Below are 70,298 nucleotides of genomic sequence, written 5' to 3'. Positions count from 1 at the left end.
GGCTACAAAAAGAGATGGTGACAATGATACTTTTCATAGTCTTTATTACATGACAAATCAATTATCTTCAAAAATAACTATTAGTGGACCTAACATACTTTGTTGGCTAGGAAATCAAAAGGAAAGCACCGATCCACAAGATTGACCTATGGGATGAAGCTCATAAGAAAAAAGATGGCAATTACACAAGCGACAATGTGAAGACAATAATGGTACATTCTACTTATTTTGTCTACAGTCCAACATACAATCTATTCCATAGTATAGTAATGAATTAATAATTATTCCTATTCAATAGGATGCAGCTAATGAGGAGTTAAAAAAAAGGAAAATCGATCATAATGGTAGCCTTTCCATTGACGATTATACTGAAGCCTTTAAAGGTGCACTTGATAAAAGGGCAAAACTTCGAGGTTACTATGATGAAAAGTATTGGAGCGGAGTAAATGTTTCTCAGGGAATAACTTCTGTTGGGAAATCTGACCAAGAAAATCTTCAGTTTGAAGTACGCATGGTGAAAGATAATGTAGAAGATGTCAAAGATGATGTAGAGGACGTCAAAGGTGATGTAAAGGAAGTCAAAGGTGATGTAGGGGATGTCAGAGGTCAGATGGCTATGATTGCTGCATTCCTTGCCAAAAAGTTTCCTGGAGAGATTTGCAGAAATGAAGTGGATTCTCCTACAGAAAATTATCAAGTTAGCATATCAAAAGCAGTTATATTTGTGCAAAGATGAAATTAATGAACACTGATATGCTATTACAATAATTTTATTGCAGGTCACTCCACATGACAGAGATAACAATCTCCAATCTGAATCTTATAATGTTCTTGAACAATCAAATAATGATTTGCAGGAGCCACAAACTACCATGCAGGTAATGTAATGGGCTTTTTATGTACTATTTAATGCAGATCCATTCTAATGTCTTAGAACTATTGCTTTAATAGGAGTTGCAGCAAACGAAATCAAAAGAGGGTTGTGGCAATGCGCATTTACCACATGAACATGTGATCACTAAGGTGTGTTAACTAACTTGTACTCAATTATCAATTATCTCCTGCCAGTAATTTTGGGATTGGTTGAACCCTTTTAGTTGTTAAATATTGGAAAGCTATCTTATCATCAAGTTAAAACTTTGTGAAATATTAACCTTTTGGTTTGCAACTGTAACCTGTTTGGGTTCGTATATACCTTCCTAGTAATCTTAACCTACGTGCAAGGACTTATCTAGATTTTTATCAATGATGACGATGACATCTTTTCCTATTAAATTGCAGAATGTCCATGCTGAAAATAATCTTGCAGTGCAGCAAGGTGGCCCTAAACCAAGTTTACGACTTCACCAAGTCACTAACCAGGTAAACATATGCTACATATCTAAATGACAATGATTGTACAAGAGGTTGTCTAATTTTGTATGTAAGTGCAAGGTAAATGACATTATTATGAAACACCAATCCCATTTTGACAAAGGTCGTTTCAAAAAATGTCGTGACACCGCTAGCAGATCATAAGTCAGATTCAACCAAGTATTAAAAAATTGTATTGCATACAACAGCAACATGATTTGGCCCGATGGGACCAAAAGTTAGTCACACACATATCATTGCTGCTCCAATAGATCTCGTATTCAAAGAAACTAATTAATCAATTTTGAATTGATACATGAGTACTAATAAAACACCAAACTTGCATACATGGTCTTTTTGGTGGAAACCTTGCACAGATGTTGAGGAACACCCTGGCCCTTGAATATTAGGTCAATCCTGTTTTTAGTGTATAAATTTACATGACTTGAACTTCATTTGTTTGCTTGCTGCATTCTTGCAAAGTTTTCACAATAAATAATTTTGTAATAAGACTTTAATCTAATTTGAAAGCAAAGTGCGCAACCGAAAGTGCGTGTGGAATAAGGCTCCTTACTAACTTCATGTAATGGAACTCTTCAAAGCTATCATTCTTGATTATAGTTGGCCACGTGTCTCCCTTCACGCGTATTCCTATTTAATTGCAGAATGATCATGCTCAAAATAGCAATGCAACCAAGCCACATGGTCATCACCAAGTCACAAAGCAGGTACATATAGGCTAGATATCCAGATGACAATGATTATATAATGGATAGTTGGTCTAATTATTTGTGAAATTGTTCTTATTTGTGTAAAATGAAATCTTCTGAGGTTCATCAATAACAAATGTTCCATTTCTTGAAAAATAGGATAAAGTTGAAGTCGTGTTGTATTCGATGAACTTGAGAAACAAAGACAAACTTGTGGCCAAAGGAACTTTAGAGAGTAAAGAGAAAACATATGTGGTTGGAGGAAACATGCTTGGAGTGCAATACGTTGCAGTTTGTGTTCGCGGCTGTACATATCTAGGAGATGAGAAACTAGTTAGACCATATGAAAAATTCCAAACAGTAAGGGATGCTATGGGTTCTGTTATTGCTTGGCCTCGCTCACATGTAAGTATGTTCCCATTCAAGCAATGTGTATGCTCCAATCTGCACATGTGTGATATGTTATTTATCAGGAATCTTCCTTTTTTTAGGTAAAAATAGTTAAGCCAACCCCTCCAGCACAACCACAGAGCATTGGTATGATACATTTCTTACAATTTCATCAAAGAATCTCTTATCTTGCACTTCTCTATAAACATGTGTTCATGTAAATGTTGTTCTTTCTCCCTTTCAGGGCGGTGAGGATTTGAAGAGTGAGTGCATTGAAGGAGCTACGAGTGGCTGGGGAGCACTTGAAAAGGGAGTGCACTAGAGGAGTCGGGAGTAGTTGATGAATCTATCTTTGAATGAACAAATATTCTAGATTATGTATAGAATTTAGCTTCATAGACAAAAATAGTTCCAGTCTATAGGATCTTTTCTTATTTATTTGCATCATTGCATGTTTCATATGAATGTTACATATTATTCAGCTGTGAACTCCAAGTACTTTCAGTGGAGACATTGTTCCTGCTAATTAATGCATTGGATGTTGTTACCGAGGTTGTCTTCGTATCACAATATTATTTGACCAATCTGCATGTGCAACCATGACATTAAGAATAATTGTATTTGAAACGATGAACAAATTCGAAATTAATCAAATAATATTTTTTTGCGGGTAATCAAATAATATTTGAAGTAAAATATTCCATTTGTATAAATATTCTTATGTATACTTAGAGACGACTATAAGAGGCGAATGAAACGTGTCTATGAGTAGAGACGTAATATGAGCATGCGTAACATAACGTCTCTACATGTACACACGATTTTTGAGCGTGCCTAACACAACATCTCTAAATGTAGACACGATTTTGAACGTCCCTAGAAAGCGTCTCATGCCATGTAAGACACGCTTGGCTAGCGTGTCTATCTGTTTGAGACGGTCCGTGGGGAGGCGCTCCAAGGACGCTTTGCTTAAACGGCTCTATAGTTGGCTAGAGATGAAATAAGGCGTCACTAGGTATGAAATTGGATGTCTCTACTGACTGTTTTTGTTGTAGTGGAGGTTAAACCTCCAGTCTCTTCATCAATCGATGCATACATCCATCTTTATTAATTATACAAGTGATATTAGCCAACTACTTTGAGTGGTTCTGTGGACGCATTTACTTTTCCATACGCAGTAGAGAGAGTCAACATCAAGATGTCTCAATCCATATTTAGTTGGGCGATGATAGGCGCCGGTGCGCCGACCCAATAGTGTGGCCGGTCGCTTGAGCACCCTACGATTAGACCAATATCAGGCGTTGGATGCACAAGTCAACCCCAAAGCGACCACATCTTCCTCAACCGTACACTCCTCTCAGGTCTTATCCATGGAGCAGTACGCGCGCTTGCCACCAGCGAAAGAACCTCCGCGAAAAGAAATTGAATCACCGGCCGGCGTTACTCGACAACAGTGTTGCCCCTGGCTCATCGGCCATTACAGCTTGCACCAGGGCCTCCGCAGATTAGCAGAATCTACCGCGCGCCGCTAGCAGCAGTCGTCGTCGCCGGTTGCAAAGCTGCTCGCATCGGACCGTCGCGTCTCTAGTCGGAACATCGGCATACTCCTTCGCTGGCCTCATAGCTCGCCGCAACGCTCGCTACCATCATAGCACATAGGTGCAGACCATCATGCGCATTGCCGGCTCACCCGCATATTTTTCTCCCGTCGGTCGTCGGTTGAAGCTTTTTTCAGCTACGGATGAAGCTTTTTCTACCAATGGTTGCAACTTTTTCTGTTGCGCGGTGCCCTGGTTGAAGCTTTCTCTATCTGCATTTGCAGCTTTTTAATCTACGGTTGAAGCTTTTTTTTGTCAATGGTTGCAGCTTCTTCTGGTTGCATGGTGCCTCTCGGTTTGAAGCTTTTTACAATAAGGTTGAAGCTTGTCTATTAATGGTTGCAACTTTTCCCTGTTGAGCGGTGCCGATAGAAGCTTTCTCTATTCATGGTTGAAGCTTTTTTTTGTCTATGGTTGAAGCTTTTTTGGTCAAAAGGTGCAACATTAGTATGTACGCATGATCCCAGCGCCGCCTCCGCCGGTTACGCGCCAACGCTCTTCGCTGGACGCAGCACAAAAGGAGCCTACATTCCCAGCAAAATGACGAGTTCTGCGTTCCAGGACCCTCTATCACTGTTGTAACATCTGCACACTGGTGCCGTTGCAAACACATCTGTGCAACATAAGAGGCGAGGGATGCGTGAGGGGGAAAGGAAGAAGGAGGCGCTGGTTGTAGCTGTTTTCTCCGCCCCGCGGTGTCTCAGCCAAGCAGGCAGGAGTTGCACCGCTGCCCATGGCGTAGCTGGTGGTCCGGCCGTGAACGTTTTCCTATTTAGTTGGTGTAGTGTTCCACAGTTATATTCCCATCCTAGAATGCGTTGTTAGGGCATCGGCCGGATTTGGCAAATCGGATACCCATTTGTGAATCCTCAAATCCATATTATACATGCATGTGAAGTCTAATCTAAAGCATCATGGCAACAGCAGACAGCAGCACCATGGCACGTTCCTGTAATATATATTTCTCTATCATTTTTCTTTTAGGAGTTGGTATTTATAGTTTCTTGCATGCCAAATTGTTAAAAGTGAAGCATTTACTTAGTTGTGATTGAGCTATTACTGTCGATAATCAGGTCATCGCTTGAAAGCAAAAAGAAGGGGTCAGAAAGAACATGCTGATTGTTAGAACTAGCTTACAGATGTTGCCATGTTAGGACGAAGCCCTCAACACTAATCTGATAAGTTTGATGGAAAAACCAATCTGATAAGTGAGCTTATCACTACACGCAGCTGCTGCCATGTTAGGAGGAAGCCCTCAAAACTATTTATGTGATTATATCAAACATTCTTCACTACCAATTATTTTTATTTAGTAATTAGCGCCGGCGAGGGCGGCCGGATCACGCTGGAGACGGGCAGGGGAAGGTGGCGGCGGCGAGGGTTTCGGGGGTGGGAGCGGGTCGCGGGAGCTTGTTTCTATTAGGGAAATCCAATAAAATTTGGCACTACGGCTAGCCCTACCTACGAGCCTACGACTTTATTAAAAGATGATTTGATGCGTGAACTTACGTGCAGTTGCAGGTTGAAGAGTTTCATCCCATGCCAAGAGGAAACCATGGCTGATAAACTGCTCGTAGTCGCTCGCGTTGGCCCAGCCCGGCGAACTCATCATCGGCACGACGATAGCATCACAGCCCTCCACGGCGTAGTCTCCGTAGTTTCCCGTCTCGTCGAAACGCACTCCTGCGTGAACAAACATGTTGCTCGCGTTCACGCAACTCACCTCCACCAGCGCCACCCTCTTCGTGCACTTGTAGAAGATGAGGTTCAGGTTGGCGGGGTTGACCTTAAACGGCAGTGCCAGCTTGCTGGAGGTGTTCGAACTCCGGAAATGGCAGCTGGAGACGTTGAAGTCTTCCTCTTTGTGTACATCAACGACACGCAGATTGCGGTCCTCGTACAAGATGTCCATGATCGCAAAGCCAGTGGATCCAGTGAATCCAGAGCTCCGGAGAAATGGAACGTTGTTGTTTGAACAACCGACCTGGAAGTCCAAGGGACCACACGATCTTCCCGCCTCCCTGTGAGCGATCGAGAACGGGGAGATGGTGAGGTTGCCGCACTTACTGGCCAAGCTTGAGCAGCCTTCCCCTTGCTGATCCTCGGCCCCGGCGGCGAGCGTGAGTGGCAGCCACCATATCCAGACCAAGACCAAGAACCGGCAGCTCGCAGTAACCATAGGAACAGAAGAAGATTTGGCCGTGGGGCGGTGGAGATATGTGTATGAGAGAGGATATCGTCGTTGAAGAAGGATATATGTGGACGAATCCTATGGTATGAACAAATGACTGGAAAATCGGGGCAAAGCTATCCTATCATCATCCACGAATTCCCTCAACCACCGCTTGGACTTGTAGGCCATGATTTCTTAATTTATAATTCTATATAATAACCACATTGACGGGTAAGCCATCAACATGGTCTGTGCGTACCCGTGACGTGACATGAACTTGGATGCTTCATGTTTTTGTCAGCTATCTAACTATACAAGATTCCTTCATTGAGAAAAAATTAGATACCGGATTCTAATATTTGTCCATGATTGATTGCAGAATGCAGAGCCACTGAGTCCAGAGCTCCGGAGTTGTTGTTTAAGCAACCGACCTGGAAGTCCAAGGGGGATCTTCCCGCCTCCCTGTCAGCGATCCGGAATGGATCAGAGACCGTGAGGATGCCGCAACTCTTGGCCGAGCAACTTTCCCGTCGCTGCTCCTCCTCGGCCCCCGCGAGCACCAGTGGCAGCCACCAAACCCAGACGAAGGCCAATAACAAGCAAGCCAGGGCCATCGGAATAAGTAAGACTTGTAATTTGTGTTAGCAGCAAACAGATAGAGCAAACTGAATAGGCGATCGATCATGGGTTCTGGAGAGATACTAGATAGAATAATGTTCCTGCAGAATGAATGATATATGGGGACGATGAGTCCTGGCAGTCATCGTACGTCCACCCATTGGAGTCGCTGAATACTACAGGGATTGATCTGGGGGGCTGAGGAATTTCCAGATATGTCGAACTTGTGCAAGGATCATGGATAATCTGTCTTGGACTAAAGGAGGTGCATACAACTATGTTCACTTGTAGGCCAGTCCGTTCTTTCATGTCTTACTCTGCCTCGCCGATGACTGCATCTTCACTTCCCGAGGCTCACAGCAGTCGGACAAGGACACGGAGGGAACAAAAAGGATTTGGAGGACGGGCGCCGGCGAAGATTTAGACTAGGAAACATTCCAAGTCGACTATGAAGATGTCTGTGGCGACTTCACCAATCTCAAGATGATATGCCGACCGAGTCTCTCGAATGTACTCATCTTTTCTACTTATAAAGGTTGGAGTTGGTGGTGAGTTCACATCTAGGACCATGCAAATAAACAAATGCACTTCTATCCATATGTGAGACTAGCAGCTTTCCGAAAGATAGAATAAACAAATGTTACTTTTGTGAGACCCACCCAAATAAACAAATACACTACTACCCTAATATGAGAATGACACTCTAATAAAAACACAAATTATAAATGCATACGACTCCAGTTCAAAATCATGGCCTTTATATTAATTTCTCTGCCCAACGAATTCTTTCAGTTCTATAGCATCACAGAAGAGCGTGAACATTTTTTTTTTGCAGGGAGAGAGTGAACACATTGCAATTTCAACATGGTCATAGAGGTTGTCCTCCTACCACATCCATGATCTTGTGCATTTGAAGTACTCACGACCATTCACCTATGTTTCAAAAATTTAAAATGTTATCTCACTGTAAATCTCGCAAAGGACGTACAATGGTCGCTTAAAAATCATCAATGACTACACCATGACTTTTGTTATATTTACGCTCTCTTTTTAATTATAAACCATGCAATAGTTGTACGACATCATCATCGTTCGATGATCTCTTAAGCAGCAGTATCTCATTGTTTTTTTATGGTTCCATAGCAACGCACGGGCATTGTGCTAGTAGGGATAAAATGTGTGTGTGTGTGTGTGTGTGTGTGTTTATATAGATGAGTGTATGTGCGTTTGTATGATCATTCTGAACATTGTGTCACAAAATTTGGCAGGACCGTTTCGTCGGCTCCCAGCTGGCCAGCCGGCGTTCCATACCACTACAAGTACTAACGACGAAAGCACCATAAAGTTTCGCTAGAAAAAATAAATATAGGCCCACTAGTCTGAGTTCCATAAAGTTTATTTGCCACTGGGTGTCAACGTTGGCTGTGGTGCAGATGTGAGAAGTTCATCCACTCGTCAATCAAAAAGAAGAAAAAGGAACTTGAGAAGTTCAGAGTTCAGTCAGACTAGGCGAAAGCCACTATTATCCAGTTCATCTTGTTATTGAACATCATTTTTCTTTTTTCAACTTACTTGTTATTGAACATCTAATGGTCCATACAGATACGAAACCACTGTGAGAACTTCTTCTTAAAAAAACCCTGAGAGTACGTACTGGTTCACATATCTAGGAACTCGCTTAAAAAATGATTTGACGGGGTTAACTGAACTTACCGCTGTCGGGAGGTGCTTCGTTCCATGTCGCAGGTGCAGGTGCAGGGAGAGGTCGGGGCAACTCCCATGTCAGGAGGAAGCCATCCCTCATGAGCTGCTCGTAGTCACTCGCGCTCGCCCCCGCGGACGAGCCCAGCACCGGGACAATGACGGCGTGGCAGCCCTCCAAAGCTTAGCTGCTGTACTTCCCGGTGGGGTCGTACTGCACTCCCGCACGAACAAGCACCGCCCACTCGCTACCGCACCTCACGCTCGTCTGCGCCAGGCCAGTGTCCCGGCGTGCCTCGGCCGCTGCTCCGTCCTCCTCCGTGCAGTTGTACAGGATGAGGTTCAGGTTGACGGGGGCGATCCTGAAGGGACCGTTCAGCTTGACTGAGGTGTTATAGACCACCTCACGGCACTTGTTGACTGCGTAGAAGCTACGTTCCTCGTAGGAGATGTTGAGGATTGCAAAGCCGTTGTTCAAGGGTATAGAGCTTTGTTCAAGGGTATAGAGCTCCGTAGGGTTGGAAAACTGTTGTCGGTACAGGCGACATCGAAGTCCGGGTAGGGATCTGAACCGCAGGATCTTCCCGTCTCTTCATCGGTAAGCCAGAACGGATCAGAGATGCTGACGTTGCCGCACTTCATGGCCGAGCAATCTCCGTCAAAAATGATCGTGGAGGAGGACGTGTGTGCTGGGTGGGAAAACTGCACACACGCTCACTACACTACTCAGGTCACCACGTTCCCGCACACCGGTCACCACGCAGGTAGCCATACAGAATACAGTAGTCTAACAGTGACGTATGTACCGACGTTCCCGCACGCCGGTCACCCAGCAGGTTGCCGTCCAGCGTCGTCGCGTGGTGCAGCAGCACGAAGCTCTTTATATGGCTCGGGTTTCCTAATCGTGCTGCGTTGGTTTGATTTCGTGCGTGGGTGTGCTCGCACGATAAGATGGAGACCGGCAATGCTATTTGGGACACTGGAGCGGTAGGATATATATAGTGCGTGCGTGGACGATGTGTACAGTGGAAGAGTGAGGGCAAGTCGAGTCCGACGGAATTGACTGGTTGAGAAATGATTTTTCAGAAGAAAAATAACAGTTCTGTGAAACCCAAGGGACAAGTCTTAGGCCATTGAGGGCGATGCGATGTGACTGCCGATTGTGGACTAAAGATGGACTATCTGTGCTTGCAGAGCAGTGCCATGGTACGTTCCTGTTCTATATTTCTCTCAGCATTTTGCTTTTAAGAATTGGTATTTCTAGTTTCTTGCATGCTAATTTGTTAACAGTAAAGCTTTCCGAATCATGAGTGCCCATAGATACTTAATTAGCCGTGGTCGAGTTATTACCGTGGATAATTACGTCAACACTTCAAACCAAAGAGAAAGGGGTGAGAAAGAAGATGCTGATTTTTAGAACTAGCTTACAGAAGTTGCCCATTGAAGATGCTCTTATCAAGCCATAAGTAAGTTTGATGAGAGAAAACAATCTGATGAGTGAGCTTACCACTAGCAGATAGCAGCTGCCATGTCAGGAGGAAGCCACCAAAAACTATTTCTGTGATTTTATCAAACATTTTTCGCTACCAAATATTTTTATTCAGTATACACAACAAATCTCCCCAAACCGTACCAACAATTTTAAGAATTATATGAAACATTTTTGACGATCTCAAAATAATTTCTAAATATCATATTTCATTAAAGTGATTTTTCTGATAATAATTTTACTAATGCAAATCATGAGCAGCAGTTGTTCGAGGCGTGGAGTAAGTTCAGCTTGCCTCTATCAACGACTCGCAAGCTGCGTTCCTCGTAAGAGATGGCGATGATAGCGAAGCCAAAACCCGAGGTTATAGAGCTCCATAGAACTGGAGTGTTGCTAGAGCAAATGACCTCAAGGTCCGAGGAACCACATGGTCTTCCCGTCTCCGTGTCAGCGAGCCAGAATGGGTTGAAGAAGGTCAGGTTGCCGCATGTCTTGGGCGAGCCCATGCCGCCTTTGCCCTGCTGATCTCAGTCACCACGAGCATCAGCGGCAGCCACCAAAACCCCGACGGTGAGACCGTTGGTGACGAATAGGCCTGGACGGAACGAGCGGGCTTTTGGGCCCGCTTGTGGCCCGTTCAGGACCGGACCGCACGGTCCAGGACCGGTAGGAAAACTGGTCGGTCCGGGCTGCGATATTGGGCCCGAAAAAATGTCGGTCCGGTCCGGTCTTTAACCGAGCCGCTCGGTCGGACCGAGGGATCACAGTCACCGCCGCCGCCGTTCCTCGTCGTCGCGGACACCGGCAGCCCCTGGGCGAACTACCATGTCCCCGAGCTTCCCCATTCCTTCCTTCCTCTCCTCCCCATGCGCCGCATCTTCTTGCCGCCAGTCGTCATCGCTGTCGTGCGTAGACTGGTGCTGATCTGGAGTTCTCGAACATGACCTTGACCCCAACCGTGGCACCAATTCTTGCGGGTATTGCGGCTGCATGAGCTGAAATCGTGCCATGAAAGGAGCTGCAGGTCAAGATGTTTTTCTTACAAAACGAAAGAGGTGGCATCCCACGTCCACCCGTACGTAGCTATGTTGCCGCTGCATGAGCTGAAATGGTGCCGTGCCACGATCTTCCACAACCGCCTGATCTAACCTGAAACTAAGTCAAGAGGTGGGCATACACACGTTGCATGGCGAGTGATTTCTCCGGAAGTGGGCATGCACCGGGCATCAGCTCTGAACACAAAATGGGAGATTCAGAAAATTCAGTTTGGTCAGATTCAGAAAATTCAGTTCATCAATTACATCTAAGATTCAACAGATGACTAAACTGCAGCTAACCAGGACCTAAACTGCAGCTAACTAGGAGCCAAACAACTAACTAGGACCTGAACAGCAGCTGGTAGAACTAGTGGCATCGGTCCACACGGTCCTCAAAAGCTTGACCGAGCCAGCACCCTTTCGGTCCGGTCCTGGAAAAGGAGCTCGCTGGACAGCTCGGTCCGGTCCGGACCGGACCGCCGGCGGCCGGTCCAAACGCCGGCTCGGACCGGGACCGGACCGGACCGTGTCCAGGCTGAGTGACGAAGTCCGAAGGAATCGACTGGTTCAGCAATGATTTTTCAGAGGAAAATAAACCAGTTCAGCAGAACCCAGTTCAGCTGCGGACTATGGACTAAGGATCTGAACGTGTGTGCTCGCAGACAGCAGCGCTGTGGTAGGTTCCTGTCCTATATTTCTCTTTCAGCGTTTTAGGTCTAAGAATTGGTAATTCAAGTTTCTTGACATGATAGCTTGTTAGTACTACTAATGCAAATCATGTGCACCTGTTGGTTCAGATATTACCAGTAACAAGGGAGTGACATGATTGGTTGCTTGGTTCGGTAAGAGAAATCCAAATAAATGCACCACACGTCCTAAGTTAGCTACGAACATGATTAAACGATGATTAGGCGGGTGAACTTACGTGCAGATACAGGAATAGGAAGTGCTTGTGGCGGATCCCATGTCAAGAGGAAGCCATCTTTGATGAGCTGCTCGTAGTCGGTCGCGCCCGTGGACGTTTCGCCCGGCGACATGCCCAGCACCGGCAGGATGATAGCATCACATCCCTCCAAGGCATAGCCAGCATAGTCCCCGGCAGGGTCGTATGGCACTCCCGCGCGAACAAACGCGTTGCTCGCGTTCACGCACCCCATCGTCGTCGCGTGCACTAACCATCTGTCGCGACGTGCCGCAGCCGCCGCGGTGGCCTCCTCCGTGCAGTTGTAAAAGATGAGGTTCAGGTTGATGGGGTCGATCCGAAGCTGGCGGCCCAGTTTGACGGAGGTGTTCCAGAGCGGTAGGCACCTATCGGAGGCGTCCTGAAATAGTTCCAGCTTGCCAAGATCAACGACACACAAGCTGCGTTCCCCATAGGAGATGTTGGTGATTGCAAAGCCGGTGCTGTAGGGCACAGAGCTCGGTAGAAGTGGATGACTGCCGTTATAGCATGTAAGCTCGAAGTCCGGCAGTCCAGGCGAACCACATAATCTTCCCGTTTGCCAATCAGCGAACCAGAATGGAGCGGAGATGCTGACGCTGCCGCAACTCTTCGCTGAGCAGCCACCCACTTGCTGCTCCTCAGCCGCCGTGACCACAAGCATCAGCGGGAGACACCAGGCCCATACAAAGATCAGGAATCGACCATGCATCGCAGCGCCAGTAAGATTTGGAATTTGTCTCGGTGAAGGCTGTGGGGAGACTCAACTAACAGAGAAGATTATTGGCTGAAATCACCCGCTTGGCCTGCTCGAATGCCCACCCGCTTGGTGGGGTTACAAGAAACGGGAAAAGGCCGAGAGCCCAACTCTGCCAGCGTTACCGCAGCCGGGCGGCTGTTCGCTGCGTCATCTCGCCGTGCCACCTCCCTCCCATGCCGGCGACGCCGCCGCATCCCGCAGCTGCCGTCGTGAGCCACACAACGAAGAGTCGCTAGACCCTCCTGCCGAGTGATCGCGTGGTCTGTCACGGCCACGGTGCCTTGCCCGCTCGGCGGCGCCGGTGGTTAGGGCAGGAAATGCCGGACAACGGCGGTGATGTGGGAGATCTGCCAGGAGCATAGCCGTGGTCGCCGCCGCGTCTGTTTGCGCGTGAACAAAAATGGTTGGTGTTATTCGATTGGGTGCTCGCGAAGTAAGTGTGCGCCTTCAGCTTCTCTCACGGTCAATTTGTCTACTGTTACTGAGACTTTTTGGTGCTTGTTAATACGTCCGCAGAGCAGTATGATGATCTGTTGATCTTATATGCTAGGATAAGATACTTCAATCTTGAAATGAATAGTTGCAATGCTTAACTTCACAATGATGCATCCAATCCAGGTTACTGAATTTTGTAGGGTCATGCTTAGAATAGATGATAAAGGGTTTCCTCGCTTTATATTATAAAGCAACGACCAAACACATGATACATCAAGCTCGTTGGGGCTGCGGCACAACCAAGCCCAAAGAGAAAAGAGAGAAAGGAAAGAGAAACAAATGCGAACACCGGCCGATCGACGAAAACGAGGAAGGCCAATGCCGTTGTGCCCGCCGGAGAACCTAGAACTCTGAAGCAACGCGTATCGAGCAACACCTTCAACAAGGAATGCAACGACGACGTCGCTGCTGCCCGCGCGAGTCTTAGGGTTTCCTCCGTTACGCGGAGGGCAGTGGGGAAGGGGTACACCCGAGGCCCTTCAGGAAGGAACGGCGGCACCCACAGGCGTCACCACATCGGAGCTGGACACGCCAATAGGGATTACTCCCGACCCCAAAAACCACCACCGCCCCTGACAATCCGGAGTGCTCCACCCAACATGCCGCCCACCCGCATGCACCACCACGGCCACAACGCCCTCCGCAATGCCTCAATATGGTCACTGGCATGAGGCCTAGAGGAAAGAGGATGTGACGCGAAATCGGGGACAATAGCAATGCAGACGAGCGGGGGGAATAGCCTCCGCCGCCCTCACGGAAACCGACTAGACGCGACCGCGGGGGACACACGAGGCCCCTACTTGCCCAGCCAGACCCAGACGGTCCCGCAAAGCCCCCACCTTCAAGCTGCAACACGCCCACAGTCGGTGCCGCCACCATCCGGAGACCACCGCCGCACCACCTTGACCTCATGGGAGTTGCAGCATGCCCACACCCAATTAAAGTCCACGGACAGGTAAGTCATCCTATATACTCAAGGGAGTATCTAAGAAGTTCGCCCCCACTATCTAATTTATCTCCACATGCACGCTATCCACGTCAGCCATGCAGCAACATCATCCCACCTAATGATTTTGGTTTGAGGTCTATGCACCATATCTGCTTTTCCCTCTGCCTCCCCGCACGCATGGCCGCATGGGTTGTACTTATCCTGGCCAATTAAGTGCCATCAATAATTTTCTATCTCTACATCCTATTCATCTTCTCCATCGAACGAAGGCAGCCCTTTCCTGTTCGTCTTCTGTAACCGGCAAGCCATTCAGCGGTCATACATATCCACGCATTGCTTCCAGCTCGAAGCGCCAAGCACCGCCACTACCTACCTCACGCCTCCCAATCGTTGTTGCATCACAAGGGCCCTGTCCCACTTCCCGGCCCATCCCCTCTCCTCCCGATCTGCCTCTGCACGAGGAGGACTGGATAGGTGGAGAATTCCGGGCCCCTCCTATCCCCACCATGGTGAGGCCGCCGTTCTCGATCCATAGCCAGATGGCGACATTGTTCCTTCATCTCCAGCAAGGTGATTCTGATCCGCTCCTGCACGACGTCGGAGAACCCCGCATGGATCGCTCCGCAGGTTGACGGCGAGGACGAGGAGTTGATCTTCGTCGCTTCATCTCAACCGCTACCGAACTCGATCTGCTCCTCCATGCCGCCGGGAATCCCACGTTAGGGCCGATCTGCTCCGGCACGCACGGTTGCCGTGATATGGTGACAGCCACGAGCACAGTATCCACAACTCTTTTCCTCATCTTCCTTCTTTTTGTGGATTTGGCTGGTTGATGCATCTATGAATTGCAGATTCTTCTTCCATTGTTCAACTATTGATTGCCGCTGTTATCCATCCGGGGATAGTGTAATTATAGTAAGTGTCGCTCCGACATTCACACGTACAGCCTGAGAAATGTATTCATCGGTAAACTGCATCATCAGTTTTTCATTTCACTACTGTCAATCAAAGCCATTCTGATGTTGGTCTTTTACTTGGTACAAATAAATTGTTGTCCAGTATGTTCATCCAAACGAGCAGCTAGGTACTGGTGTCTCGGTGATTAAAGGTACAAATATTTAACATGTACTGGGTTACTGACATAGAGCTGTTTCGAGTGTTCTTTACTCCTCTGATGCTAGGAATGTGTTGTCTGCAGCGAAGGATCGACTTGCCTGGAAAGGGAACACAAAATGATCTGATGCATTGTGTACTACTTGGATGCATCGTTGGCTTTGAGGAATGTAGCTTACAAGTTATCACGCACAGTTTCTTTTTGTTGTAAACAAATTCTGACTTACATGCGGTAATTTGGATCTCGGTGCTTATGATAAGTACTCATCCTCTTTTCGGACAAAAGATTTGAGACAAGAGAATTTGTACTCACATTGGCAAAAAAAGAGAAAGGAATTTTTTATTTTTGATGATATTGGAGCTCCATCACTCACTGTCATGTATTGCAAGCAACTACAGTGGCCAACATTTTTGTTTAGTTATCATTCTTTGTGTAGATCGTAAGCATGCAGATATGAAGATTGATTTACGGCAATTGTAAATCATATGAGACTACTTATGTCCTCTATTTAGTTAAAAAAAAATGATCACATACTTCTTGTTTTCCAATATATAAGTACGTAAATACACTATGCAAAAGGTTTGTTCAATTTATCTACCATCATGACTATGAACTAAGAATTCCCGCAGCAATGAACGGGGTATCATCTAGTTTAATTAGGATATCAATCCAGCCAAGACAACTGCCATCCCACTCACAACAGCTCGACGCCATAATTACGCCTCCATTATTTTTTGAGTTAAATGTAATATTTGCAAAGTGGAGTTTGTCTCCACCGTTTACCTTTGGTGACTTTTCCCATTTTACTTAATGGATAAGAGCCCCTGCTGATGTTTTGCTTGTATAACGATTATGTAAAAATTGTTTGGAAAATGACATGGATCAAATGTGCACTGGATACCAAAATTGTATGTGGACGATATAAGCAATGTTCTGAATTTGACACAGAATCCGTTTATCCGAAAATATCATTTCTGCAGAACACCAACAAACCTCCCTCCAGACCACCACCCTCCCACCGGCATCCGCTCCAGCACTTGATTAATGCAACAATAAAAAGAACAGGCCTCAAACTACCGACATATCACATTTTCAAAACAAAATATCCTTTATTTATATTTAAACTGCTTAAAAGAAAAACACTTTCTTAATATCACGATAACTATATTAAAACATTTGCACCATCTACTTCAGTATTCTAAATACCGCTATTCATGGCTTTCATTGTAGATGCTATGCTATTACAAGGATGCTGCTATGTGCTTTGAAGCGGACCTATATAAAGACAAACATCAAATCACCGACAATATTATTTTCACTTTTTTTGCTTTATCTTCTACATTTTTCTTTAAGAAAACAAGAAAACCAGCATGCCGTAATTTAGCATTCTAAAGCATGATCCGCATGACTCCTAATATAGACCGCATGCCATTACAAAGCATACCGACCGTCGCTTGTAAATTGTCAAACACCAAGCAAAATGTCAACACCAAAGGCCTTTTTAATAAAAAAATCACAGTAACCGTATAATGGTGATGTGCACGCAGTGCCATACATACAAATTATTTGATCTCAGCAGCACCCTTACCAATTTTGTCATCGATCAACTAACCAAGCACCAAAAATTAACGTATGAATTGACTTATTTCAATTTTCTCGACACCCACACCCCTGGCGTGCTAGGAGACATTGCGAACCATTTGGCCATTTACTCATTTCCATCATCCCATGGTTAGGGAATTAATCCATTTTCTTGCTATAGCATGACAGTACATCATATCGAGTAACGACTACATTCTCAAACCCCTTGGCCATTTCATAGCTAGAGGATTGAATCCATTTTCTTGCAATAGCATGACAGGACATCATATCAAGTATGTGACTAAATTTTCAGATATTTAAAAATCAATAACTCGCCAACTGTCTCAGCATGTTTATATCTTAATGTCTCTAAATTTTCTGCTTTAATGGATTTACTCGGATCTGGTCGTTCGTCTATGTTCGTGCGTTTTCAGGTTAGATATTTCTGATTTATGCTACTCTTCATTGGCGGCTTTGTTGTTCTGTTGCGCAGGTCCTTCTGGGCCTTACAACGACGACTTCCCGACTGTCTAATACAACAAGTTTCCCCGGCTCCGGCGAGGGAGGGACGATTACAACGGCTCACTCAGTGCTTGTTGTCGTTGCTAGGTGGTCTAAAGATCTGGATGCAATTTTTATTATTTTCTAGTGTTCGTTGTACTATCATGATTGAAGATGAATAGATTGGAAGTTTTCCCAGAAAAAAAATCTAAGTACAAAGTACAAAAGAGCGTCATACCTAATGAATCTAGCTAACTGTTTGCATCCCTGCATCCCATCAACGCTGACCATGCAACTAAAATCGTATACCTGATGTAACACAGCTCTTAATTTTGCATAAACATACCCGCCTACATCCCATTCTAGTCTGGTATTGATCAGAACACAGCTCTTAATTTTGCAGTCACGAACACCTTTACATTCATTTCTTATTTCTAAGCTTCTAGGTTTGGAAGCTTGAAGCAACACCATGTTCTTCTTTGGGAATATGTGAATGAAAAGTAGGAGTGCAGAGTCACGAGGAATGCAGAAGCAGCAGATGATATTATGCCCTGGTTCGGCTGTATTATATCATGGACTACATAAAACCTCATACCACCAGGAACTAGACAATAATAATAATAAAATTATTTCTGAAATTCTCATGCAGAACAAGATATATTCACTTGTCTGAACTCACAAGATTACAATTTACATGTACTAGATAACATCCTGAATTCTGATCAATACTCACCAACGACGTACAATGTACATTCTATAAGAATAATTTCAATGGATAAACTCACAAGCTACAATCTGCATGTACTAGATACATTAGACTGGAACAAAAGCAAGCAGATACGTCGTCCTTGTTGCTACAAGGAGTTGCTGGGTTGTGCTCGCTGCCTACACAAGTTTGTTGTAGCAGGCACACATGTCAAGAAACAACCGCTGGATGCGAGGGAGCAGCAGATGGTGTGCAGGTTGCGGCCGGCAGCCGACTCGGTGGCGGGAACAGGTAAGAAGGCAGGCGGGTGCGGAGGTAGGCCAAACGTGGTGCGGCCGTCGGAAGGATCACCGGGCCGTGGAGCTATTTGAGGCGGACCACCGTGGAGGCCGGCCAAGTGCGGCCACATTCGAAGAGATCACCGAGCCATGGAGTCGTTTGAGGCAGTCGAACGCAGAGGTCAGCCAAGCACGGCCGCCGCTGAAGGATTCACGGAGCCATTGAGGAGGATCCAGATTGAGAAATTGATATTTTAGCAAATTTCTGCTTTGTCCGATGGATACAGGGATGCATGAGCCATCCCGGAGGCACCTTTGATACGACTGAGACTTAACGAAGAATTGAAAAGAAAAAATTGTACAAATCTTCATACAAGATCAAAGAAATATAGCATCGACTGAGACATAATGAAGTCTCAATTGACTGAGACTTAGCAAAACCGAGAATTTATATGTCATTGGAAGCTTCTTTTATATACGAGTCTAACAATATAATTTTTATGGCATATAACTTGTGTTTGCTAATAAAATCTAACGACAAAATTTAGTACAAAATAGAAAAGAGACTAATAAATTGGTATACATAAGAAGTAAACATAACTTACAAAAACGACTTGCATTGTGACACAAAGGGAGTAGTAGTTAGTAAATAAATCATGGAGTAGCTAGCCAATACTTACACCGTGCGTCCACATATATTTCGGTGTACGGTTTCATAGGATATGTTACTTGATCCACCGGGACATTTGATTTCTCTAGCGCAATTTTTAAGTGCGTCCACATTATCCGAATAATAAATGAAACAATATTTACTTGATCCACCGGGACATATGTTTTTATCTATACCTATACCTTAATAATAAAAGAAGGAAGCTTTCATAGTTCTCCATCCATCACTACTTTATAACCGTTAATTTTGTGTTAACATCAAGATTAATGGCTGAGATTCGTCCGTTCTTTTCTGGTCGTTTTCATTGCTTGAAAGCCTTGAAATTTGTTTTTGGAAAGACTCGAACCATGGCTCGTGAGAACCATCGATTGATCTAGGGTGTTAGACTAGGACACGTCCAATCCGGTATCCTCCACGCTTACGGTATCCATTCCAAATCGGTTTCCTCCCACGTAAGTTATCATTTTGGAATATAAAATAACGACAAAGTGCACCCCTGAACTATTCTCCAGATCGAGTCATCGATGCATGTGGGTACAGCCTCCTCCATGCTCCGATCCGCCTCCCCGTCCCCGTCCTCCTCCATGCTCCGATCTGGCCTCTCCGTCCCCGTCTTCCTCCATGCTCGATCCGACCTCCTCGTCCTCCTCCACGACAAATCAGGAAGAGGAGAGCCCAGCAGCATGCCGTGTCTCACAACGATGCTTGATGGGAGATCGGGAGTCTCAGGGATCAAAAGAAGGAAGACCAGACCCCTGGTGGCGCAAACATCCCAACAATAAAAAGAACAGGCCTCAAACTACCTACATATCACATTTTCAAAACAAAATATCATTTATTTATATTTAAATTGCTTAAAAGAAAAACACTTGTTTAATATCACGAGAACTATATTAGAACATTGGCACCATCTACTTCAATATTCTAAATACCGCTATGCATGTCTTCCATTGTAGATGCTACGTCATTACAAGGATGCCACTATGTGCTTTGAAGCGGACCTATATGAAGACAAACCTCAAATCACCGACAATATTATTTTCACGTTTTTTTTTGCTTTATCTTCTATATTTTTCTCTAAGAAAAACAAGAAAAGCCAGCACACCGGAATTGAGCTTTCTAAAGCATGGTCCACACGACTCCTAATATAGACACCATGCCATTACAAAGCATACCGACCGTTGCTTGTAAATTGTCAAACACCAAGCAAAATTTCAACACCAAAGGCCTTTTTGTACAAAAAATTGCAGTAACCATATAATGGTGATGTACACGCGGTGCCATACATCCAAAATTATTTGATCTCAGCAGCACCCTTACCAATTTTGTCATCGATCAACTAAACATGCACCAAAAAATAACGTATGAATTGACTCATTTCAATTTTCTCGACACCCACTGCCCTGGCGTGCTAGGAGACATTGCAAACCCTTTGGCCATTTCCTCGTTCCAATCATCCCATGGTTAGGGAATTAATCCATTTTCTCGCTATAGCATGACAATACATCATATCGAGTAACAACTACATTTTCAAACCCATTGGCCATTTCATAGTTAGAGGATTGAATCCATTTTCTCGCAATAGCATGACAGGACATCATATCGTATATGTGACTACATTTTCAGATATTTAAAAATCAATAACTCGCCAACTGTCTCAGCCTTTTTATATCTTAATGTCTGTGAATTTTCTGCTTTAGTTCATTTTTTTGTTCTATGATTTTCCATAAAATAAACAGTGTCATATTTTGTTGTCAGAATAAAAAAACACTTTACTTGATCTGTAGCATAACACTGGCCGTCTCAGCTGCATGCATAGTCTCATTATTAAACTCAACCATCTCCTCTAACACACATCGTATCCATAAAATCAATAACTTGTTCGTGCAATCCGACATAACGGACACCCATGTACACAGCAAAGCACACAAACGTATAGCACTGCTGTATTTCCACCAAACAACTAGCGTATAATAGTGTGAAAAGTAGGCGACGCGAATCCTAACGTGGCAATGGCTGGACGAGATAACAAGAGTCATGTAGCTCGGCCTCCAAAACGCCCCTCTCACATATTTGCTAGTTTATCTATAAATAGACAAGGAATAGAAAGGCCAAGGGTGGCCAATTCTTCCTAAACATTCAATCGGAATGGAGATCATTACGAGCAGCAGGATGCTGAAGCCGGTCTACTCCACGCCGCACCCGCTCCTCGGCGAAAAGGTCCAGCTGACCGTCTTCGACCGCGCCGCCTTGGACATCTTCGTCCCTGTCGTGGTGGCCTACCCCGCGCCGACGCCTTCCAACGAGGCCATCAAGGAGGGCCTCCTCAGGGCCGTCGCGCCGTACCCGCACTTGGCGGGACGCCTCGCCGCCGATCACCGCGGCAGGCGCTTCCTCCACGTCAACAACGAGGGTGTGCTTGTTGTAGAGGCCACTGTCTCGTCCAACCTGGCGGATTTACTCGCCTACGGCGGGATGGCCGCCGACGTCCACGGCCAGTACCATACACTACCAGAGGTAAAATTTGAGACATATTCAAATGGCAAGTGCTTTGCCCATTTCATCATTAACATAGGGCAAAATACAGGACAAAGTCTTAATGCTTAAACGAAAGGACAACTTGAAAAAAAAAACAGCATATGCATGTGCGACGTTCTCCATCATGAAGGTTTTGGTAAGTCTGCAAGTGGAACCTTTGTGACTACAGGGGAACGTTGGGGAGGCGCTGCTACAGATCAAGCTGAACCGGTGCAAGTGCGGCGGCCTCGTGGTCGGTGTATCATACCACCACCAAACCGCCGACGGTGTGGCCATGAACAACTTCTTCATCACGTGGGAGACCGCGGTACGCCAAGGCAAGGACTTTGTCGCGCCGACCCCTTTCCTTGACCGCGCCACCACCGCCGTGTCTCGACGCATGCCGGCGCCGGTGTTCGACCACCAGTCCATTGAGTTCAAGAGTGGAGAAAGCAGGGGCTGCACCAGGGAATGCGGCGACGTCGTCTCCATGGTCAAGATCAAGGATGTCAGGGTACATTTGACGACCGAGTTCCTCACCGAGCTCAGAGCGCGCGTTGGCGGCCGTTGCAGCATGTTCCAGTGCCTGCTCGCGCACGTGTGGAAGAAGATCACGGCAGCGCGGGCCCTGAAACCGGAGGAGTTCACGCAGGTGAAGGTGGCCGTGAACTGCCGGGGCAGGGCCAAGCCTCCCGTGCCCATGGACTTCTTCGGGAACATGGTGCTCTGGGCGTTCCCGAGGCTTCAGGTCCGCGACGTCCTGAACTGGAGCTACCGCGCCGTTGTGGGCGCAATCCGCGATGCCGTGGCACGTATCGACGACGAATACATCCAGTCGTTCGTGGACTTCGGCTCATTGGCGGACGCGAACGGCAAGGAGCTCATGGCGACGGCGGCTGCTGGCACTACGTTATGTCCGGACGCAGAAGTGGACACCTGGCTGGGGTTCAGGTACCACCAGCTAGATTTTGGCACCGGGCCGCCATGCGCGTTCCAGCCGCCGGACTTGCCGATTGAGGGGCTCATGGTCTTCGTGCCATCGTGTACGGCGGGGGGCGGCGTCGACCTCTTCATGGCTGTCGCAGAGGATCATGTCGAGGCATTTGAGAAGATTTGCTACTCCTTGGACGACGATTTTCCCACGTCATCAAGGATGTAATTGCAAGTAAATACCCTTAAAATATACCTATGATCGTTGGTGTTGGAATAATTGATCCACGACTTGTTAGTATAAAATAAACTAAACGTGCTTTCCGTCGAGTCTTGGCTATGCCATATATACTTGTACGTGAGAGTCTAAGTCCTGTAATCTATATCTATATCTATATCTATACCTATTATTAAAGCAAGGTGCTATTTCTGGTTTCGTCTTTGCATCTGATCCTAACTTACGTGAAATACATACGGTGGTACTAATTTTTACAGCAAAGTTTCGTATCGGCTATTAAAAAAGGTTCGTATAAGCTGAGTTGGGCCTGCGTTCCACTGAGGCCTTCACACGTACGTTGTGATCAAGCCCCTCAGGTTGTTTCAGTTTTATTTCTCAAGAAAAGAAGATTGTTTCAATTTTTTTGTAAGAATCCTACCTTCTCCCGCAAGGGATCGAGCAGGCGATCGAGCTCCTCCCGTTTTCTATGCCCTCTCATAAGTTGTTTCAGTTTTTTTTTCTAAACAAAAAACCAGTCGTCCGGCTGGGCCTTCTGGGCCAGCAGACACGTCTCACCTTTCAAATGGAATCAAAAAACTTCTCAGCTAGCGTAGGCCTGTATGTGATGCGTCCTTTTTTTGTCAATAGTCCCACCTTGCTTAGTTAAACTTTCTCAAACGATTGCCATCAGTCGCCTTGGGAAATAAACAGTGAGCTTATAAAACGGGATTAGCAAAACAGTTTGTGAATTACAATAGAGTTTACTGATTCATAAAATGCTTGCTAATTCAGAAAATGTTCATGAATTAAAAAAAATGATCGTCTATTCTAGAATTGTTCAACGATTCTAAAGAAAATGCTTAAAAACCATCCGCGATATTAAATAATTTTCACGATATTTAAAAATATTCGCAAATTCATAAAAGTGTTCATGAATGATCGAAGGTATGTAGTTAAACAGTAATGCTTCTGAATGTTTGTGACTATATACCCTCGTGAATTTTAAAGAATTTACTGCCGGGGTGGATTGAAATATTATGGTATGTTTTTTAAAATACGTTTCTTGACATTCAGAATAATTCTTTGAATTACCAAGTTTTTTGACAACCATGATATTATTTCAAAAATGTGCACATTGCTTTGATTTGTGAATAAATTTAGAAAAAGGAAAATTTTTCATGCATTTGTGAACAAATTTTCGAAATCATGCGATGAGACGTGAATAAAATGTGGTCATCGTGATTGAACATTATGATTTTTTCCCCGTTGCAACGCACGGGCCCTTTTGCTAGTCTGCTATAAAGCGCCTATCCTTCGGGTGTCCAAACAAAAAATATTGTGTTAGTCGATTTCCTGTCAGCCCTTGGATTTGACACGAACGGCTGGATCTTCTACCTCCTCCTTTTTCCTCCAATCGTTTGTTACCCCAAACTGTTCATCTTCTTCCTCTTCCTCTCCCACGAACAATTCTTCCTCCCTCCGCATATGTCACCGGCCCAACCGCCTATCCTTGCCACCTTCGGCCGGTGGCGCCGCTGCACCCGCCTTGCCGCCCCGCTCTACCCGAGCCGCCACTCCAACCTCCCTCTAAATCCCGGCACGATCCAATCAACGAGGACCTCCACCTACCCCCACCACCCCGACCTCTCTCTAAATTTCGGCATGATCCAAAATCACCGCAGACCTCCACATACCTCCTTGCCGCCACAACCTTCCTCTAACCTCCAACTCCGCTCCACCGGCATCGTCGGTACTGGGCCGTAGCCGGCTCGGCCTTGCCACGATGCCCCCTCTTCGGCCTCATGCACTGCCCCTGTGCTCCATGAAAAGCCTAGTAGTGGCGTAGGGTAAGAGGCTATCAGTAGCGCGGGTGCGCGCGTTACTGCTAGCGGCTACAGCTAACTTTCTAGCAATAGGGCGGGCACAACCCCAACGTTACTACTGACTCTGTGTACCAGCAGTGCTGCTGCTAGCCTCCAGCCCCGCGCCAGTACTACTTTTTCGGTATTTTTTTTTGTGCGTATTTATGCAATATTTATATAGGTTTTATACAATATACACATACACATACAATTTCAGTTTTTTCTAAAAGATCTTAATTGAAGTTTTTAAATATGGTATCACGGGTGCATGTGATGGGTGAGAACACCACATGATATTCTCCCGATGTTGATGATGTGAAATAGACATGTTTTTGTTCTTTGCTGCCTCCGTCCTGATTTTTTGGACCCATTCGTATTTTGTGCCCGATTTTGGCCGTAGATTTCATTAACAAAATATACTTTCTATGTCACAAAACTTATATTGTTGGATTCATATTCGAATGAGGTTACCAATGATACTATTTTTATGATATATAATATATTTTTTGTTAGTTAAATCAGAGGTCAAAGTTAAACATGAAATATAATGGGGACTAATAAACCCGGACGGGGGAAGTAGGTGCTTATTATTAGTCTCTTCTCTAGACTCTAGTTAAGACTCAGGCCACCGGTATTAGTTAGCGGTTGGTCCAACAAAGCAGAAGATCAGCTGCTGCCATCCATCCATTGTTGCCATGTCTACATCAAACATGTCAGTCTGACCAAACTTTTGAAGAAACATCAATTACAACGACATTAACATTTTAAATCATGGGAGCGGCGGCCTTTCTCACCGCCTATAGCGCAGCGGGCAATTGTTCAGTTAAGATGGAGGATTTCTACAGGGTATAAACCAAATGCGAAGTCATTTCAGCCACCATGCGGTGCCTTTGACGAAAAAAAAAAACTGTAGAAATCCTCCGTCTGGATTTATTAGCCTCCACACATTTTGGATCAAAATTTGATTATTTATTTAACTAGCAAAATACTCAATATAAGAACTTTTTGTAGTTCAATTTGAAATGCCAAAAGGTCTTACATTAGTGAATAGAGGTAGTACAATTTATGGGGTGTGGCTCGACTTAACAAAGTCCCAGTCAAGTGACATAATATATATGAAGTAAAAGGAAAAACTGAATTATTTTTTACGAAACTCCATGCAAGATCAAAGGAATATACCATCGACTGAGACATAACGAAGTCTCGGTCGATTGAGACTTAGGCAAAATTGATAATTTATATGTCATTAGAAGCTTCTTTTAAATAAGAATCTAACAGTATAATTTTTATGGCATATAAGTTGTGTTTGCTAATGAAATCTTAGGAAAAAAATTAGATCCAAACCCAAGATTGGTGAGACAGCCGCCGCCTCCCCCAAAAGGCTAGGGTTTTTCTGCCTCCCGCCGGTGCTGCAGTCGGTCCGCCTCGTCTCCAGTGGCCTTAGGGCCATTGGCGTGAAGTGGATCCCGGCCCTTGCCGGTGGGAGGCCTCCATTTTTATATCTTTCTTTGAGGTTTGTGTCCTGCTCAGGAAGGCGAGATGGAGACGACTCCTTGAAGATGGAATAAGGTTCTCACCGCCTAGCCTCCATTCCGGTGGTGCGTCTAGCATCGTCGGTGGGCATGTTGAGATGTATCTCCGGCGAATATTCCTTTGGTGAATTTACTCGGATCTGGTCGTTCGTCAATGTTTGTGTGTCTTCGGGTTAGATATTTCTGATTTATACTACTCTTACCGATGGCTTTGTTCTGTTACGTTTGTCCTTTGGGGTCTTAGCACGACGACTTCTCGACTGTCTACTACAATAATCTTTTCCTGGCTCTGACGAGGGAGGGACGATTAGAGCTGCGCGCCTTCCGCTCGCTTCAGTGCTTGTACTCATTGCTAGATGGTTTATAGATCTGGATGTAATTTATTTTTATTATTTTTCAGTGTTTACTGTATTATCATGATTGAAAATGAATATATCGGAAGTTTTCCCGGAACAATAATTTAAGTACAAAGTACGAAAAAGCGTCATACCTAATGAATCCGGCTAACTGTTTGCGTCCCTGCATCCCATCAACACTGGCCATCCAACTTAAATCGTACGCCTGATGTAACACAGCTCTTAATTTTGCATAAACATACCCGCCTACATCCCGTTCTAGTCTGGTATTTTTTTTTCCAAAAAACCCTCGGCCGTGGGTAATTTATTTATTTATTTCCTAGTACGGAATCCTTTTGTCGATCACGATTCCAACCTGCATTAGCGGCGGCAATGCAATGACAGAATCCATCTGCTTGGACGGTGGACGGAATGGAACACATCTGTTCGGACGAGTGCTGCGACGGCGACAATGGAATGCAACTTCCAGCCCCCGATCAACATGGTGGACATATTCTCCTCGTGTAATACGCAACAACCAATCACTATGGCGGCAGTTAGGGATGATCCATCTGATGGAACAATTTTGGGGGAAATCTACAGTCAAGAAGTCCTTGGTAGTTGTGTTCCTCTGATGCCTTTTAGCATTTGGAACACAACACTCATCAGAATTAATGTTATTCCTTCTGTGGTCTGTAACTTAGGACGCTGGCATGTGGATGCTCTTGACTCTAGGTCATGCATACATGGAATATGTTCTACTACAATGCCGAATTTCGCTGCGCTTGTTCAATTCTTAATGTACTCTAGTACAGGGCCACCATCTCACAGTGTTGAAATGAATGTAGGTTCTTTGATTCACACGGCCTATCTCCTCAAAGAGTTGGCGATTCTTGTAGAATTTCTGAATTCACAAGGCCGATCTCCTCGGATCTGGTAGAACTTAAACTTTGAACATTCATATTGTGAGCTGAACTTTCACTGGAATGAGAGATAAGTCGCAAAGGTCAAGCTATATTATAATAATAATAGTTGCACAGAAAAACAAAGGGAGAAATATCTTACAGCAATCCAGAGAAGTTTTGCTTCGGTGGCATGTCCATGTCCTCTGAGCCTCTCTCAAACATTTCTAGAACTTTGGTTATGGTAGGGCGATATGCAGGCAATATTTGTACGCACCATAGTCCAATTAAGGTCATCTTTCTTGCCATTTCCTCAATTTCTGATGTGACTTCACATGCTTGTAATCCATCTTGCGCAAAGTGGTCGTAAATCCAGTCTGGAAAATACTTTTCGCTGGATTTTGCAACAATTGATTTTACGTTTCTCCTACCTCCAACCATCTCTAGAAGCATCATTCCATAACTATAAACATCCGATTTTGTTGAAACCACTCCAAAGGTTCGCGAGTGGACTTCTGGGGCGATGAATCCAATTGTTCCTCTAGTACCAGTCATTGAAACCTTGCTCTCTTTTGTATGACACAATTTAGCTAGACCAAAATCAGCAATCTTTGGGCTAAAATCTTTGTCTAGAAGGATATTTTGGGGCTTGATATCGAAATGGACGATACGTGTATTACAGCTATGGTGCAAGTATTCGAGGCCACGAGCAATCCCAATTGCTATCCCATAAAGCCTCTCCCATCCTAAAATTTCTTTGGGGTGCTCTGAATAAATGTACTTATCCAAGGAACCGTTGGGCATGTACTCATATATAAGAGCTCTCTTTGATCCCTCCAAACAAAACCCATATAAGCTAACAACATTAACATGAGAGGTCCTGCCAATGCTCATAACTTCATTAACAAACTCGTCCCCATTTCCTTTGCAGTCATGCAAGAATTTTACTGCGACCAGACGACCACCAGGCAGTCTTCCTTTGAAAACAATACCATAACCTCCTTTTCCAAGCTGATCGTTGCGAGAAGATGTTATCTTCATTACCTCTGAATACATGTATCTTTTTGGAGCTAGGGATCCGTAGGATACTATCATGGCCTCATAATTCTTTTCGGTGTTGCTGCTAGTCTTCTTGCAAAGGAGAAACCTTAGTCTTTTCCCTTTTTTGCGCCATACCAGGACATAAATACATGTAAAGAGCAAGGCTCCAGCGGCTGATGTCACAGCTGAGATTGAAGCAGATTTCTAAGACCATCAATAGTTTAAATTTCTCAAGTGAGAGTTGCTTGTTTTCAAGTTTTAATTCCAGAATCAATTTTCAATGATTACATAGATGATAGATTTTTAAGGTAGTATTTCAACATAGAAATCACAGCTAGGGAACTACTAATATTTAATTCATTACACATGAGAAAATGGCAAAAGTGTGAGCATACCTATTAGAATAATCTTCTTGCTAGTCCCCTTGCTACCTGGAATATAACATATATAACATTTATGAGTAAAAGCAATGTTATCCAACAGTACTGCATTGGTTGTTTTTCAAAAGAAAATGAATAGCATCGTGTATGGATCTTCAGTATTGTGCCCATGAAGTAAAAAATAAAAATGCATTGCATGTGAAGAACAATAGAACATGGGCTATATATCTGACTTCCTTTTGATAGAGTAGCTATGTCGATCAAATACAGGATCAACGAATAAAAAGTTGTAGGCCTGTGTAGATTTAGTAGCCAATATGAGCGATCACATAAACTGATGCATTGGATGGTATATTTCAATCTACATGGAAATTAGCAGGAACATGCGTGCTCTGTTAATTTTCATGCAAATCCTATTTACGAGCAGCATGAACCATAGTGTGGAAAAACTGAAGAATATTTCTTTATGCTACAGAACTACACTGGCGGCATGCGTTATGTTGAGTTTACACTAGACAGGCGGCATGCATTTCCTGAGGAGCTTCTGCCCCCAATTTCATTTATTCAATGAATCTGATAAGACATAGTTTTGTGATCGACCCAAAAGGTTCAATCAGATATTACAATCTCAACCCAAACCTCTTCCATGCGCCATAATCAACGCTGCAACTTATAGATAAGAGCTTAAATGCTGCTACAAAACACTGTAAAACAACGATCATAGCCCCCTAACTGAAACAACAGAGTAAACTGGACAGAACAGCAGCCATACAAGGAGATAAAAGGAAACCATTTACAGCTAGTAGGTATGTCCATGTTGTGTTCAATTTTCTTTTAAATACCCTCAACTTAGTGCGCCAAAATCGAAGACTACTTAATGTACAGAACTAAAGCGGTGTATCTTTTTTTACGATCAAACTCACTGTCACTATTATATATGTGAACTCCACCCGCAGATGATGGACAAAGACACGCTGCTGGAGCAGTGGCACTTGAAGATATCATAGGCGATATTGATCCTGCAAATTCTCCATGTCCACTTTGCAGCCGCCGGCCATGCACTCAAGAAGAAACCTAACTTCATCAGCCACCCCCTCGTACCCCAACACTGGCATCATCAGAAAGGTACAGTTCCCTGAATCGGCCTTCAAATGTCACATGGCTTGTACGCCGCAGCAAGCCACACAAATGAGTTATTGAGCGACCGGTGTTGGATCCACTCGCATGGTTCGTGGGTTCCTATGTAAGCGGAGGCGGCCGCACATGCAAGGCGCAGTTGTAGAGGAAGAAGAGCTCCTGGTTGGCAGCGCTGATGCGGAGGCCAATATCAGAAGAGGTGTCCACGTGGAGTTCGATATCACACACGCTGTTGGAGAGCTATAGGTTGGTGACACGGATAGAGTTTTCTGGGCAGGAGATGACGAGGATCTCATCCAGAGCAAGGCCTTGTCGGTGCTGTCGTGGGTGAACTGGAAGGTATGGTAGCCACACTCGTGCAGGTACCCGCCACAGATCCACAAAGAATACACGATATGGATGTCCCCGCACACATGTTGCCCATGTAAGCCCTAAACCCTGACCAGATACAAAGGATTTTGGAGGGGAGAAAAATGACTGTGGTTGAACACTGAACTAGACTAAATTCCCTAGTGGACAGGTAACAAGCGTCGAAGACTGATCCGCATGCCACATTGAATCCTGGTGAGCTGGGCACCCCTACCACCAGAACCCCTACCATCAGACGATTGGTGGACAGAAAGAAGGAAGAAGAAGATATATATTTTGGTGAGAAATGTAAACTGCCAACTAGATAATCACAGAGGAAATTAGAAGGAAAAGAAATCAAATGTGCAGAAGATTGATATTTCGTCAACCTTACCAATATTTTGACAAAGACAAAAGCGAGAGTTAATTGTTAGATTTAAAAATTTAATTAGACAAACATTTCGCTCCTCGCCGAAATGACCGAAATTTCATAAATTCTGTAATAATTTCAAAAAAGTTAGACAAATCCTATCAAATTCTGATGGAATGTTATATTTAAATTGCGGACAGATAATCTTACAAAAGATTACAAATATCATAATTATAGTCTTTGTTCTTGAGGGGGAATAATTAGCCATAATTCTAGTCTTTGTTCTTGAGGGGGAGTAATTAGCCAACGAAACCTCACGGACTAAACTGGTTGAATCATACTCCCTCCATCCCGAAATATAAGTTTGACCACAAATTTAATCAACGGGACCGACTGCAGCGGGAGCAAAATTTTTACATCTGATCAGTCTCGTTGGTTAAGGGTGCACTACATTGTGAAATGGAAGAAGTATAAACTGTATGAATATACATACAGTACTAAATTAAAATTCTTTACTTGAAAAAAAATTCAAAATTCCTTAAATCTGGGAGTGACCTGCCGCTAGAGTTACCTGAACTATCACAGATGATGAAGTCAGACACGCCGTCAGAGCAGCGGCAATCGAAGATATCGAGGTCGGTGTTAATCCGGCAAAGCCCTCCACTCTCCTCGCACGCCCTGCAGTCGTCGGCCGTGTACTCGAGAAGAAACCCGCTCTTCATCAGCCGCCGGTAGTCCGCCCCGGTCGCCCCAGGGTACCCCAGCACCGGCATCATCGACACAGTACAGCTCCCCGGCACCGGCTCCCATTTGTCGTCGGGCTTGTACCCGCCGGCGAGCAACGCGAACGAGTTGAATGTGGACGCGTTGGCATTTGTGCAGTTAATGGGCGCCCAAGCAAGCGGCGGCGGCTGTGCCTGAAGGTCTGTGCAGTTGTAGAGGAAGAAGAGCTCCTGGTTGGCGGCGCTGATGGTGAAGGGCGCGAGGCCGAGGTCGGAGGAGGCGTTCACGCGGAGCTCGTTGTCGCAGGTGCCGTCGGAGAGTTGGGCGTTGGTGATCCGGAAGGTGCCGTTGTTGTCTCCGTAATTGATCTCCAGGATCTGGTCCGTCCAGAAGGAGTTCCTGAGGGAGGCTGTGCCGTTGCGGTCGCACGTGACCTGGAAGGCGCGGTAGCCGCACTCTGTCGGGTGCGTGCCGCCGAGCCAGAACGGGTACTCGATGCGCAGGCCCCCACACGTCGCCGGCTCGCAGGAGGTGGACGATGAAGGAAACGTCGGGGGCGAGGTGGTGCTTAGGGCGTGGCTGGCAAGAACAGCACTTAGCAGTACTGTGGCTGCACAGAGTACGGCGGCGGCCACCGGGACACGAAACAGATGCATCAGTCGATCTTCATACAACAGGATGGAAGATTGAAGTGGGCTCCTGAAGGCGGAGATTGAAGAAGCACACACGGGAGACGGGGCATTCAAGCATGGATGCATGATTGCCGGATGTGTGGACTGTTCGTCGTCACCGAAGTTTGACTGAAATGGACATCACCACGGAGTTTGACTGAAATGGACGTCACCGGGAGTGGGGTCCTCACCCGCCACGTCGGTCGACATGGCCCGATTGCCAGTGACCGGAGGGAAGGTCGTCAGTCGTCAGTCCGGGTTTGGGTTTGAAATTTGAACGCCTCCTAGCTACCTACTGCTCGGGGAAAACAACACCAACCATTCCTCATACTCCATTCTTTTCTTTGGTCGTTACCGACGACCTGAGAGGCGGTCTCGTTGTGTTCGTAGCGTATCTATCATTGTCCTGTGGGCGAATAATACACTGGGAAATGGATCATCACGCGTGGATTATTCTTTCGCGAATGACTTCTGCATCCATCCAGTACGAGGCAGCCTATCCAACCAAATACGGGGGATGCATGGTTTTATCTGGACGAGAGCACACGGCGCGGCGCCAGCTCCACCATGTTTGAGGCGCCATCGCTGGCTGACATGACCAGGAGGCCACCGCATGACGCTGGCTCGCAGGGCCTCGACGACAATGACGACGAAGCATCACTGGTGGTGCTAGAGAGGAGGGTAAGCACTGAGCAGAAGCATTGCAGCTGCAGGACATGAAACGAATACATCTTCTTGCACTGTAGTATCATGTAATTACAAGTGTGCAAACTAGAGAAGAAGATCCCTTTTCCAATCCAATGAGAGACGAGAAGCTGTTAGCTAATCTTGAATTATTTGAGTTACGTAGGAGTACAAGTCCGGTTCATATGCAAGTTCGTGGGATGCTAGTTCGGTACGTGTAGTAGGAGTCCAAGTGTTTGACTAGTACTAGTCTGGTTTGGATTAGTACGACTCAGATGTCCGTGGTAGATTAGCTAGCGTCTGTCTGTATAGGTATATGGGATACAAAGGTCGGTTTGTTCTGCATATATATATGCGTGACCATGCCGTGAGTTTGTAACACCGTGAGAAAAAAGAGAAAGAAATAAAGAAGGAAACAACGGGCACGACAAGGGCCCTTGGCAATCAAAGTTTTCTTGCGCATGTTCTTCGTCTGCTTTGATGTGATCGATCCTATGGCAAAGTTCCAACAATTGGTATCAGAGCAAGGTTCGAGATTTGAAGCCGCGCTTGCCCCGAGAAGGCGACCCCTACTAGTGCCTCGGGGCGGGCGATATAGTCGCTAGGTGGTGCAGTGACGAGGAGGATCGGGAGATTGTCGTTCGGTGGAGCGACATAGAGGAAGACGGCGGGATGTCGTCGGCAAGGTGGTGGAAGGTGATCGTTGATGGATGCGGTGGTGCCGATGTGCGGTGCAGGAGTTCATCAAGATCGTGTTCCAGAGCCAGGCCTTGTCGGTGCTGTCGCGGGTGAACTAGAAGGTATGGTAGCCACACTCGGGCAGGTACCCGCCGCAAAGCCACAAAGAATACACGATATGCATGTCCCCACACACATGTTGCCCATGTAAGCCCTAAACCCTGACCAGATACAAAGGATTTTGGAGGGAAGAAATATGATAAGCATCCCAACTGTGGTTGAACACTGAACTAGACTAAATTCCCTAGTGGACAGGTAACAAGTTTCGAAGACGGATCCGCATATCGCGTTGAATCCTGGTGAGCTGGGTACCAGACGGTTGGTGGACAGGAAGAAGGAAGAAGAAGAGATATTTTGGTGAGAAATGTAAACTGCCAACTAGATAATCACATGGGAAAGGAGAAGAAAAAAAGCAAATGTGCGGAAGATGGATATTTCATCAACCTTATCAATATTTTGACAAAAGACGAAAGCGAGAGTTAATTGATAGATTTAAAATTTAAATAGAGAAACATTTTTCTCCTCGCCAAAATGAATGAAATTTCATTAGTTCTGTAACTATTTCAAAAAAATTAGACAAACTCTATAAAATTTTGATGGAACATTATATTTAAATTGCAGACAAAGAATCTTACACAAATTTACGAATATCATTATTCTAGTCTTTATTCTTGAGTAGTAATTAGCCAACGAAACCTCACGGACCAAACCTGTTAAGCTTAATCAAATAAAATTTATGAATATACATGCAGTACCAAGTGAAAATTCTTTAGAAGAGAATTCAAAATTCTTTAAACCTGAGATTGAACTGCTCGTTAGAGGTAGTTGAATTACCGCAAATGATGAAGTCGGACACGCCGTCAGGGTAGTGGCATTCAAAGATATCGTAGGTTGTATTGATGCGGCAAAGCCCATTGGTCTCCCTGCACGCTCTGCAGTCGTTGGCCGTGTACTCGAGACGAAGCCCGCCCTTCATTCGTCGGCGATAGTCCGCCGCAGACGCCCCCGGGTACCCCAGCACCGGCATCATTGACATCGTGCAGTTCCCTGACACCCATGGGCAAACCGCGGATCTAGTGTGGGGGTCTTGGGGGCAATGGCCCCCACAAGCAATATGCAGATTATCATTGCCATTGCTTGCTCCCACATTGGTCAAGTTCTAGATCCGCCAATGCTGACACTGGCCGCCATTTGTTGTCACGCTTGTACTCACGGTCGAGCAACGCAAATGAGTTGTTGAGCGACCCATTGGCGCAGTTCACGGGCGCCCACTTAGGCAGCATCATCCGGAGGTCAGTGTAGTTGTAGAGGAAGAAGAGCTCCTGATTGGCGGGGCTGATGCTGAAGGGCGCGAGGCCGATGTCGGAGTAGGTGTTTACTTTGAGCTCGACGACCTTGCATGTGCCGTCAGAGAGCTCGACGTTGGAGACCTGGAATGAGTTGTTTTGCTAGGAGATGTCCAGGATCTGGTACTTCCAGAATGAGTTCTCGAAGAAGGTCACGCCGTTGCCATTGCGGTCGCACGTGACCTGGAAGGCGCGGTGGCCGCACTCCCGCGGGTGCGTGCCGCCGAGCCAGAACGGGTACTCGATGCGCAGGCCCCCACACATCGTCGGGTCCCAGGAGGAGGACCATGGCAACGTCAGCGTGGTGGTGTTTAAGGCGTACTCGATGCGCAGGCCTCCGCACGACACTGTGGATGAGCAGAGCACAGCGGTGGTGGCGGCCCGGACACGAAACGGATGCATTGGTCGATCGATCTTGTTATATGGGAATGGAAGATTGTAGAGGCTAACCGAAGACGCAGATAGTGAGGCGGGCGTATGATGTGCGCAGCGAAGAGCAGCAGCTGATGATGATGAGAATTGAGAAGATGCTGAAAAGAAGCACACACGGGAGACGGGACATTCAAGCATGCATGATTGCCTGTTGTTTCGACTTGTTCATTGTCACGGAAGTTTGACTGAAGTGGAGATCACCACGGCACTCACCGGCCAGTGGGGTCCTTGGGGTCCGGTTACCATTGACCGGACGATGGTCGTCCGTCCCGGTTTTGGTTTGAATGCATCTGTTTTTCTCCGACAGAATGGTTTGAACCCTGGTTTTAAATAGCCCGCTATAGTATTTAGAAGGGGTCTTATGCTAAGGGACTTTAGCACAAACACATGACCATACATTTTAAAGAGAGAATTCCTTATTTGGCCCTTTTTTAAAATTTGATTCCCTATTTGGCCCTATAAATTTCATTTTCCCCCTTTTGACACCACAACATGGTTTTATTCCTTCCATGACATTTCCGTCATTTTTTGGTGTTAACGCCGTTAACTTCGACTTGAAAAGTCCTTTGTACCCCTGCTTCAGCATGCTAGGAAAAAGAACAGAAACATCTGGTTTCACCGAACAGTCCACATTCTCTCCCGATTGATTCCCCTTTCTCCCCAAGCTCTAACCCTAGCAGCGGCGGCGCGAGGTTGGGAGTGGGGCATGGAGGAGGGCGCGGCCGACGCGGATGGCGGGGTGGAAGGCGCGGTGGAGGAGGGCCATGGCGCCGCACCGGGTGGCCATGGTGGGGAGGTGGAGGGCGGCCAAACAGTGGAGGAAGGGGGAGGCTGCGCTGTCTAGAGCAAAGTCGTGGCACCGGAGGGCCACGGCCGTTCGGAGGCCTCAGCCTTGCTTGGTCAAGCCGCGGCGCAGAAGGGTGGCCTTCCATCACCGAAGAAGGGCCGCGGCGCTGCATCGTGTGGCCATGGTGGGGAGGCGGAGGGTGGCCAAGACGTGGAGGAGGGGCGAGGCAGACCTGTGCAGAGCACTACATCAGCTTGGCTAGAAGGGTGAATCCTCTCTTCTTTGGATTTGAAATTTCTGCCATGAGATGGATCCAAAATTTCTGCAGAGATTACTTAGAGACTAGATTTGCTGCACCATACACAATTAATCTTCTGCACATGTGTTATGTCTGCACATGCTGTTGTATAAGAAAGACCCATGATTATGTATCATTTGTGTATATATGAACTGCACAGGGGATATGTCATCAAAATCCAAGGGAGGTTATGTCCAGTTTTCCAATTAAAATTGAAGATGTGCCAAATAGCAGATTTTGTTTCATTTGGTAACGTATTCAAGACAAAACAGATCACATTGCCATTGCTTTTTTACTTCCAGTTCATAATTTTGGTCACAAAATAGACCAGGGGTAAAATGGACTTCTCATGTCACATTTAACGGCGTTAGTTGCCAAAACTGACGGAAATGTCGTAGAGGGAACAAAATGAAGTTTGAGTGTCAAAAAAAGAAGAAAAATTTTATTAGGGCCAAAAAGGGAACCAAATTTTAAGGAAGGGCCAAATAAGGAATTTTCTCCATTTTAAATAGCTTGCTAAGAGCCATAGCGCACTATTTAAAACTATGGTTTGAACACATCCTTACCTACTACACGGGAAAAAAAATATTTTTTGTTTCTGCGAGCAGAGTAAAAATAAACCTTCTTTTCTTTGGTCGTTAGTGACGACGAGCCTCTTCGAGCATCTACAGTCGACCTTCTCAAATCCTCAAACTTCGGCAGACACGGTCAGTGAAAAATATGACCCAACCGGACCAGAATGATGCATGATCCGGGTAATGTTATTCTACAACTTCCGTGATGCATGATCCGGTTATTGTTATTCTTCAGCTTCCGAGTGCTACTCATTTCGGCAGCTATGTAAGTGTATTCTACTAACGGAAACATATTTTGCAATCATGGTTAACCCTAATCCTTTCAGTCGAATCATATTTATCACTACAGTTCCTTCTACTAGATTGCTAAGCATGCACAGTAGTGAAAGAAGTAAAAAAATATCCGCACAAGATCAAGATGTGAAGATGTCGCATGCAGGTACATGGAGCATGACCAGCAACTCACCGCACGTGGCCGGGTGCATGCGGCCGCCGGTGCAGAGACACCCGAACGCGTTGGCGCCGGCCTCGAACCGGCAGCGGCCGCCGGTCGCGGTGCACGCCGCACAATCCCCGGGCACCGTCCACTCCAGCAGGAACCCGCGCCTCACGATTCCCGCGTAGTCAGCCCATGCCGTCAGCTCCGCCCCGGGCAGCACCGGCACCAGCGAGTACTTGCACTCCGCTGGCCGCGAGGCTGCAGCCTCGTACCTCCCTCCGAGGTGCACGGACCACGTACCCGAGCAATTATTGAGCCAGAGCGCCCGCGTCGCGCACGAGCAGTTGTTGGAGAAGAAGGAGTCAATTGCAAGAAACCACCACATTCGCGGCTAGGTTTGCAGGAAACCACCAACTCGCTAATCCATTGCAGAAAACATCGAAAAATTTGTTAAGTCGTTGCAAAAAGCACTGATTGGATGATTTGGCGGTTTAATCACTTTCTGACAAGTAGGACCACGAACCAGCAGCAGCTGAGAGACATGGGAGCGGATGATTTGGAGAAATTGTGGTGAAGAACAAGGCGAGGTAGCTGGATTCGGTGGTCATGGGCTATGGGAAGGTAGGGACTGCATGTAAGAGATAATACCGTTGTCTAAGCACGAACCATAATATATGTGGACGGCAAGCGAGCGGACTACTGCCATTGGCTGCAACATTTCACCGGAAATTTGGGCAAGCGATCATCTCCCACGAAGTTTCCCAGTTGGCCTATTGGACTGGTAATCCAGTGGCCTCGGAAATTTCCGTGCAACGACTTTGGCGGGGTCCATGGCCATGACCTACCAGGATGCTTATCCTCATTATTTCGGTTCCGGCTGCTTTGTGGTCCTGTCTGCTATCTAGCTAGATTCTAATCTTGGTACAACCTGCACACTTTGTCCAGAATAAATAACAGTATTCAACTCGAACACACACAAAAAAAACTATACGCAACAAACAAAAAGGACACCCCCCCCCCCCCTCTAATCTTCAGTTGCACAGAGCGTTATAAGTGGCCGTACAAAGGATTTTAGTCTTTAGAATTCTTTCTATAAAACATATTTTAATTTCAGGGTTAATTAGAACTCCCGGATTTTTTTGTACCTGCCACCTTCTGCCCAACTACAACAGTATCGGAGGCACAGAGCGTTATCAGTGGCGGTACAGTCCCATACGATTTTTGAAGCAAGTGGAGCATTGCTTGTTTCTTGTCTATTAGATGTATTCAGTTTTTTCAGCTAGCCAATAACACAAAAAAATGTTATCAACTAGCTGTGTGTTATGTAATTTTGGAAGTTTAACAGGCATGTAGATTTAGAGGCAAATAGATAGCGGTTTGACGGGAGACTGGGGCCGGAGCGCTTGAGTACTTGACTGGTTGAAGAATGGTCTTTGGAAAAGATAGGTGCGAATCTGCGATGTGATGTGACCCCTCCGAATACCATTGTTTCGGCACTTCAATTTTTTCATGTGAATAACACAGTTTGCTTTGCAAGTTCAAAGGTGTAAGAATTGACAAAGCAATGAGATTTAATGTGCAGAGTTAATTTTCTGATCTTGTTTTTTGGAACTACACAAGAGTACTGCATGTAAAATTGTAAATAAATATTTAAAGATATATACATGGAGAGCAGAGCTAGTTAATTTTCTGGACTCACCGCACTTGTCGGGGTACACGTCGCCGGAGCAATGGCAGGAAAACCCGGTGCCGTCGTTGGCATACCTGCACAGCCCACCGCTTGCCTCGCACTTGGCACAATTGTCTGACGGAACTGCCCACTCAAGCAAGAACCCTTGCCTCATGCTCGGGACGTAATTGTCGCCGTCCGGAAAACCAAGAACTGGCACGATGGAGAGACGGCAGGCCGGCGGGAGTTCGGCCAGTTCACGGTGGCTGCCATACTCTTCGCCAAGGCGGTAGAAGGACTCGCTGGTGCAACGCGTGCGGTTGAATCCCAGTGGCGTCACCTGCTTGCTGCAGTTGTCAAGGACGAGCAGCTCCCTGTTCTTCTTGCTGATGATGAACGGACTCATCCCGAGACCTAGCGAGATGTTGAACCAAAACTTGGGGCAGCCGTCGTCGAGCGGGAGGTTCTTGTCCACGGCGATGAAGGAGGAGTTCTCGGGGAAGACTTGAACGACCTGGTAGGCCCCGAAGCTGGAGCGACTGAGGAGGGCTTGGCTTCCGTTGCAGTTGAGCTGGAAGGACGGCGAGCCGCACGGCGGCCGGCCTGCGTCCTCCAGCCAGAACGGGTAGGTGATGTTCAGGTCGCCACATCTCTTGGGCGAGCAGGCTGCGCCGGCCGGCGGCACCAGCGGCAGAACGGAAGCGAAGAGCAGCCACAAGAGCGGGATCATCATAATCATATCGTGGATTGGGGACGGCAACAAGTGCAGTAAAGCGGGGGCCTGGAAACCAACGACCTGAAGAGTCAGTATACCCACTTCCCAGTCCTCGAAGAAACTAACGACAGCGACTGTGTTGCCGTGAGGACGGGGGGCGCGTACTGATTCCCTGGATGTCCGGGAAGGGGCATCTTGCTTGGATAAGTAGTACTAGTGACCAAGTCAAGTCCTACCCGATTCTTGTGGCGGTTATTATTAGGACCCTGATAAGTGATGCACGTGTGGCACGAACACATGACAACTCCCAATATTCTTGTCGCAGATTTACTGACACGATGATGACAAATTTAGTTATCAAGCATGACAAATTTCATTTCGGATGGCAAGTTACAGGTTTTGAGATTGACGGACAAACATAACAGAGAAGATAATATGAATGGTGTTAGCCAACGACTTCTTTTGCGGAGATTCGCCAACGACTTTGACTGGTTCTGTGGGCACTTTCACTTTTCTATACCCACTAGCTAGAGAGAGCAAACATCCAAATGTCTTGATCCATTGTATTTAGTTGGTGCACTGCTTGATCGCGAACGTGTTTTGAAGTTAATCTATTGTGAAGTTTAGATTAATGAGTTCTTGCCGTTGAAGATGCCGATCTGGGCACATTGACTGGAAGCATGCATGGTGCGTTGTCACTGTCGGTAGAGTCCCATCCATATTTTGAAGCAAGTGGAGGATTGCTAGTCTTTGGTCTATCAGGTGTACTTCTGCGTTCCAACAACAGCGTGTAGTCTAATTGTTTGAATTTGGATGTAGGAAATTTGGAACGCAACGACGGCAAGCTGGTTGGGCACACATGGGAACGGTAGGAGATCTGGTGTCTGGTGATGAATTGTGTGTGTGGACGATGTAAGCAAGGACAAATAGATGAAAGTGGTGATAACTAGAGTGCGAAGGTTTGTAATAAGCACCGTAATGATGCAGAAGCCAGGAGTAATCCTTCTTTTTCAAAAAAAAGGCAGAGAACAAAAGTTTCTTTTTGAACTTCAGCAACTTTATTAAACTATGATCAAGTCTGTTACAATAGAAGGAATAAGAAAATCAGGAGGTTTATCATGCCAAATCTCAGAACACTGCCTTCTGTAACTAGCTCTACCTATTGCATGTGCAGCTGCGTTGCTCTTTCTTGCACAATGTGTAATTGTTGCTCTGCTGAACGATGTCATCACCTCCCGGCAATCATCGGTAATAACCGCACCCGAAGTAGAGTACGAAGGTGTTTTTTCAAAAGAATATAAACAGTTCAGCAGAACCCAAATAAGCACGCGATGTGACTGCCGGCCGTGCGCTAAAGATGGATCCAAGGACTGAGTGTGCGCACTCTGCAGACCAGGAAGGAGCTCTGCCATGGTATTTTCCTGTTCTATATTTCTCTCTCAGCATCCCATGATAATTTTATAAATTCTTGGTAATGCAAACTGTGAGTATCAGTAATTACTCATGGTTGAGCTACGAGTAATAAGTGAGTGACATGATTGATTGCTTGGTTCCATAACGGAAATCCAAATAAAGGCACTGCACGTTGGAGCTTAGCTACGAACTTGTTAAAAAATGATTTGAGGGGTGAGCTTACCTGCAAGGGGAGGAGGTTCATCCCATGTCAAGAGGAACCCATCGTTGATGAGCCGCTGGTAGTCCCTCGCGTTCACCTCGCCCGACGAAGAGCCGAACACTGGCATGACGGTAGCGTCGCAGCCCTCATAGTCGCCATAGTCACTCGTTTCATTATAGCGCCCAGCGGCACGGACAAACACTTTGCTCTCCTTCCCGCACCTCATCCTCGTCTGAACCAGCTCCCTGTCTCGACGTGCCCTGGCCACCTTCTCTGTGCAATTGTACAGGATGAGGTTCATGTTGGCGGGGTCGATCCTAAACACGCGGGCCAGTTTGATGGAGGTTTTCCAGATCCGTACATGGCAGCTGTTGGAGGCGTGCAACAATTCAAACTTGCCTAGATCAACGACATGCAAGCTGTGCTCCTCGTAAGAGATATTGAGGATTCCAAAGCCGAAGCCTAAGAATGTAGAGCTCTGTAGAGAAGGAGAAGTGTTGTTATAACAAACGACCTGAAAGTCCAAGGAACCACATGATCTTCCGGTCTCCAAGTCATCCAAGTCAGTGAGCCAGAATGGGTCGGAGATGGTGAGGTTGCCGCAGCGCTTGGCCGGTTCCGAGCAGCCTCCCCTTTGTTCCAGAGCCACCGTGACCGTGAGCATCAGTGGTAGCCACAAGGCCCAGAAGAACCAGCAACTCGGGGCCATGGGTGTGGAAGATATGGGAAGATTACACTGAAGAACAAAGTGTTGGCTGGGTCGGTTGTCATGGGTTATGTGGACATAGACAGCACATATGAGAGAATACCATTGTCTAAGCAAAAACGAGGATCGTTTACAAATTCGCCGATTACTACTTGGACTGGTATGGTAAGCCATGCCTTTAAAATATCAGGGTAACTCCTTTGACGGGCTAAGCAACGACCACCGTGTGCCCCTGATGCGACTCGAACCAGGATGCTTAGACTCGTTCTTTCGGTATCTGCTACTTCATGCTTTTGTCCGCTAGTATCTACTAGCTTGAAGTAGATTCTAATCTTTGTACAACCTTCACACTTGGCAGGAAACAGTATCCGATACAAAAAAGCGGTCTAGCCTTCAGTTTTAAAATAATATTTGTGTGAAATGAAGCCAATTTATAGCCTTGACAGATTCTCCTAGCCTTATACATCTTATCATGTTGCCGAACAGGAACTAGTGCAGGGCTAGCCGCCCAGTCAGTCGCCCGAAATATGAGCCGGTCACCTGTTAGACTCGTTCTTTGGGTATCTGCTACTTCATGCTTTTGTCCGCTAGTATCTAGCTAGATGTAGATTCTAATCTTTGTACAACCTTCACACTTGGCAGGAAACAGTATCGATAGAAAAAAACGGTCTAACCTTCAGTTCTAAAATAGTATTAGGGTGAATTGAAGCCAGTTTATAGCCTTGACAGATTCTCCTAGTCTTATCCATCTTATCATGTTGCCGAACAGGAACTAGTGCAGGGATAGCCGCCCAGTCAGCCGCCCGAAATATGAGCCGGTCACCTGTTAGACATCTAATCTAATGTACGTGAACCGTTTGATCCTCTCTTCGTCACCTTCTTGCTTTTCCCTATCGTGTTCCTCTGCTTCCGCTTGCAGCGTGTCCCCTAGGTCGATGGCTCGCAGCGCGTCCCCTAGTTCAACACCGTCTGGTCTGTCGGTCACGGCACCTCCCCCACGCCTTCCGGACGCCAAGCTCGCAAAGTCAATGCCGAGGCATTTCCAGTAGATCTCGACGAACTCGTAGGCTCCCCACCCCCGGGCGCGGGTCAGGCCCGCAAAGTCGTCGAGCGGGCTCGCATCATGTGTCTCCCCTTGTCACAGGGCCAGCATCGTTATTACTGCCCTCATTGTTTCATTGAGTTTTTTCAAGGTCTGCTAGAGATGCTTTAAGGCATGGCCCTCTGAATTTCTAACCCAATTGACGCGGAAACCATTAACCGATCTCCGTGGCTCTGTGTGCCCGTGACATGACATGCAAACATGATGTTTAAGGCTGGTTCTTGTACCGGCTACTCAATGCTCTTGTCGGCTAGCTGGTTGCCAGATTCTAATCTCGGGACAAGATTCACACTTGTCAGGTAACGACGCCCAATGAAAAATAGATATATCTGCGGTACACTGATCAGTTATTGGGGTTGTACATTCTAGAAACTGTGTGCAAATTTCTTTCTTTGCAGGGGAAGTCCAGTTCAAACCTAAAGTTGCCGTTAATTATTATTTTTTGCACTGTTAGCTTTTGTCGTGTGCAACTTGGCTCGCTTAGAAATAAAGAAACTGTCCCAGGACATAGAAACATAAAAGCCGTACAATGATTAGGGTCTGAACCCTTTCAGGACTTACTTTTATTTATTCAAACGGTTTTTAAATTCACGAATAGATGGGGCGAAAATTGGGGGTGGCGGATTTTGTTTTGAAAGCACAGATTCTCAATCATTGATTTTTTATTTTATTTTTTTCGCTATAACTTTGCGCTAATCTCCATGGAGGAGGTGGTGGACATGACCATGGACTTATCATTGTGGGTTAACACACCGTAATTCAATCAAAATCGGTTAACACACAGTAATGTAAAATAAAAGGAGATACAAGACTTGAAGCAGCCAAAAAAATGGGCTAATCTGAGAAGCAAGCTTACCAGTCTGCCATGTGAGGAGGAATCCACCACTGATAAGCTGCTCGTAGTTGCTCGCGTGCGCCATGCCAGGAACGCCCAGCACCGGCACGACGGTGGCTTCGCAGCCCTCCACATGATACCTGGCATAGTCGTCGGTAGCATCGTAATGCCCTGCCGTGCGGACAAATGCGTTGCTCTCGTTGCGGCATCTTATTGGCACCAGCGCCTTGTCCTGACGTGCCACCGCCGCCGCAGCCGCTTTCGTGCAATTGTACAGGACGACGTTGAGGTTGATGGGGTCAACCCTAAACAGGCGGCCCAGTTGGTCGGAGGCGTTCCAGCTCCGGACATGGCAGCTGCTGGTGTCGTGCAGGTGATTCCGATTGTATAGATCGACGACGCGTAAACTCCGTTCCTCGTAGGAAATGCAGGTTATTGCAAAACCGTCGTCTCCGAAGCTCCGAAGAACTGGAGTGCGGTTGCTACCGCAAGTTACCTCAAAATCCAAGGGACCACATGATCTTCCCGTCTTGTCGTCAACGAGCCAGAATGGGTGGGAGATGTTGTGGTTGCCGCACCTCTTGGCTGAGCAGCCTTCGCCATGCTGTTCCTCAGCTCCGGTGAGCATCGGTGGCAGTCACCAAACCCAGACGAAGAACAAGAACCAGCAGCTAGTAGCCATATGAGAATTAGCCTTGTTATCTATTGCTAGCAAACTAAATAGATGATATAGAGGGAAGCAAACTGAATAGATGATCATGGGCTGTGGGGGAGATACGGAAGACAATACTATGGCTAAGAATGGATGAGAGCATATGGGGCAATGGAGTCCTTTGGCGGTCGTCACACGTCTACGCATATGAATTCGCCGACTACATCAGTTGACGGGGCAAGGGATCATAATTATGACTGGATGTGGCTGCACATCAAATCTAAAAAAGTTCCACAGAAAATGCTCACTTTCCAGAGAACTTGATGACGAACAGTCTCTGTCTGAGATGCCGTGAGCTCTCGGGCAGGTGCGTCCGTCCATGGTCCACGGTTCCAGCATCTCGCCATACTGCATTAAGGCCCAGGTTGGGGCATCAAGCAGTTTGGGCGCATGATGAGCGATAAAGCCCAGAGCCCAAACCTGCCAAAATTACGCCGCTGCCGCGGCTGGTATGCTTCGTTTCGCCGGCGCCATCTCCCACCGTGGCCTCCTCTCCCGTGCCGGTGCCACTGCGTACTACTGTTGCCATCCTGGCCCGCACAACCAAGAGTCACCGGTCTTCTAGAATCTCCGCAATAGTCTCCCGCCGCGTGATCCCATGGAGAGTGCCGCCACCAACAAGGAAATCAACGAGCAATCGCGACATGGCATGACTTGTCGCCGACGAGGCAGCGACGAGGAAATGACGGTGGTGGTGAAGAGCATCTCCTAGTACCAAGTAAGCATGCCCCTTCAATTGCTACGATTATTACTATGGATTTCTTCTTGGTGCGGATCTGCTGAATTGAATAGGTTATAGGTAATATTTAGTTGGGTACACTGGCAAGGACACTTTGGGGATCTGAATTTTAGCTAGTTCTTCTCTAGCCTGAATGGCAACTTACTGAATTTTGGAGGAAATCGGCAATCTAGAAGCCTCGTTGTTCCCAAAAGATAAAATAATAGGTTTCCTTGCAGTTGAAACTTGAGCACCCAATTCCTCAAACACCTGTTTTAAATTATTGATTCGTATCAAATACAGTAATCTGGAAAGGTCCTGGCTAACACCAATGTGAACTGGTAATGGGGTGACCAGTGTTAGAACCATGGCTGATTTTCGGAAGTCGAAACATCATTTAGTACTATCACCTATTTCCCCCTATTTATGTTTCTCTTCTGCTCATTACCATACTATACTTCTGAAAGGAAGCTAATATTAATTCTTTGACAGAACTAACCAGTATGTGCAAGAGAATCAGCAATGCAAGTTGGCCATCACTACTCCTATCTATGATGAACACGGGTATAACATCATATCCCCTACTTCTTGACATGATCCATGTGACGAAGTAATGTTTTTCTAACTTGGGCAGTAAGTTTGATTTAATGGAAACTCTGGAAACATCTATCCGAGTCTGTTTGTTCAAGGTAGAGCCACCCATCTGTACATATATGAAATATGTTTTATGATACAACTTGAATATGATGTTGCTTTGTTTAATTTCTGAATCAAGTCCATTGAACAAATTTTGAATTCATAAGGCTCAAATCTTCTGAAATGGTAGAACATGCACCTTGTACACTCATGTTGTGTGCCGAATCTTCACTCGAACAACACGTGAACTTGTAGGTCAAGTTATTTAATAATGAACTTCAGCAATACATTTATCCAACTTCTGTTTATAACCAGAATAGCAAGCTACACATTGTTCCAGATAGTGCTAACTTACTCTAGTTTACGCATGCCTGGAATAAGGGTCTGTTGCAAAGGCTACTTAAATTGTAATTTCCACCTTAGATCCCCACCATATTGCCCTTCTCTCTAATTTCTATAAGCAAAAGAAGGAAAGTGGTGGTATCCGAAAGCAAATTTGAAGTCTGAGATGGTTGACTGAAACCAAGGAATTTCGAAGCAATTATGCATTAGCAATTATGTGTGTTTTATGATACAATGCCGAACTCCACTGCGCTTGTTTATCTTTGGTACAGGTCGCGTTCTCAAAGAGTTGGCAATCGTTGTAGTATTTTTGAATTTACAATCAAATCTCCTCAGATCTGGTAGAACTCGCACTTTGTACATTATAATTGTGAGCTGAATTTTCACTGAAAAAGAGAGATAATCACGTCTGTCAAGTTACTGAAATAAATCATTCGATATAGTAACTTGAATGAAAATTAATGAAACAAAGATGCATGGAGAAATATCTTACATCAACCCTGAGAAGTTTTGCTTTGGTGGCATGTCCATGTCATCTGAACTTCTCTCAAACATTTCTAGAACCTTGGTTATAGTAGGGCGATATGCAGGTAATATCTGTATGCACCACAAGCCAATTAAGGTCATCTTTCTCGCGATTTCCTCCATTTCTCTTGTGATTTCACATGCTTGTAATCCATCATCTTGCGCAAAGTGGTCGTAAATCCAGTCTGGAAAATATTTTTCGCTGGAATTTTCAACAATTGATTTTACATTTCTCCTGCCTCCAACCATCTCCAAAAGCATCATTCCATAACTATAAACATCTGACTTTGTTGAAACCACTCCGAAGGTTCGAGAGTGAACTTCTGGAGCGATGAACCCAATTGTTCCTCTAGCACCAGTCATTGAAAGCTTGCTCTCCTTTGTATGACACAATTTAGCTAGACCAAAATCAGCAATCTTTGGGCAAAAATCTTTATCTAGAAGGATATTTTGGGGCTTGATATCAAAGTGGACGATACGTGTATTACAGCTATGGTGCAAGTATTCAAGGCCACGAGCAATCCCGAGTGCTGTCGCATAGAGCCTCTCCCATCCTAAAATTTCCTTGGGGTTCTTTGAGTAAATGTACTTATCCAAGGAACCATTGGGCATGTACTCATATATAAGTGCTCGTTTTGAGCCCTCCAAACAATATCCAAATAAGCTAACAACATTAACATGAGAGGTCCTGCCAATGCTGATAACCTCATTCACAAATTCGTCCCCATTTCCTTTGCAGTCATGCAAGAATTTCACAGCAACCAGGCGACCATCGTATAGTCTTCCTTTGAAAACCACACCATAACCACCTTTACCAAGCTGTTCGTTACGAGAAGTTATCTTCATTACCTCTGAGTACATGTATCTTTTTGGAGCTAGGGATCCATATGATACTATCATGGCCTCGTAATTCTTCTCAGTGTTGCTGCTAGCCTTGTTGCAAAGGAGAAACCATAGTCTTTTCCCTTTTCTATGCCATATCAGCACATAAAGACATGCACAGAGAAAGGTTGCAGCTGCTGATGTAGTACCTGAGAGATGAAAGCTGATGTTATTTTCTTTTGTAAACCAGAAATTACTACATTCATTATGATTTCCAGACCATCAGTGGTTTAAATTTCTCTTTCTGCAAGAGTACATGGTTGCAAAACTAGTACTACATATGAAAAGATGGCAAAAAAATAGCATACCTATTAGCATAATCTTCTTCCCTCTCCTCTCACTACCTGGAATGTAACATAACATTTATGAGTAAAAACAATGTCACCCAATAGTATTACGTTGGTTGTTTTTTCATAGGGAAGAGACAAGCATCGCATATGAATATTTAATATTCTGCTAAAGAAGTATACCAAAAAAAACATTGCAAGATGGTCAAGAACAAGAGAACATGTTCTACTTATCTGACTTCCTTTTGATAGAGCAGCTATGTTGATCAAATGCAGGTTCGACAAGAAAAAGTAGTTATAGGGTTTGTGCAGATTTAGTAGTCAATATGAGCGATCAAGGGCGGACCTACATTGAGGTGAGTGGGGGCCTGAGCCCCCACTCAAACTTTGAAATTCTACTAAGATTTGCTTGTATTTTCTGAAAAATATGCTTAAATTCTTTGAATTTTTATAGAATATGCCCCCACTCAAGTAGTTTGCCCCCAGCCAAAATACGTTCTAGGTTGCAGCAGCTGCTGATGTATGTTCAAATGGCATTTTTCCTGTAAACCACCTTAACTTAGTGCGCTAAAATCGAAGACTACTTAATCTACAGAAGCGTTGTATCTTATTTTACGATCAAACTCACCGTCACTATTATATATGTTAACTCCGCCCGCAGATGATGGACAAAGACACGCTGCTGGAGCAATGGCACTTGAAGATATCATAGGGGATATTGATCTTGCAAATTCTCCCTGCTTTGCAGCCGCCGGCCAACACTGGCATCATCAGGAACATACAGTTCTCTGAATCGGCCTTCAAATGTCAGCAGGCTTGTAGGCCGCAACAAGCCACACAAATGAGTTATTGAGCCACCTGTGTTGGATCCACTGGCATGGTTTGTTGATTCCTATGTAAGCGGAGGTGGCCGCGCATGCAAGGTGCAGTTGTAGAGGAAGAAGAGCTCCTCGTTGGCAGCGCCAATGCGGAATCGGAAGAGGTGTCCACGTGGAGTTCTATGTCACGCACACTATTGGAGAGCTAGAGGTTGGTGACAAGGATGGAGTTTTCTGGGTAGGAGATGACGAGGTTCTCATCTAGAGGGAGGCCTTGTCGGTGCTGTCGCGGGTGAACTTGAGAAGGTACGGTGGCCACACTCGGGCAGGTAGCTGCGCAAAGCCACAAAGAATACACGATGTGGATGTCCCCGCACAAATGATGCCTATGTAAGCCCTAAACCCTGACCATATACAAAGGATTTTGGAGGGGAGAACAATGATAACCAGTTGAACACCGAACTAGACTAAATTCAGCTAGTGGACAGGTAACAAGCATCGAAGACGGATCCGCATACCGGGTTGAATCCTAGTGAGCTAGGTACCCCTACCACCAGAACCCCTGCCACCAGACGATTGGTGGATACAAAGACGAAAGAACAAGAGATATTTCGGTGAGAAATGTAAACTGCTAACTAGATAATCACATGAGAAAGGAGAAGGAAAAAAAGCAAATATGCGGAAGATTGATTTCGTCAACCTTATCAATATTTTGACAAAGACAAAAGTGAAAGTTAATTGGTAGATTTAAAATTTCAAATAGAGAAACATTTCACTCCTTGCTGAAATGACAGATATTTCATAAATGTTGTAATTATTTCTAAATTTTTAGGAAAATTCTATCAGATCCGCCACATGGATCCTCTGGGCCCAATTGCCAGTGACCGGAGGAAGGTCGTCGGTCCGGGTTTGGGTTTGAACTCCTCCTTACCTACTGCTCGGGAAAAGAAAAAACCAACCATTCCTCATCCTCCATTCTTTTCTCTGGTCGTTACTGACGACCTGAGAGGCGGTTCCTTGGTGTTCGTAGCCTATCTATCATTGTCGTGTGGGAGAATAATACAGTGGGAAGTGGATCAGCACGCCTGGATTATTCTTTCGTAGGCATGCATTACTGCATCTGCGTGCATCCACCAGGAGGCAGCCTATCCAACCAAACATGAGAGCACACGGTGCCGCGCCAACTCCACCATGTTTGAGCCGCCATCGATGACATGACCAGGAGGCCACTGCATGACGCTGGCTCGCAGGACGTCGACGACGAAGCATCACCGCACTACCGGAATTAAGCCCTAAGCCGACAGTCTTTTCTATGCCGACGGATTTTTGTCGGGGCCGTCGGCATAGTCTGAGAAATGCCGACGGCCTAGGAGAGGATCCCTTTTCCAAACCTATGAGAGGCGAGGAGGAAACAACGAATGCGGACTTGGTCAAAGTATCATTGTCGTCGACTCATCAATTTTCCGGTGACATCAAAATCTTTGATTAGTCTATTCTTGCGATGTGACATCTGCCGTGGACTAAAGCTTGACCGAGTGCACTACTCCACTCCACGCTCTACACAACAGATATCGCTCAACGAAGACAACTATCGCATTTTTCACTATAGTTTATCCCCATGTTCTGGAAACTGGCTATGTATTTCAAGTTTTCAGCAGCTAGTTGCTTCATGGTGTAATTTTGAGTGTTAGAATTATGTAAACTTATTTGGAGGCTTACCGGCACATGTCGACCCGGGCAACTTGCCGTCGGGGCAGAGACAAACGAACTCCCCGGCGGTGTTGATGTACCGGCACTGCCCCCCGCTCGCAACGCAGGCGGGGCAGTCCCCTATGCCAGTGCCCGCCCAATCCAGGAGGAACCCTGCCTTCAGGAGACGGCCGTAGTTGGCCGCCGTTGAGACTGGCGCTTCCGACCTGAGCACCGGCAGGTACGTGTACGTGCAGTTCCCGGCCAGGATTGTCGGCAGGATGTCCCGGTCGTAGCTCCCGCCGAGGTACGTGATGATGGGCCTGCCGCAGCTGGGCACGCCGGTGGCGTTCACGTACTCGCGCCCTCGCGGTTCTGTCCCGTTGAACTTGAAGAGGAAGCACAGGGCCATGTTGCTTGGGCTGATCCTGAACGGGGCGAGAGCTAAGCTGGACGAGACATTGAAATCGGCACGGCACACGCCGTCGGTGCCCATGGTGACCCATTAGATAACTTTGGCTCTATTGCTTTCCAGCGCACCTTTGGGGTGCTCGAGCGGGAACAATGGAACGAGTTGTTGGAATGTATTGCATTGCACACTCTTTCTTTGGAGCAGGATTCCTTTGCGTGGCATCTCGAGCCGAATGGCTCGTTCTCCACTAAGTCCTTGTATCATGCCATTTTGGTGAATCCGGGTCCCACTGAGCTAACGGTGTTGTGGGAGATTAAATTACCACTGAAGATCCATATCTTCCTATGGCAATGGGTGCGAGGCCGACTGCCCTCGGGCACGGAGGTCCTTCGGCGTAATGGAATGGGTGGCGGCCTTTGTTCCCTATGTGGAGTACCAGAAGACTCCCACCATATCTTCTTCCGTTGCCTGGCCGCGAGATTACTTTGGATTTGCTTCCGGGAAGTTCTGGGAGGGACGTGGTGCCATGACAACCTCTCGGACATGTTCCGGGAGATTTTTAGTTCCCCCTCAACTAGTCAGCCATCCCTTTCGGTAGCCATGGGTACCCTGTCATGGACCCTCTGGAATATTCGCAATAATTTGGTCATCGAACACGTGATTCCATGCAATGTTACTGATGCCATTTTCAAAATGTGTGCTTTTTTACAGCTCCGGAGACCGCTTAGCAAGCGGCGCGATCGCGACTTCATCGACGCCATCATCTCGGGTCTTCGCACCACTGCAGCCGCGAAGGCACAGCTGTCTCTCCCGCCACCCCCGGAGCCTGATTAGTTCCTATTTTATTTCTTTGGGTCTTCGTGTTGTTGGACGCTTGGCGTTTGTGCTTTATGAAATAAAGCGCGGGGGGGGGGGGGGGGGGGGCTCTTTTTCATAATATACACACAGGAGCAAGAACAAGCTGGTTGGGTACATCTAGAAAGGCTGGGGATCTGGTGATGAATTGGTTGGACGATATATATTCAATGACAAATCGATGGAGTTTGACTGGTTGAGCAACAATTTTTCAAGAGAAAATAAACAGTTCAGCAGAACTAAAGGGACAAGTCTCTGACTAATGAGATGGTGTGTGTTAGAGATATCATCTTTGAGAGATAGAGATAAATTAGAGATAAAATAGGTTTAAACAACCTTGCCTTGTACTTCAAGCCTATCCCTCTCTCATATACACTATATAATCCCTCACGAGGGTCAGATTAGTACAACACGAAACATTAGCCATCCTATATTTTTCAACAGTGCATTGCGATGTGACTTTTAAGAATCGGTATTTCAGCTTTCTTCACATACGTAATGAAGTTATTAAAGTAGTGCAAATCATGAGTTTCAGTAATTAATCATGGTTGAGCATTAGTTAACCACTTCAAAGCAAAGAGAAGTGGTGATCCGTAAAATATGTAACTAAAACAAGCATGTTACAATTTGATTGATTGCTTGTTCGATACAAGAAATCCAAGAAAATTAGGCACTGCGCGCCCTAGCTCACATATGGACAAATTAAAAGATGATTTGACGGGTGAACTGACGTGGAAAGATAGAGGGGTGAAGCGGGGAATCCCATATCAAGAGGAACCCGTCGTTGCAGAGCTGCTCGTCGCTCGCGTTCCCCCTGGCTGACGAGCTCGGCACCGGCACCACGATGGCGGCGCAACCCTCCAGAGCATAATTATTGATGTAGTTCCCGGTGACCTCGTGAGGCACTCCCGCGCGAGCAACCACCTCCCACTCGTTCCCGCACCTCACTCTCGTCGGCGCCAGCTCTGTGTGCCAACGTGCCGCGGCCGCTGCTCCGTCGTTCTCCGTGCAGTTATACAGGATGTGGTTTAGGTTGATGGGGGCGATTTTGAATGGGCGGTTCAGCTTGATTGAGGTATTATACAACGGTGCTTGACAGCTATTGCGAGCGTGCAATAAATCCAGCTTGCCCAGATCATCTGCAATTTGCTCGTAAGAGATGTTGAGGATTTCAAAGCCGTTGTTGAGGGGTATAGAGCTCCATAGAGATGGATAACTGTTGTTGATACAAGCGACATAGAAGTCCGAGTAGGGATCCGAACTGCATGGTCTTCCCGTATCTTTGTCGGTGAGCCAGAATGGATCAGAGATGTTGACATTGCCGCAATTCTCTGCTGAGCAGTCCCCTGTTGCTCCTCGGCCACCACGACCATTAGTGGCAGGAACCACACCCCGACCAAGACCAAGAACCAGCACGCCTTAGCCATCAGAGAATGAACCTTGAAAATTGTGTCGGAAGCCATCTGTTCATAGGACTAGCAAATTGTTGCTGCAACAAGTAAACGGGGAGCAAACTGAATCGGTGATCATGCATTGGCTGTGGGGAGATGCGAGAGAGAAATAATCTAGCTAAGAATGAATGATACATGGATGGAGCAATGGAGTCCTTTGGCAGTGATCTTTCGTTTAATATGGGAACTCCTCAAGTATCCCAATTGACGGGGAAAGGGAAGACATGGGTGGAAGCAGATCAAGTGGGTGCAAACATGTCAATATCGCCATGGTTGCGGCCGCTGGCATCGCTGTGTGGTGCAGCGGCACGGAGCATGTTGTTGCTATGGGTGGCTGGTGGCAGTATGGCTCAAGATGCAGCGGATAATATTGAAGTACGAAGATAAGGCAGAAGATATTATGGATGGTGTTGGCCAACTACTTTGAATGGTTTGTTAACCAACGAGTTTGACTGGTTCTCTGGACGCATTTATTTCTCCATACCCACCAGAAAGAGTCAAATCCAAATGTCTCGATCCATGTCTAGTCGGTGCAGTGTTCCACAGTTTTATCGTGAACGTATTTCCACCACAGTTGTATCGTGAACAATTCTGATTTGAACATAGTGCAAGTGGTGCTAGCCAACAAGTTTGACTGGTTCTGTCGACTGAAGATATAATAATATTGAAGGGAAAACAAGTTTGATTTGAACATAGTATAAGTGGTGTTACCAATAAGTTTGATTGGTTCTGTGGACTCATTTACTTCTCCATACCCACTATAGAGAGTTGATGCTGTCGTGCTGTTTTGGGTGCTAGTGGCGGTGCAGGCTGCTGTAGAGATGTGGAATTAATCGATCTTCTTGCTCTTACACATGGCGGTAGCGGAGTATTACATACAAGTGGGCAAACTAGATGAGAGGCAACAAGGTCACACGCGGCCTAACTATTCCTGCACCCATCCACGGTCAAAGTAGTTATCTTTATTGAATTCATACTCCAGCCAACTCATTCAAAAGTCTGAACTGATCGAACTGATGGAGAGAGGCGGACAATATATTTCAACACTCCCCCTCACGTCTAGGCTATTTTAGTCCTTAGACGTGGGATCAATGTAGGCCGCAGAATCATTTTATTTAATAGTGCGTTGGCAGGATCTTGAACTCTAGACCTCTTGGCTCTGATACCATATTGAATGCGCCAGCCAACTCATCCAAAAGTCTGAACTGATGAAGGGAGGCGGGTAATATATTTCAACAATCTTTGACTTTCTGATGACTTCAAAATCTTGATTGGTCAAATATTTTCTTGTGTGGAGTCCGCAGATTGGAAGGACCACATGTGGCTGGCTAAAATATTTATTGGTGTAGCCACATAGGTCGACAGTGCCATTTTGCCACTAGCAATGCCTGACGGTGCCAGGTCTGGCATCTCTCACTTGTTTTTTAGGAATCCATATCCCACTAGTCATCTTAAACGTATTCTCATTTCTAATCAAATCTTCAACTATGCTCCAGCTTGTTTGAAACATGGGGCTCGACGATAAGCCAGGCAATTTTTATCATCTAAGTGGGCAGAACTGTTACGTTGAAGCGTCTAATCCTGGGCACCTATCTAGTGCATGGCGCCTAGCTAATGGCTTCACCAAAATGTATTTGACGACAGACGAGGACGAGTAAGCTTACCACTGCGGTAATTTGGCGGCTGCCATGTCAGGAGGAAGCAATCACTGATGAGCTCCTTGCAGTCACTGGCATTCACCTCGCCGGACGCCCCAAGCACCGGCACGGTGGTGATGTTGCATCCATCCAAAGCGTAGCCGCCGTCTATCACGGTGGATGCATTATAACGCCCTCCCGCGCGGACAAACGTGTTGTTCCGGCACACCGTGTCCACCAGGCCCGCTCAGGCCGCCGGCGCCTTGGTGCAGTTGTTGAAGATGAGGTTTTGATTCATGGGGCTTACTGAGAACGGATGCCCCATTTTAGTGGCCGTGTTGGCCTCCGGGACATTGCATCCTGTCTCACTTAGCTTGTGGACGTCCGACACCAGCAAGGAACCGTTGCTGTAGAAGATGTCGAGGATCTGGAGCCCGAACCCAGCCTCGTAGTAGCCAAGGTATGGGATGCCGTCGATGCAGTGGACCTGGAACCCAAGTTGGGCGCACCTGTTCTCCTTTGATCCCGAGACGATGCCAAATGGGGAATAGACGGTCAGGTTGCCACATCGCTCAGGTTGACAGGCTGCTTGTGCCTGCACGCCTGGTCTAATGTCTACGATGCAAGCGAAACATACAGACAGAAGCAGCAACAAGCTAGTTGGGTACATCTGGAAAGGTTGGAGATCTGGTGATGAATGGGGTGTGGTCGATATATAGAAATGAGATGGAGGTGGGGGACAGCCAGAATCCGAAGGAATTGGCTGGCTGAGCGATGATTTTTCAAAAGAAAATAACATGTTCTGCAGAACCCATGGGATAAGTCTTGACTAATGAGATGGTGTGATGTGATGTGACCGCCAACCGTGGAGTAAAGATGGACCCAAGGACTGAGTCTGCTCTGCAGCTCTACAGACAGTAGCGACATGGACGGCCCAAGGATTGTGTGCTGTGCACGCAGCAATGCCATGGTACGAAATTTCTCTCTCAGCATTTCACTTTTAAGAATCGGTATTTCAGCTTTCTTGACATACGTAATGAAGTTATTAAAGTAATGCAAATCATGAGTTCCACTAATTAATCATGGTTGAGCATTAGTTAACCACTTAAAAGCAAAGAGAAGTGGCGATCTGTAAAATATCTACCTAAAACAAGCATGTTACAGTTTGATTGATTGCTTGTTCGATACGGGAAATCCAAGTAAAGTATGCACTGCGCGCCCTAGCTCACCTACAAACTAATCAAAAGATGATTTGACGAGTAAACTTACGTGGAAAGATAGTGAGATGAGGCGGAGGATCCCATGTCAAGAGGAAGCCATCGCTGAAGAGCTGCTCATAGTCGCCCGCGCTCGCCCCTGACGATGAGCCCAGCACCGGCACCACGACGGCAGCACAGCCCTTCCGAGCATAATTGCTGTAGTTCCCGGTCGTGTCGTGAGGCACTCCCGCGCGGGCAAGCACCACCCACTCGTTCGGGCACCTCACTCTCGTCGGCGCCAGGGCTCTGTCCCGGCTTGCCGCGGCCGCTGCTCCGTCCTTCTCCGTGCAGTTATACAGGATGAGGTTGAGGTTGACGGGGGCGATCGTGAACGGGTGGTTGAGCTTGATTGAGGTGTTATAGAACTGGGAAAGGCAGCTGTTGGAGGACTGCAATATGTTGAGCTTGCCCAGATCAACCGCGTAGAAGCTGCGTTCCTGGTAGGAGATGTTGAGGATTTTGAAGCCCTTGTTGAAAATTATAGCGCTCCGTAGAACTGGATAACTGTTGTTAAGACAAGCGACATCGAAGTCCAGGTAAGGATCAGAACTGCATGATCTTCCCGTATCTTTGTCGGTGAGCCAGAACGGGTCGGAGATGTTGATGTTGCCGCACTTCTGGTCCGAGCAGTCTTCCCCCTGCTGCTCCTCGGCCACCACAGGCGTGAGTGGCAGTGGCAGCCACCACACCGCGACGAAGATTAAGAACCACCAGCCGGCCATAGCCATGAGACGATGAGCCCTGAAATTTGTTTCAGCAACAAACAGAAGGGGAGCAAACTGAATAGGAAATCATGCATGCGCTGTGAGGAGATACGAAAGAGAATAATCAGGCTAAGAATGAATGATATATGGATGGGGCGATGGAGTCCTTTGGCAGTCATCATACGCTTAACATGGGAACTCCTCGAGTATCCCATTTGACGGGGCAAAGGGAAGACCTGGCACAAAATTATGAGTGGCTGCAGATCAAGTGGGCGCAGGACTTTTCAGACATGTCGATATTGCCATGGTTGCCGCCGGCGTCGTCATGTGGTGCAGTGCAGCATCACAAGCATGTTATTGCTATGACGTAGAGGAGGGCTTGTAGCACCCGGGGATGCTTCGCGCGGCTGGATTGATCGATCTGTGGGTGGCTGGTGTCCATACGGCTCAAGCTCAAGGGATAATACTGAAGCACACAAAGATAAGGGAGGAGATATTATGAATGGTGTTAGCCAACTACTTTGACTGTTCTGTCAACACATTTATTTCTCTATACCCACCGGAGAGAGTCAACATCAAATGTCTCGGTCCATATTTAGTTGCTGCATTGTTCCATCGTTTTATCGAGAATGTATTCCCACCATAAAATGCATTATTGTTATGTTCAGAGCAAGGAACGGGAGGCACGGAATGTTGTCAGTGTAGGTACAGTCCCATATATTTTGTGAAGCAAGCGGAGCACTGCTTCTTTTCGGGTCTATTAGATGTAGTTCTTGTTTTCAACTAGCAATGTGTTGTCTAATTTTGTGTGTTACCAGGTTTGTGAATTTAGAGGCATGAAATTCGGAACAGCATCGGAATGGTTGGAGACAGAACCGGTGATCAATTGCGCCTTGATGGTTTTTCAGAAGACAAATAGACGGAAGTGGGAGACAGCTAGAGTCAGAATTGCGTGAATGATAATTTTTCAAAACAAAATAAATAGTTCAGCAGAACCCAAGGGACAAGTATTGGCTAATGAGATGATGCGATGCGATGTGACTGCCAACTGCGGACTAAAGATGGACCCAAGGACTGAGTAAGCGTGCTTTGTAGACAGCAGCACCATGGTACATTCCAGTCATATATAATATATTGCGCTTTTAAGAATCGGTATTTGATGTTTTATTGACATGATAGTAATGCAAACCATGAAGACCAGAAATTAGTCGCGGTTGAGCTATTATCAGTAATAAGTGAGTAACATGATTAATTGTTTGGTTCACTTAGGGAAATGCAAGCAAATTAGGCACTGCGGCTTGTCCTGGCTTAGCTACGAACTTGATTAAAAGAGGATTTGACAGGTGAACTTACGCGCAGTTGTAGGTGCAGATGCAGGGAGGAGAGGTGCCGGTCGATCCCATGTCATGAGGAAGCCATCGATGGTGAGCTGCTCGTAATCACTCGCACGACAACAGCGTCACAGCCCTCTAGAGCGTAGCCGGCGTAGTTCCTGGATCCGTCATCCGTGCGGACGAACATCTTGCTCTCGTTCCCACATCTCAAGCTCGTCTACACCATCTCTCTATCCTGGCCTGCCACAGCCGCCGCTGCAGCCTCCTCCGTACAATTGTACAGACGAGGTTCAGGTTGACGGGGTCGATCCTAAACACGGGGGCCAGTTTGGTGGAGGTGTTCCAGATCGGTAAGTGGCAGCTGTTGGTGCCAAGCAAAAATTTCTGCGTGGCATAATCAACGACACGCAAGCTGTCTTCCTCGTAAGAGATGTTGATGATTCGAAAGCCTAATCCGAAGGGCACAGAGGTAGGTAGATAATGAGTCTTGTTGTAGCAAGTGACCTAGTAGTCTGGGGAAGCGCATGACCTTCCCGTCTCCCAGTCAGTGAGCCAGAATGGGTTGGAGATGTTCAGGTTGCCACATGTCTTGGGCGAGCGCAAGCAGCCTTCTCCATGCTGCTCCTCAGCCGCCATGATCATTAGTCGCAGCCACCAAACCCCGACGAACATTAAGAACCTGGAGGTCGGAGCCATCGGCAAGTAAGCCTTGAAATTTGTGTCAGCAACAAGCAGATGGGGCAAACTGAATCAGTGATCATGCATGGGTTGTGGGAAGACGAGACAGAATAATGTGGCTAAGAATGAATGACATACGGTTGGCTGAGGACCTAGCAATTTCTTTAGTACCCCAATTGACGGGCAAGGGAGACCTGGGACAAAATTATGGGTGGCTGAGGACTTTTCACCTGTGTCCAACTTGTGTAAGGACTATGTATGGTCTCGGATGAATGGTGTTAAAATGTGATCCAAATTATACCGTGTTGGACTAGACGTAGTACAACCGGTGGACCTTTGCGTTGACGTCGACGCGTACGAGTACAACTCGTTTACTTGTCCTACAAGGACTCTCATGTATTGCCCTCATATATATATACTCCATGTAGTCGCACCTAAGATGTTTTGTCGTCTTGTGCTTGTAATACTCCTCCTCATAGTGATTGCGCCTTCGTGCGTCCGTGGTTTTCTGCTGCAAGAGTTTCCACGTAAAATCCGTGTCTCTCGTGTCTCGTTTATTCTCGTTATTATCTATCAAGTGGTATACAGAGCTGAGGTTACAGATACAAGATTAGACACGAGAGAATTAGGGTTACGGCGTCGCGTGCGCCGCCGCCGACGCGACCTGACGATCTGAAGCCAGATCGATTCTGGAGCAGCCGCCGTTGAAACCGAGACCGACAAGAAATCGATCTGCGCTGTTGTGCCGCCCTATAAAGCCGTGCGCTTGGAGCCGCTCTTCCTATCCGCCGAGCCACGCGTTGCTGCAAGTACACGCTCCAAGTCGTGACGCGACCTGCTGCCGCTGCTACTCCAGTACGCAGCGTCCCGTTTGCTGTCCCGAGGGAATCAACCGTAGCCGCTGCTCGTTCAAAGTCCCCCGAGGTGCACGATTGCTTTGATTACTGCTGCTATCCACGTCATCAGAAAAGGGCATCAACTGAAGCAACTGCTAATACTCTACTCACGTGGAGGAAAGGCCGATACTAGTTCAGATTTTTTCTTCTCTGTCCCTTGCTACGTCCACTGCCCGTAAACACTACCAGGTGCTATTTATTTTATTTTTTATCTGCTTCGCATATTAAATTCCGTCAAAAAAATTTCTACCGGCTTGTACTACTTTGTGTACACAGATTTATCGACTCATGGCATCCATGAAGTTCGATCTTCCGCTGCTGGACCGTGACACAAGGTTTACCCTATGTCAAGTCAAGATGCAGATGCAAGTCAAGATGTAGTGTATTTTTTTTGTCAATTTCTGCACGGGCCATACTTCCATATTAGGGGGCCTCGGCCTTTTTTGCAATATTTTTTTATTTTCTGAGGCTTTTTTTGTTTCATTTTTTAAACAGACCAATGCTTGTTGGGCTATGGCCTTTTTCAGCCCAATTAGTTGTCCAGTATTAGATCTCGGATTTTGAAATAAATGTTTGGACAAAATTGTTTGGGCACAAGACCTCTTTAATCCAGTTACACACACGCATCCGACATTGTTTCATATTCAAATCAGGAAAACTCAATGTCGAATTCAGATCATCCATCTTATCACATCACATAACATATCTCCCAGGTTTAGATAACATAACAAAATCATCTCAGGAATACATTTCCTTACACAGGAATTATGGCACATCTGCTACTATCCTAACATGTACGTATATGCACGTGTGCTTGCTTGACTGGCGCATGCATCACTGTAGCAGCCAAGCAAGTAGGCATCGTTGACGTCTACTCACAGCTTTCCTCGCACCAGAGAAAGAATCAAAACAAAAAATATTAGTAACTTTAAATCAGAAAGTAAATCCACATCACCATAAAATAGTCGCAGACCATCACACAGAAGCCAAATACTATGAACTGATGATTAGTAGACACGGACATGATTCAGCTACGTAATGGCTACCACAAGCAAAAGTGACAAGTGTGTAAGCAAGCTGCTAGTGTACACAAGGTGATTGAGCTCCTGCTGTTTAGTACGTATACACGGTAGGCTACTGCTGCTAGTGTTCTAAACCAACAGAGCATGCTATAGGAGCAGAAAATAGGGAGCTAGGGCTAGAAGATGGAGCCGACTCACCGGAGAGCTTGTGGTCGCCGCCGTACACAGCCACCATCACGACGGTCGCCTCAAGAAGCACCACCGCGCCGGAGACGGTACCAGACGTGTGCAAGAGCAGAGCACCTGCTCCATCCATTTCCAAATAGAACAAAAACAAAAATTTAGGAAGGGCTGCAAACAAATTAGGAAGGGTTCCACACAGAACCACATAGGAAATGGTTCACGCCAACAGATGCAGCGGGCCTATCAGAAACCACAGAAACTAACATATCATCTGAATATCTGATCGTTTCCAGTGCCGAGGATCTAGCAGTGATCCTGAATCTAGAGCGACTCACGGAGGGGCGGCTGGGCAGGGGGAGCGCGACTCACAGGTGGGGGTAACCGAGCATGTCGTCGCTTGCCTCGTGCTGGCGGAACTTGTTGGTCGTGTTCGCTGTTATAGTCAAGCAGCAGCCTCTTGTACTCGAAGGCCTATAAAATAAAATGGATAAGTTAGATTGATTACTGTAGGTGCAACACATTTTCTGGAAGAGGCATAAACATGAAATGAAATAGATGTAGTATCATCACTACATGAAAGGAGCATTATACTTGGAAGGAAAAAACAACATTCTGTCACCAAACAAACACTACTTGACAGGAAACTGTGCATTTCGTCCCTGTATCCATTAGTAGCAGGATAGCAGCAATGATTCACATGGCACAAATAATTCATTATGAGGAAACATGTTACTAGGTATGAAACAAACTATTTACACAGGTAAAATGGACACATGTACAATACATAGCTTGCTGTAAGCAGGAAACACTAGTGCTCATATATCAAAATCAACGGCAATACTTATGGACGATAGTAACAAGGTTAAACATCGCAGGAAGCACTTGCTAAGATATCATCATTTAGGGGCATTTACATCACCAATGTGGCAAACTGCAAAGCTGGTCTATTTTTCACCAGTTACAAGCATATTCTCGTTTATGCATAACTATAGTCAGCTCTATTTCAAAAACCAGAAGCAAATCAACCGCCCTTCAAAATTTCTGTACTATCTAAGCCAACAAAGATGTCAACTCAAATACTTCTAGAAATCAGTGCCCATACGCACTTGTAGGTTGCAGAAACACTAGAGTTTCACCACAACAGTGCACAGACTGCAACAAATGAATAAACAAATTAAACAACATGCCACAATTTCCTCGGTGCCTACAGTACCACTGTGATTCATTGACATTGCCAGGGGCAAGGGAAGCACCCAACGAGTGTTTCTAATCCAGGTTATTCTTCTAGTTCTCTAGTGTGTCAGCTACAATATTGAGCATTTGAAAAGTGATGTACTGTATGTCTTTTGCTTCTAGTTCTTTGGCCAGTTACAGTATGGGTATTTCAAAAGTATTGTATGTCTAATAATTCACGGAAACATATTGAACAAGTATGCATCAGGTGAATGAGAGGAAGAATTTTTGGAAATGTACGGTAGAGTACATACTCAGGGTAGTGAAAACTTGGGAACGACCAAGACGCGAGCATTGGAATTTGGAAAGTGTAGTGGCCTATTAGAGTTACTACCTGCACGGAAACATTGGGGGTCAGTCTTCAGGTTTGCCTCTAAAAAAACATGGAAGTTGGATTTATAAATAAACAGACTTAACAGAAGATCAAGAAAACATGTATTTTTTTTCAAAACCAAAAATTACAATGATGAGAAACATGATTGTCATGCAGTCAACAGGATTGATCCTCATGCATGCGCCACATTTTTTTTGAAGAGAATTCGCTGCGTAGTTGGAACCAAGGAAAATAAGCATATTGCCATACGAAGAGGATAACTATCCTGCAGCAGCAGCATCTGATCTTATCCTACGCACATGGTAGCAACTAGCAACTAATCTTCTGCAGCCTCAAAGGACATTGTCCTAAGTCTTATCCGACTCACGTGTATATTATGCCAAATTGCCAATACTATATTCTCATTTCTACTGGTTGCAATTGCACCAGCTGGTGACATTGTGGCAGTACACTCGTACTGCCAAAACCCACACCGATGTGATGGAGTACCAAATTAACAGTCCAGCTACAACTACAGAAGAACTATGGTTATCTAAAGCAGCTAAAGGGAACAACAAAAGAACTGTGATGAAGTCCTACTAATTGTTATTAACCTAAGTAGTAGTTATCTAAAGCAGCTAAACTATGGTTCATACTGCTTGCTGCCAGATCCACAAACAATTGCAGAATCGCTTACAGTAGTTAACTAGTTCAATTTTCATTAACCTAACCACCGCAACGCGAGCACAAAAGGCAGGAGGCAACACGCAAACCAGTTCGTCCATAGCCGCGAAGGGAGGGGGGTTCTCACCGCCGGTGACGCTGCCGAGCCGTCCAGATCAACCTTGCCGGAGCTCAGGCTGCTGCAAGGAGAGCACACAACCAACCTTATTAGCTTAGGAATCATGATGGTCGAGATTGACCCATGTAAATAATATAAGATCATTTTTCTAGCAAATATAGTTTGAAAAACATTCTGGAACTGGGATTCTGCATCACCTGATTGAACAGTGAAGAAGACAAGTACTATTTCATCAGATATATCAGGATTAAAACAAGTCCTTGAGCAAAGCACATGGCCGTTGTCCCGTGCCGCACCAAACGGCCGCTCGTCGGCTTCTCTCAGATCTCATCAACTCGAGGAGAGGGGACGGAGGGAGCGAGGGAGCGTACCATGCGAGCGGTCGAGCAGGGGATCAAGCGGGGAGGCGCTGGCGATCTGCCTGAAGGAAATATGCCCTAGAGGCAATAATAAAGTTATTATTTATTTCCTTATATATATCATGATAAATGTTTATTATTCATGCTAGAATTGTATTAACCGGAAACATGATACATGTGTGAATACATAGACAAACAGAGTGTCACTAGTATGCCTCTACTTGACTAGCTCGTTGATCAAAGATGGTTATGTTTCCTAGCCATAGACATGAGTTGTCATTTGATTAACGGGATCACATCATTAGGAGAATGATGTGATTGACTTGACCCATTCCGTTAGCTTAGCACTCGATCGTTTAGTATGTTGCTATTGCTTTCTTCATGACTTATACATGTTCCTATGACTATGAGATTATGCAACTCCCGTTTACCGGAGGAACACTTTATGTGCTACCAAACGTCACAACGTAACTGGGTGATTACAAAGGTGCTCTACAGGTGTCTCCGAAGGTACTTGTTGGGTTGGCGTATTTCGAGATTAGGATTTCTCACTCCGATTGTCGGAGAGGTATCTCTGGGCCCTCTCGGTAATGCACATCACTTAAGCCTTGCAAGCATTGCAACTAATGAGTTTGTTGCGAGATGATGTATTACGGAACGAGTAAAGAGACTTGCCGGTAACGAGATTGAACTAGGTATTAAGATACCGACGATCGAATCTCGGGCAAGTAACATACCGATGACAAAGGGAACAACGTATGTTGTTATGCGGTTTGACCGATAAAGATCTTCGTAGAATATGTGGGAGCCAATATGGGCATCCAGGTCCCGCTATTGGTTATTGACCGGAGACGTGTCTCGGTCATGTCTACATAGTTCTCGAACCCGTAGGGTCCGCACGCTTAACATTACGATGACAGTTTTATTATGAGTTTATGAGTTTTGATGTACCGAAGGAGTTCGGAGTCCCGGATGAGATCGGGGACATGACGAGGAGTCTCTAAATGGTCGAGACGTAAAGATCGATATATTGGACGACTATATTCGGACATCGGAAAGGTTCCAAGTGATTCGGGTATTTTTGGAGTACCGGAGAGTTACGGGAATTCGTATTGGGCCTTAATGGGCCATACGGGAAAGGAGAGAAAGGCCCCAAAGGGTGGCCGCACCCCTCCCCATGGACTAGTCCGAATTGGACTAGGGAGGGGGGCGCCCCCTTCCTTCATTCTCCTTCTCCCTTCCCTTCTCCTACTCCAACAAGGAAAGGAGGAGTCCTACTCCCGGTGGGGGTAGGACTCCCCCCTTGGCGCGCCCTCCTCCTAGGCCGGCCGCCTCCCCCCTTGCTCCTTTATATACGGGGGCGGGGGGCACCCCATAGACACAACAATTGATCTATTGATCTCTTAGCCGTGTGTGGTGCCCCCTCCACCATATTACACCTCGATAATATCGTAGCGGTGCTTAGGCGAAGCCCTGCGTCGGTAGAACATCATCATCGTCACCACGCCGTCGTGCTGACGAAACTCTCCCTCAACACTCGCCTGGATCGGAGTTCGAGGGACGTCACCGAGCTGAACGTGTGCTGAACTCGGAGGTGCCGTGCGTTCGCTACTTGATCGGTCGAATCGTGAAGACGTACGACTACATCAACCGCGTTGTGTTAACGCTTCCGCTTTCGGTCTACGAGGGTACGTGGACAACACTCTCCCCTCTCGTTGCTATGCATCACCATGATCTTGCGTGTGCGTAGGAAATTTTTGAAATTACTACGTTCCCCAACAGTGGCATCCGAGCCTGGTTTTATGCGTAGATGTCATATGCACGAGTAGAACACAAGTGAGTTGTGGGCGATATAAGTCATACTCCTTACCAGCATGTCATACTTTGGTTCGGCGGTATTGTTGGATGAAGCGGCCCGGACCGACATTACGCGTACACTTACGCGAGACTGGTTCTTCCGACGTGCTTTGCACAGAGGTGGCTGGCGGGTGTCAGTTTCTCTAACTTTAGTTGAACCGAGTGTGGCTATGCCCGGTCCTTGCGAAGGTTAAAACAGCACCAACTTGACAAACTATCGTTGTGGTTTTGATGCGTAGGTAAGAACGGTTCTTGCTAAGCCCGTAGCAGCCACGTAAAACGTGCAACAACAAAGTAGAGGACGTCTAACTTGTTTTTGCAAGGCATGTTGTGATGTGATATGGTCTAAGCATGATGCTAAATTTATTGTATGAGATGATCATGTTTTGTAACCGAGTTATCGGCAACTGGCAGGAGCCATATGGTTGTCGCTTTATTGTATGCAATGCAATCGCCCTGTAATGCTTTACTTTATCACTAAGCGGTAGCGATAGTCATAGAAGCATAAGATTGGCGAGACGACAATGATGCTACGATGGAGATCAAGGTGTCGCGCCGGTGACGATGGTGATCATGACGGTGCTTCGGAGATGGAGATCACAAGCACAAGATGATGATGGCCATATCATATCACTTATATTGATTGCATGTGATGTTTATCTTTTATGCATCTTATCTTGCTTTGATTGACGGTAGCATTATAAGATGATCCCTCACTAAATTATCAAAGTATAAGTGTTCTCCCTGAGTATGCACCGTTGCGAAAGTTCTTCGTGCTGAGACACCACGTGATGATCGGGTGTGATAGGCTCTACGTTCAAATACAACGGTTGCAAAACAGTTGCACACGCGGAATACTCAGGTTAAACTTGACGAGCCTAGCATATAACAGATATGGCCTCAGAACACGGAGACCGAAAGGTCGAGCGTGAATCATATAGTAGATATGATCAACATAGTGATGTTCACCGTTGAAACTACTCCATCTCACGTGATGATCGGACATGGTTTAGTTGATATGGATCACGTGATCACTTAGAGGATTAGAGGGATGTCTATCTAAGTGGGAGTTCTTAAGTAATATGATTAATTGAACTTGAATTTATCATGAACTTAGTACCTGATAGTATCTTGCTTGTCTATGTTAATTGTAGATAGGTGGCCCATGCTGTTGTTCCGTTGAATTTTAATGCATTCCTTGAGAAAGCAAAGTTGAAAGATGATGGTAGCAATTACACGGACTGGGTCCGTAACTTGAGGATTATCCTCATTGCTGCACAGAAGAATTACGTCCTGGAAGCACCGCTGGGTGCCAGGCCTACTGCAGGAGCAACACCAGGTGTTATGAACGTCTGGCAGAGCAAAGCTGATGACTACTCGATAGTTCAGTGTGCCATGATTTACGGCTTAGAACCGGGTCTTCAACGACGTTTGGAACGTCATGGAGCATATGAGATGTTCCAGGAGTTGAAGTTAATATTTCAAGCAAATGCCCGGATTGAGAGATATGAAGTCTCCAATAAGTTCTATAGCTGCAAGATGGAAGAGAATAGTTATGTCAGTGAGCATATACTTAAAATGTCTGGGTATAATAATCACTTGATTCAACTGGGAGTTAATCTTCCGGATGATAGCGTCATTGACAGAATTCTTCAATCACTGCCACCAAGCTACAAGAGCTTCATGATGAACTATAACATGCAAGGGATGGATAAGACGATTCCCGAGCTCTTCGCAATGCTAAAGGCTGCGGAGGTAGAAATCAAAAAGGAGCATCAAGTGTTGATGGTCAATAAGACCACTAGTTTCAAGAAAAAGGGCAAAGGGAAGAAGAAGGGGAACTTCAAGAAAAACAGCAAGCAAGTTGTTGTTCAGGAGAAGAAACCCAAGTCTGGACCTAAGCCTGAGACTGAGTGCTTCTACTGCAAGCAGACTGGTCACTGGAAGCGGAACTGCCCCAAGTATTTGGCGGATAAGAAGGATGGCAAGGTGAACAAAGGTATATGTGATATACATGTTATTGATGTGTACCTTACTAATGCTCGCAGTAGCACCTGAGTATTTGATACTGGTTCTGTTGCTAATATTTGCAACTCGAAACAGGGGCTACGGATTAAGCGAAGATTGGCTAAGGACGAGGTGACGATGCGCGTGGGAAATGGTTCCAAAGTCGATGTGATCGCGGTCGGCACGCTACCTCTACATCTACCTTCGGGATTAGTTTTAGACCTAAATAATTGTTATTTGGTGCCAGCGTTAAGCATGAACATTATATCTGGATCTTGTTTGATGCGAGACGGTTATTCATTTAAATCAGAGAATAATGGTTGTTCTATTTATATGAGTAATATCTTTTATGGTCATGCACCCTTGAAGAGTGGTCTATTTTTGTTGAATCTCGACAGTAGTGATACACATATTCATAATATTGAAGCCAAAAGATGCAGAGTTGATAATGATAGTGCAACTTATTTGTGGCACTGCCGTTTAGGTCATATCGGTGTAAAGCGCATGAAGAAACTCCATACTGATGGACTTTTGGAACCACTTAATTATGAATCACTTGGTACTTGCGAACCATGCCTCATGGGCAAGATGACTAAAACACCGTTCTCCAGAACTATGGAGAGAGCAACAGATTTGTTGGAAATCATACATACAGATGTATGTGGTCCGATGAATATTGAGGCTCGTGGCGGATATCGTTATTTTCTCACCTTCACAGATGATTTGAGCAGATATAGGTATATCTACTTAATGAAACATAAGTCTGAAACATTTGAAAAGTTCAAAGAATTTCAGAGTGAAGTTGAAAATCATCGTAACAAGAAAATAAAATTTCTACGATCTGATCGTGGAGGAGAATATTTGAGTTATGAGTTTGGTCTTCATTTGAAACAATGCGGAATAGTTTCGCAACTCACGCCACCCGGAACACCACAGCGTAATGGTGTGTCCGAACGTCGTAATCGTACTTTACTAGATATGGTGCGATCTATGATGTCTCTTACCGATTTACCGCTATCGTTTTGGGGTTATGCTCTGGAGACGGCTGCATTCACGTTAAATAGGGCACCATCAAAATCCGTTGAGACGACGCCTTATGAACTGTGGTTTGGCAAGAAACCAAAGTTGTCGTTTCTTAAAGTTTGGGGTTGCGATGCTTATAAGAAAAGTTTCATCCTAATAAGCTCAAACCCAAATCGGAGAAATGTGTCTTCATAGGATACCCAAAGGAGACAGTTGGGTACACCTTCTATCACAGATCCGAAGGCAAGATCTTTGTTGCTAAGAATGGATCCTTTCTAAAGAAGGAGTTTCTCTTGAAAGAAGTGAGTGGGAGGAAAGTAGAACTTGATGAGGTAACTGTACCTGCCCCCTTATTGGAAAGTAGTTCATCACAGAAACCGGTTTCTGCGACGCCTACACCAATTAGTGAGGAAGTTAATGATGATGATCATGAAACTTCAGATCAAGTTATTACTGAACCTCGTAGGTCAACCAGAGTAAGATCCGCACCAGAGTGGTACGGTAATCCTGTTCTGGAGGTTATGTTACTAGACCATGATGAACCTACAAACTATGAAGAAGCGATGGTGAGCCCAGATTCCGCAAAATGGCTCGAGGCCATGAAATCCGAGATGGGATCCATGTATGAGAACAAAGTATGGACTTTGGTTGACTTGCCCGATGATCGGCAAGCCATTGAAAATAAATGGATCTTCAAGAAGAAGACTGACGCTGACGGTAATGTTACTTTCTATAAAGCTCGACTTGTTGCGAAAGGTTTTCGACAAGTTCAAGGGATTGACTACGATGAGACCTTCTCACCCGTAGCGATGCTTAAGTCTGTCTGAATCATGTTAGCAATTGCCGCATTTTATGATTATGAAATTTGGCAAATGGATGTCAAAACTGCATTCCTGAATGGATTTCTGGAAGAAGAATTGTATATGATGCAACCAGAAGGTTTTGTCGATCCAAAGGGAGCTAACAAAGTGTGCAAGCTCCAGCGATCCATTTATGGACTGGTGCAAGCCTCTCGGAGTTGGAATAAACGCTTTGATAGTGTGATCAAAGAATTTGGTTTTGTACAGACTTTTGGAGAAGCCTGTATTTACAAGAAAGTGAGTGGGAGCTCTGTACCATTTCTGATATTATATGTGGATGACATATTGCTGATTGGAAATGATATAGAATTTCTGGATAGCATACAGGGATACTTGAATAAGAGTTTTTCAATGAAAGACCTCGGTGAAGCTGCGTATATATTGGGCATCAAGATCTATAGAGATAGATCAAGACGCTTAATTGGACTTTCAAAAAGCACATACCTTGACAAAGTTTTGAAGAAGTTCAAAATGGATCAAGCAAAGAAAGGGTTCTTGCCTGTGTTACAAGGTGTGAAGTTGAGTAAGACTCAATGCCCGACCACTGCAGAAGATGGAGAGAAGATGAAAGATGTCCCCTATGCTTCAGCCATAGGCTCTATCATGTATGCAATGTTGTGTACCAGACCTGATGTATGCCTTGCTATAAGTCTAGTAGGAAGGTACCAAAGTAATCCAGGAGTGGATCACTGGACAGCGGTCAAGAACATCCTGAAATACCTGAAAAGGACTAAGGATATGTTTCTCGTTTATGGAGGTGACAAAGAGCTCATCGTAAATGGTTACGTCGATGCAAGCTTTGACACTGATCCGGACGATTCTAAATCGCAAACCG

At 45.9% G+C, this 70,298-nt stretch overlaps 6 protein-coding genes across 15 annotated transcripts; 1 reads left to right on the top strand and 5 right to left on the bottom strand.

Moving 5' to 3' along the window:
• Positions 1 to 8,727: 8,727 nt before the first annotated feature.
• LOC141042623 (uncharacterized) lies at positions 8,728 to 9,185 on the bottom strand. The gene is made up of 2 exons (XM_073511471.1): positions 9,083 to 9,185; positions 8,728 to 8,963 (listed from the first exon to the last, which is right to left on the bottom strand). Exons 1-2 carry the CDS (start codon positions 9,183 to 9,185, stop codon positions 8,728 to 8,730), a joined length of 339 nt encoding a protein of 112 aa, XP_073367572.1.
• A 12,026-nt stretch (positions 9,186 to 21,211) lies between these two features.
• On the top strand, positions 21,212 to 22,739 carry LOC109738327 (tryptamine benzoyltransferase 1-like). The gene is made up of 3 exons (XM_073495874.1): positions 21,212 to 21,580; positions 21,639 to 21,737; positions 21,771 to 22,739. The coding sequence occupies exons 1-3, from the start codon at positions 21,212 to 21,214 to the stop codon at positions 22,737 to 22,739; spliced, it is 1,437 nt and encodes a 478-aa protein (XP_073351975.1).
• A 4,242-nt stretch (positions 22,740 to 26,981) lies between these two features.
• LOC109738322 (LEAF RUST 10 DISEASE-RESISTANCE LOCUS RECEPTOR-LIKE PROTEIN KINASE-like 2.5) lies at positions 26,982 to 39,896 on the bottom strand. 6 transcript variants are annotated; one of them, XM_073509855.1, is made up of 5 exons: positions 37,851 to 39,894; positions 31,206 to 37,745; positions 28,795 to 28,830; positions 27,522 to 28,584; positions 26,982 to 27,437 (listed from the first exon to the last, which is right to left on the bottom strand). In XM_073509855.1, the coding sequence occupies exons 2-5, from the start codon at positions 32,113 to 32,115 to the stop codon at positions 27,332 to 27,334; spliced, it is 2,115 nt and encodes a 704-aa protein (XP_073365956.1). In that variant the 5' UTR covers positions 32,116 to 37,745; positions 37,851 to 39,894; the 3' UTR covers positions 26,982 to 27,331. The 6 variants fall into 6 exon arrangements, with proteins under 6 accessions (XP_073365956.1, XP_073365959.1, XP_073365958.1 ...); XM_073509858.1 differs by having other exon boundaries at positions 37,355 to 37,745; positions 37,851 to 39,889; XM_073509857.1 differs by having other exon boundaries at positions 37,355 to 37,745; positions 39,027 to 39,286.
• A 1,241-nt stretch (positions 39,897 to 41,137) lies between these two features.
• On the bottom strand, positions 41,138 to 42,035 carry LOC123497489 (uncharacterized). Its single transcript, XM_045234047.1, has one exon. It carries the CDS (start codon positions 42,033 to 42,035, stop codon positions 41,319 to 41,321), a length of 717 nt encoding a protein of 238 aa, XP_045089982.1. The 3' UTR covers positions 41,138 to 41,318.
• Positions 42,036 to 46,284: 4,249 nt separating this feature from the next.
• On the bottom strand, positions 46,285 to 57,406 carry LOC109738320 (LEAF RUST 10 DISEASE-RESISTANCE LOCUS RECEPTOR-LIKE PROTEIN KINASE-like 2.4). 5 transcript variants are annotated; one of them, XR_012204079.1, is made up of 6 exons: positions 57,081 to 57,405; positions 56,203 to 56,933; positions 48,093 to 48,128; positions 46,871 to 47,933; positions 46,467 to 46,763; positions 46,285 to 46,359 (listed from the first exon to the last, which is right to left on the bottom strand). XR_012204079.1 is itself a non-coding variant. In XM_045234569.2 (5 exons), the coding sequence occupies exons 2-5, from the start codon at positions 56,918 to 56,920 to the stop codon at positions 46,700 to 46,702; spliced, it is 1,881 nt and encodes a 626-aa protein (XP_045090504.1). In that variant the 5' UTR covers positions 56,921 to 56,933; positions 57,081 to 57,405; the 3' UTR covers positions 46,285 to 46,699. The 5 variants fall into 5 exon arrangements, 4 of the variants coding, with proteins under 4 accessions (XP_045090504.1, XP_045090505.1, XP_020153010.3 ...); XM_045234569.2 differs by having other exon boundaries at positions 46,285 to 46,763; XM_045234570.2 differs by having other exon boundaries at positions 46,285 to 46,763; positions 57,133 to 57,404.
• Positions 48,135 to 52,570, bottom strand: LOC141042231 (uncharacterized). The gene has a single exon (XM_073509860.1). It carries the CDS (start codon positions 51,072 to 51,074, stop codon positions 50,583 to 50,585), a length of 492 nt encoding a protein of 163 aa, XP_073365961.1. The 5' UTR covers positions 51,075 to 52,570; the 3' UTR covers positions 48,135 to 50,582.
• Positions 57,407 to 70,298: the final 12,892 nt, after the last annotated feature.

The sequence above is a fragment of the Aegilops tauschii genome, chromosome 3 (assembly GCF_002575655.3).
Source record: "Aegilops tauschii subsp. strangulata cultivar AL8/78 chromosome 3, Aet v6.0, whole genome shotgun sequence".
In the NCBI taxonomy this organism is placed as follows: Eukaryota; Viridiplantae; Streptophyta; class Magnoliopsida; order Poales; family Poaceae; genus Aegilops; species Aegilops tauschii.
This window is presented reverse-complemented; position numbering and strand designations above follow the sequence as displayed.

What these genes read in the sequence shown, in the direction of transcription:
- LOC141042623 (XM_073511471.1), bottom strand. Translation starts at nt 9,185, where the DNA reads ATGAAGTGCGGCAACGTCAGCATCTCTGATCCGTTCTGGCTTACCGAT. An exon ending in CCCGGACTTCGATGTCGCCT is followed by an intron (nt 8,964 to 9,082) that starts GTACCGACAACA and finishes GCTTCTACGCAG; the next exon opens with TCAACAAGTGCCGTGAGGTG.
- LOC109738327 (XM_073495874.1), top strand. Translation starts at nt 21,212, where the DNA reads ATGGAGATCATTACGAGCAGCAGGATGCTGAAGCCGGTCTACTCCACG. An exon ending in AGTACCATACACTACCAGAG is followed by an intron (nt 21,581 to 21,638) that starts GTAAAATTTGAG and finishes TCATTAACATAG; the next exon opens with GGCAAAATACAGGACAAAGT. An exon ending in TCTCCATCATGAAGGTTTTG is followed by an intron (nt 21,738 to 21,770) that starts GTAAGTCTGCAA and finishes TTGTGACTACAG; the next exon opens with GGGAACGTTGGGGAGGCGCT.
- LOC109738322 (XM_045234571.2), bottom strand. Translation starts at nt 32,115, where the DNA reads ATGCATCCATGCTTGAATGCCCCGTCTCCCGTGTGTGCTTCTTCAATC. An exon ending in CATCATCTGTGATAGTTCAG is followed by an intron (nt 28,831 to 31,205) that starts GTAACTCTAGCG and finishes GTTATATTCCAG; the next exon opens with GTAGCAAGGGGACTAGCAAG. An exon ending in CAAAACTTCTCTGGATTGCT is followed by an intron (nt 27,438 to 27,521) that starts GTAAGATATTTC and finishes CTCTCATTCCAG; the next exon opens with TGAAAGTTCAGCTCACAATA.
- LOC123497489 (XM_045234047.1), bottom strand. Translation starts at nt 42,035, where the DNA reads ATGGCCCCGAGTTGCTGGTTCTTCTGGGCCTTGTGGCTACCACTGATG.
- LOC141042231 (XM_073509860.1), bottom strand. Translation starts at nt 51,074, where the DNA reads ATGGGCACCGACGGCGTGTGCCGTGCCGATTTCAATGTCTCGTCCAGC.
- LOC109738320 (XM_020297421.4), bottom strand. Translation starts at nt 56,920, where the DNA reads ATGGCTATGGCCGGCTGGTGGTTCTTAATCTTCGTCGCGGTGTGGTGG. An exon ending in GAAGAAGATTATGCTAATAG is followed by an intron (nt 47,934 to 48,092) that starts GTATGCTATTTT and finishes TTCATCTCTCAG; the next exon opens with GTACTACATCAGCAGCTGCA. An exon ending in CAAAACTTCTCAGGGTTGAT is followed by an intron (nt 46,764 to 46,870) that starts GTAAGATATTTC and finishes TCTCTTTTTCAG; the next exon opens with TGAAAATTCAGCTCACAATT.